Raw genomic sequence first — 72089 nt, forward strand, 5'->3', positions numbered from 1 at the left:
CAAGAGCGGCTTTAAACCCACAGCTGATGGTCACTGAACATTCACAAGGACTCGGGGCTGTAAAGGACACCTGCACTCAAAAATGGTGCTGAGGTCGGGAATGAACAAAAAAATTCGAAACACGCAAATCTTTCAGGAAGATAGTATGAGGAGGTAAGTTTGACTCACTCTCTTTAAAGAAAAGGAAAATGGATAAAAGCTCAACCTCAGGAAGTACTAGACTCATGCAATCTAATCTACAAAAAGGTTTCAACTCTCTCCAGTCGACTGACCGTCAGGAAAAGGTCTACAAACAATAAACGCTGCAGACGTTTTAGAGAACTTTCTACCCTCTACTTGCTGGTGAGATGTGAAAGGGTAACCGACAATAATGAGAATAGAAAGGAGCTGGTGGAAAAGTAAAAATTGTGGTACCATTCAATCCAGCGGGTGGACCACTGGCCCTGTCACCTGAGAAGAACAGAGTCGTGAAGACACAGGCTGCCAAAGCTGCACTGCAGCCTTATTCACAATAGCCAAGACAGTGAAGCTACCAAAATGTCCATCAACAGGAGAATGGATGAAAAGAAGTGGTCCATGTACACGATGGAATATTAGCCATGGAAAACAATGAAACACTGCGCTTTGAGGCACCACAGATGAGCCTGGAGATAATCACAAAACATGAGGTAAGTCGGAAAGCAAAAGACCTATATCCTCTGATATCACTTAGAGGCGTTATCTAATAACTGACACAAATGAACATATTTCCACAGACAAAGACACTCACAGACTTAGAAAACAAACTATGCTCATCTAAAAGGAAAGGTGGGGGGAATGGATCAATGAACATCAGTGTTACTATACAGATACAAATTCATATTATATACATATACCAAAAAGACCGACCAGATAGCAAGGGAGGTCTATGGAACGCTCTGTAATATTTTACATGGGAAGAGGATCCGTACATGCTTAGACATAGATCATGTACAAATGAACCAGATATTGTAAACCTAGGATAAATAATTGTCTAATCTATACCCCGATTACAAAATTTAAAAAAAAACAAGAAGGAATGAGACTTACACTAATGGGGGTTTCTCCTAGCACATTCCATTCTAATTTACAACCTAGGAACACGACTTCCAGAAAGACTCTGCTGCCCTCGTACCCAGATATGACAACGGAGAAATGCTGTCTCCTAGTGGCCGTTACCCTTAAGAGCAGCTTTAAACCCATTGCTAAAGGTCCCTATATATTCACCAAACTTGCAGTTCTGTAAATGACACCTGCCCTCCAAAAAAGGCCTGGGGTCGAAAATCGACCAATAAATTCACAACAGGGCAACCTTCCAAGAAGACAAATTCAAGACGTATATTGTACTCATACTTTTTTCTGTTTTTTTTTTTTTTGACAGAAAGGAAAAGGCGTGGAAAAATGATGAATTTTAGGAATTTTTAAAGACATGCAAGCCCCAATTAGAAAAACCTATCAGCTCACAGCAGTCAGAATGGTCATTAGCAAAGACGCTGCAAACAATAAATGCTGAAGGGATTGGGGAGAAATGCGTACCCTCGGCTCTAAGGGGGACGTGGTAGGAGCCACTAATGAAAACACAATGCAGGTGCTTTGAAAAGGGAAACACTGAGCTACCAGTCCATCAATCACACCCACTGCTGGGCCCATCTCCTGAGAAAATGAGAATCAAAAAGTCACAGGCTGGCAATCCTGCACTCCAGCAATATTTACCATAGCCAACACTCGGAAGCAATGAAAATGTCCATCATCAGAGGAATGCACCAAGAAGAAGTGGTCCATGTACACAATGGAATATTACTCCAATAAAAACTATAAATTAAATTTAAAAAACAGACAAAAGTAAGGAGATAGCAGCTTCTGTGGGTTTACCCGGGCACATTCCACTGTAATTTATAAGCGAGGAACACCGCTGGCCGGGAGGTCTGTTTCCCTAGTTACCCGAGTGGGGAACGTAGAAAGGATGCCGCCCTCTGGCCGTTACCTGCAAAAGCAGCTGTAAAGCCTGGGCTAATGGTCACTTGATATGAACAAGTACTGCAGGGCTGTAAGTGAAACGTGCCCTCCAAATGTCTTGAGGGAAGTAATGGCCAAAATTTTCCAAAATGTGACACATACCTGAAGAAAACACTTTGAAGAACTAAGCTGTAATCACAGTTTGAAAACTAAAAAGGACATGGCTTAAAGGTCAATTTCAACGGAATATGACACACATGCAAATTCAAACCACAAAGAGGTATCAGCTCACACCAGTCAGAATCACCATCAGCAAGAACTCTATAAACAGTCAATCCTGAAGGTGTTGTGGAGAAATGCATACCCTCAACTTTAAGAGGGACGTAACCCGGAAAGAGCCACTAATGAGAACAGAATGGAGGGGCCTTTAAAAGGTAAACATTGAGCTCCCATATGATCCAGCAGGCCCATTCCTGGACCTATAACCTAAGAAGACAGAATTGGAAAGACACAGGCAGGCAAATGTGCACTGCACAGTATTACAATAGCCAAGATATGGAAGTAACCAAAAAGTCCACCAACAGATGGGTGGACAAAGAAAAACTGCTACATGTCGAGATGGAATATTAGCTAGCGCAAAAATGAAACAATGCCATTTGCAGCACCATAGATGAGTCTAGAAGTAATCACGCAACTTGTGGTAAATGAGGAAGAGAAAGACACATGTCCTATCATATCACTTATAGGTGTTACCTAAAATTCGATACCAATGAAGATATTTCCAGAGAGAAAGGCAATCACAGATTCATTCAACAAACTTATGGTTCACCAAACGGAAAGGTGTGAGGATTAGATACATTACGACTTTGGGGTTAACAGAGATATACAAACACATGGGAAATATATAATCACCAAAGGCCTACGGAATACCAAGAGAAGACCACTCAACATTGTGTCATAACCTACATGGGAAAAGGATCCGAAGAAGAATAGATATATGTATATGTATGAAAGAACCACATCTTGCACACCTAGAACACACCAAACATTGTAATCAAATTTGCTGTGATAAAAAATAAAAATTAAGTTACCAATACGAACAAGAAGTAATGAGCCATAAACATAAAGGGCTTTTTCCTGGCACATTCCATTCTAATTTACAACCTACTGCACCACTTCCATTAAGGCTCTGTTGCCCTAGTAACCAGATTTGGTAACGGAGAAATGCTGCCGCCTTGCGGCCGTTTCCCACAAGAGCGGCTTTAAACCCACAGCTGATGGTCAGTGAACATTCACAAGGACTCGGGGCTGTAAAGGACACCTGCACTCAAAAATGGTGCTGAGGTCGGGAATGAACAAAAAAATTCGAAACACGCAAATCTTTCAGGAAGATAGTATGAGGAGGTAAGTTTGACTCACTCTCTTTAAAGAAAAGGAAAATGGATAAAAGCTCAACCTCAGGAAGTACTAGACTCATGCAATCTAATCTACAAAAAGGTTTCAACTCTCTCCAGTCGACTGACCGTCAGGAAAAGGTCTACAAACAATAAACGCTGCAGACGTTTTAGAGAACTTTCTACCCTCTACTTGCTGGTGAGATGTGAAAGGGTAACCGACAATAATGAGAATAGAAAGGAGCTGGTGGAAAAGTAAAAATTGTGGTACCATTCAATCCAGCGGGTGGACCACTGGCCCTGTCACCTGAGAAGAACAGAGTCGTGAAGACACAGGCTGCCAAAGCTGCACTGCAGCCTTATTCACAATAGCCAAGACAGTGAAGCTACCAAAATGTCCATCAACAGGAGAATGGATGAAAAGAAGTGGTCCATGTACACGATGGAATATTAGCCATGGAAAACAATGAAACACTGCCCTTTGAGGCACCACAGATGAGCCTGGAGATAATCACAAAACATGAGGTAAGTCGGAAAGCAAAAGACCTATATCCTCTGATATCACTTAGAGGCGTTATCTAATAACTGACACAAATGAACATATTTCCACAGACAAAGACACTCACAGACTTAGAAAACAAACTATGCTCATCTAAAAGGAAAGGTGGGGGGAATGGATCAATGAACATCAGTGTTACTATACAGATACAAATTCATATTATATACATATACCAAAAAGACCGACCAGATAGCAAGGGAGGTCTATGGAACGCTCTGTAATATTTTACATGGGAAGAGGATCTGTACATGCTTAGACATAGATCATGTACAAATGAACCAGATATTGTAAACCTAGGATAAATAATTGTCTAATCTATACCCCGATTACAAAATTTAAAAAAAAACAAGAAGGAATGAGACTTACACTAATGGGGGTTTCTCCTAGCACATTCCATTCTAATTTACAACCTAGGAACACGACTTCCAGAAAGACTCTGCTGCCCTCGTACCCAGATATGACAACGGAGAAATGCTGTCTCCTAGTGGCCGTTACCCTTAAGAGCAGCTTTAAACCCATTGCTAAAGGTCCCTATATATTCACCAAACTTGCAGTTCTGTAAATGACACCTGCCCTCCAAAAAAGGCCTGGGGTCGAAAATCGACCAATAAATTCACAACAGGGCAACCTTCCAAGAAGACAAATTCAAGACGTATATTGTACTCATACTTTTTTCTGTTTTTTTTTTTTTTGACAGAAAGGAAAAGGCGTGGAAAAATGATGAATTTTAGGAATTTTTAAAGACATGCAAGCCCCAATTAGAAAAACCTATCAGCTCACAGCAGTCAGAATGGTCATTAGCAAAGACGCTGCAAACAATAAATGCTGAAGGGATTGGGGAGAAATGCGTACCCTCGGCTCTAAGGGGGACGTGGTAGGAGCCACTAATGAAAACACAATGCAGGTGCTTTGAAAAGGGAAACACTGAGCTACCAGTCCATCAATCACACCCACTGCTGGGCCCATCTCCTGAGAAAATGAGAATCAAAAAGTCACAGGCTGGCAATCCTGCACTCCAGCAATATTTACCATAGCCAACACTCGGAAGCAATGAAAATGTCCATCATCAGAGGAATGCACCAAGAAGAAGTGGTCCATGTACACAATGGAATATTACTCCAATAAAAACTATAAATTAAATTTAAAAAACAGACAAAAGTAAGGAGATAGCAGCTTCTGTGGGTTTACCCGGGCACATTCCACTGTAATTTATAAGCGAGGAACACCGCTGGCCGGGAGGTCTGTTTCCCTAGTTACCCGAGTGGGGAACGTAGAAAGGATGCCGCCCTCTGGCCGTTACCTGCAAAAGCAGCTGTAAAGCCTGGGCTAATGGTCACTTGATATGAACAAGTACTGCAGGGCTGTAAGTGAAACGTGCCCTCCAAATGTCTTGAGGGAAGTAATGGCCAAAATTTTCCAAAATGTGACACATACTTGAAGAAAACACTTTGAAGAACTAAGCTGTAATCACAGTTTGAAAACTAAAAAGGACATGGCTTAAAGGTCAATTTCAACGGAATATGACACACATGCAAATTCAAACCACAAAGAGGTATCAGCTCACACCAGTCAGAATCACCATCAGCAAGAACTCTATAAACAGTCAATCCTGAAGGTGTTGTGGAGAAATGCATACCCTCAACTTTAAGAGGGACGTAACCCGGAAAGAGCCACTAATGAGAACAGAATGGAGGGGCCTTTAAAAGGTAAACATTGAGCTCCCATATGATCCAGCAGGCCCATTCCTGGACCTATAACCTAAGAAGACAGAATTGGAAAGACACAGGCAGGCAAATGTGCACTGCACAGTATTACAATAGCCAAGATATGGAAGTAACCAAAAAGTCCACCAACAGATGGGTGGACAAAGAAAAACTGCTACATGTCGAGATGGAATATTAGCTAGCGCAAAAATGAAACAATGCCATTTGCAGCACCATAGATGAGTCTAGAAGTAATCACGCAACTTGTGGTAAATGAGGAAGAGGAAGACACATGTCCTATCATATCACTTATAGGTGTTACCTAAAATTCGATACCAATGAAGATATTTCCAGAGAGAAAGGCAATCACAGATTCATTCAACAAACTTATGGTTCACCAAACGGAAAGGTGTGAGGATTAGATACATTACGACTTTGGGGTTAACAGAGATATACAAACACATGGGAAATATATAATCACCAAAGGCCTACGGAATACCAAGAGAAGACCACTCAACATTGTGTCATAACCTACATGGGAAAAGGATCCGAAGAAGAATAGATATATGTATATGTATGAAAGAACCACATCTTGCACACCTAGAACACACCAAACATTGTAATCAAATTTGCTGTGATAAAAAATAAAAATTAAGTTACCAATACGAACAAGAAGTAATGAGCCATAAACATAAAGGGCTTTTTCCTGGCACATTCCATTCTAATTTACAACCTACTGCACCACTTCCATTAAGGCTCTGTTGCCCTAGTAACCAGATTTGGTAAAGGAGAAATGCTGCCGCCTTGCGGCCGTTTCCCACAAGAGCGGCTTTAAACCCACAGCTGATGGTCACTGAACATTCACAAGGACTCGGGGCTGTAAAGGACACCTGCACTCAAAAATGGTGCTGAGGTCGGGAATGAACAAAAAAATTCGAAACACGCAAATCTTTCAGGAAGATAGTATGAGGAGGTAAGTTTGACTCACTCTCTTTAAAGAAAAGGAAAATGGATAAAAGCTCAACCTCAGGAAGTACTAGACTCATGCAATCTAATCTACAAAAAGGTTTCAACTCTCTCCAGTCGACTGACCGTCAGGAAAAGGTCTACAAACAATAAACGCTGCAGACGTTTTAGAGAACTTTCTACCCTCTACTTGCTGGTGAGATGTGAAAGGGTAACCGACAATAATGAGAATAGAAAGGAGCTGGTGGAAAAGTAAAAATTGTGGTACCATTCAATCCAGCGGGTGGACCACTGGCCCTGTCACCTGAGAAGAACAGAGTCGTGAAGACACAGGCTGCCAAAGCTGCACTGCAGCCTTATTCACAATAGCCAAGACAGTGAAGCTACCAAAATGTCCATCAACAGGAGAATGGATGAAAAGAAGTGGTCCATGTACACCATGGAATATTAGCCATGGAAAACAATGAAACACTGCCCTTTGAGGCACCACAGATGAGCCTGGAGATAATCACAAAACATGAGGTAAGTCGGAAAGCAAAAGACCTATATCCTCTGATATCACTTAGAGGCGTTATCTAATAACTGACACAAATGAACATATTTCCACAGACAAAGACACTCACAGACTTAGAAAACAAACTATGCTCATCTAAAAGGAAAGGTGGGGGGAATGGATCAATGAACATCAGTGTTACTATACAGATACAAATTCATATTATATACATATACCAAAAAGACCGACCAGATAGCAAGGGAGGTCTATGGAACGCTCTGTAATATTTTACATGGGAAGAGGATCTGTACATGCTTAGACATAGATCATGTACAAATGAACCAGATATTGTAAACCTAGGATAAATAATTGTCTAATCTATACCCCGATTACAAAATTTAAAAAAAAACAAGAAGGAATGAGACTTACACTAATGGGGGTTTCTCCTAGCACATTCCATTCTAATTTACAACCTAGGAACACGACTTCCAGAAAGACTCTGCTGCCCTCGTACCCAGATATGACAACGGAGAAATGCTGTCTCCTAGTGGCCGTTACCCTTAAGAGCAGCTTTAAACCCATTGCTAAAGGTCCCTATATATTCACCAAACTTGCAGTTCTGTAAATGACACCTGCCCTCCAAAAAAGGCCTGGGGTCGAAAATCGACCAATAAATTCACAACAGGGCAACCTTCCAAGAAGACAAATTCAAGACGTATATTGTACTCATACTTTTTTCTGTTTTTTTTTTTTTGACAGAAAGGAAAAGGCGTGGAAAAATGATGAATTTTAGGAATTTTTAAAGACATGCAAGCCCCAATTAGAAAAACCTATCAGCTCACAGCAGTCAGAATGGTCATTAGCAAAGACGCTGCAAACAATAAATGCTGAAGGGATTGGGGAGAAATGCGTACCCTCGGCTCTAAGGGGGACGTGGTAGGAGCCACTAATGAAAACACAATGCAGGTGCTTTGAAAAGGGAAACACTGAGCTACCAGTCCATCAATCACACCCACTGCTGGGCCCATCTCCTGAGAAAATGAGAATCAAAAAGTCACAGGCTGGCAATCCTGCACTCCAGCAATATTTACCATAGCCAACACTCGGAAGCAATGAAAATGTCCATCATCAGAGGAATGCACCAAGAAGAAGTGGTCCATGTACACAATGGAATATTACTCCAATAAAAACTATAAATTAAATTTAAAAAACAGACAAAAGTAAGGAGATAGCAGCTTCTGTGGGTTTACCCGGGCACATTCCACTGTAATTTATAAGCGAGGAACACCGCTGGCCGGGAGGTCTGTTTCCCTAGTTACCCGAGTGGGGAACGTAGAAAGGATGCCGCCCTCTGGCCGTTACCTGCAAAAGCAGCTGTAAAGCCTGGGCTAATGGTCACTTGATATGAACAAGTACTGCAGGGCTGTAAGTGAAACGTGCCCTCCAAATGTCTTGAGGGAAGTAATGGCCAAAATTTTCCAAAATGTGACACATACTTGAAGAAAACACTTTGAAGAACTAAGCTGTAATCACAGTTTGAAAACTAAAAAGGACATGGCTTAAAGGTCAATTTCAACGGAATATGACACACATGCAAATTCAAACCACAAAGAGGTATCAGCTCACACCAGTCAGAATCACCATCAGCAAGAACTCTATAAACAGTCAATCCTGAAGGTGTTGTGGAGAAATGCATACCCTCAACTTTAAGAGGGACGTAACCCGGAAAGAGCCACTAATGAGAACAGAATGGAGGGGCCTTTAAAAGGTAAACATTGAGCTCCCATATGATCCAGCAGGCCCATTCCTGGACCTATAACCTAAGAAGACAGAATTGGAAAGACACAGGCAGGCAAATGTGCACTGCACAGTATTACAATAGCCAAGATATGGAAGTAACCAAAAAGTCCACCAACAGATGGGTGGACAAAGAAAAACTGCTACATGTCGAGATGGAATATTAGCTAGCGCAAAAATGAAACAATGCCATTTGCAGCACCATAGATGAGTCTAGAAGTAATCACGCAACTTGTGGTAAATGAGGAAGAGGAAGACACATGTCCTATCATATCACTTATAGGTGTTACCTAAAATTCGATACCAATGAAGATATTTCCAGAGAGAAAGGCAATCACAGATTCATTCAACAAACTTATGGTTCACCAAACGGAAAGGTGTGAGGATTAGATACATTACGACTTTGGGGTTAACAGAGATATACAAACACATGGGAAATATATAATCACCAAAGGCCTACGGAATACCAAGAGAAGACCACTCAACATTGTGTCATAACCTACATGGGAAAAGGATCCGAAGAAGAATAGATATATGTATATGTATGAAAGAACCACATCTTGCACACCTAGAACACACCAAACATTGTAATCAAATTTGCTGTGATAAAAAATAAAAATTAAGTTACCAATACGAACAAGAAGTAATGAGCCATAAACATAAAGGGCTTTTTCCTGGCACATTCCATTCTAATTTACAACCTACTGCACCACTTCCATTAAGGCTCTGTTGCCCTAGTAACCAGATTTGGTAACGGAGAAATGCTGCCGCCTTGCGGCCGTTTCCCACAAGAGCGGCTTTAAACCCACAGCTGATGGTCACTGAACATTCACAAGGACTCGGGGCTGTAAAGGACACCTGCACTCAAAAATGGTGCTGAGGTCGGGAATGAACAAAAAAATTCGAAACACGCAAATCTTTCAGGAAGATAGTATGAGGAGGTAAGTTTGACTCACTCTCTTTAAAGAAAAGGAAAATGGATAAAAGCTCAACCTCAGGAAGTACTAGACTCATGCAATCTAATCTACAAAAAGGTTTCAACTCTCTCCAGTCGACTGACCGTCAGGAAAAGGTCTACAAACAATAAACGCTGCAGACGTTTTAGAGAACTTTCTACCCTCTACTTGCTGGTGAGATGTGAAAGGGTAACCGACAATAATGAGAATAGAAAGGAGCTGGTGGAAAAGTAAAAATTGTGGTACCATTCAATCCAGCGGGTGGACCACTGGCCCTGTCACCTGAGAAGAACAGAGTCGTGAAGACACAGGCTGCCAAAGCTGCACTGCAGCCTTATTCACAATAGCCAAGACAGTGAAGCTACCAAAATGTCCATCAACAGGAGAATGGATGAAAAGAAGTGGTCCATGTACACGATGGAATATTAGCCATGGAAAACAATGAAACACTGCCCTTTGAGGCACCACAGATGAGCCTGGAGATAATCACAAAACATGAGGTAAGTCGGAAAGCAAAAGACCTATATCCTCTGATATCACTTAGAGGCGTTATCTAATAACTGACACAAATGAACATATTTCCACAGACAAAGACACTCACAGACTTAGAAAACAAACTATGCTCATCTAAAAGGAAAGGTGGGGGGAATGGATCAATGAACATCAGTGTTACTATACAGATACAAATTCATATTATATACATATACCAAAAAGACCGACCAGATAGCAAGGGAGGTCTATGGAACGCTCTGTAATATTTTACATGGGAAGAGGATCTGTACATGCTTAGACATAGATCATGTACAAATGAACCAGATATTGTAAACCTAGGATAAATAATTGTCTAATCTATACCCCGATTAAAAAATTTAAAAAAAAACAAGAAGGAATGAGACTTACACTAATGGGGGTTTCTCCTAGCACATTCCATTCTAATTTACAACCTAGGAACACGACTTCCAGAAAGACTCTGCTGCCCTCGTACCCAGATATGACAACGGAGAAATGCTGTCTCCTAGTGGCCGTTACCCTTAAGAGCAGCTTTAAACCCATTGCTAAAGGTCCCTATATATTCACCAAACTTGCAGTTCTGTAAATGACACCTGCCCTCCAAAAAAGGCCTGGGGTCGAAAATCGACCAATAAATTCACAACAGGGCAACCTTCCAAGAAGACAAATTCAAGACGTATATTGTACTCATACTTTTTTCTGTTTTTTTTTTTTTTGACAGAAAGGAAAAGGCGTGGAAAAATGATGAATTTTAGGAATTTTTAAAGACATGCAAGCCCCAATTAGAAAAACCTATCAGCTCACAGCAGTCAGAATGGTCATTAGCAAAGACGCTGCAAACAATAAATGCTGAAGGGATTGGGGAGAAATGCGTACCCTCGGCTCTAAGGGGGACGTGGTAGGAGCCACTAATGAAAACACAATGCAGGTGCTTTGAAAAGGGAAACACTGAGCTACCAGTCCATCAATCACACCCACTGCTGGGCCCATCTCCTGAGAAAATGAGAATCAAAAAGTCACAGGCTGGCAATCCTGCACTCCAGCAATATTTACCATAGCCAACACTCGGAAGCAATGAAAATGTCCATCATCAGAGGAATGCACCAAGAAGAAGTGGTCCATGTACACAATGGAATATTACTCCAATAAAAACTATAAATTAAATTTAAAAAACAGACAAAAGTAAGGAGATAGCAGCTTCTGTGGGTTTACCCGGGCACATTCCACTGTAATTTATAAGCGAGGAACACCGCTGGCCGGGAGGTCTGTTTCCCTAGTTACCCGAGTGGGGAACGTAGAAAGGATGCCGCCCTCTGGCCGTTACCTGCAAAAGCAGCTGTAAAGCCTGGGCTAATGGTCACTTGATATGAACAAGTACTGCAGGGCTGTAAGTGAAACGTGCCCTCCAAATGTCTTGAGGGAAGTAATGGCCAAAATTTTCCAAAATGTGACACATACTTGAAGAAAACACTTTGAAGAACTAAGCTGTAATCACAGTTTGAAAACTAAAAAGGACATGGCTTAAAGGTCAATTTCAACGGAATATGACACACATGCAAATTCAAACCACAAAGAGGTATCAGCTCACACCAGTCAGAATCACCATCAGCAAGAACTCTATAAACAGTCAATCCTGAAGGTGTTGTGGAGAAATGCATACCCTCAACTTTAAGAGGGACGTAACCCGGAAAGAGCCACTAATGAGAACAGAATGGAGGGGCCTTTAAAAGGTAAACATTGAGCTCCCATATGATCCAGCAGGCCCATTCCTGGACCTATAACCTAAGAAGACAGAATTGGAAAGACACAGGCAGGCAAATGTGCACTGCACAGTATTACAATAGCCAAGATATGGAAGTAACCAAAAAGTCCACCAACAGATGGGTGGACAAAGAAAAACTGCTACATGTCGAGATGGAATATTAGCTAGCGCAAAAATGAAACAATGCCATTTGCAGCACCATAGATGAGTCTAGAAGTAATCACGCAACTTGTGGTAAATGAGGAAGAGGAAGACACATGTCCTATCATATCACTTATAGGTGTTACCTAAAATTCGATACCAATGAAGATATTTCCAGAGAGAAAGGCAATCACAGATTCATTCAACAAACTTATGGTTCACCAAACGGAAAGGTGTGAGGATTAGATACATTACGACTTTGGGGTTAACAGAGATATACAAACACATGGGAAATATATAATCACCAAAGGCCTACGGAATACCAAGAGAAGACCACTCAACATTGTGTCATAACCTACATGGGAAAAGGATCCGAAGAAGAATAGATATATGTATATGTATGAAAGAACCACATCTTGCACACCTAGAACACACCAAACATTGTAATCAAATTTGCTGTGATAAAAAATAAAAATTAAGTTACCAATACGAACAAGAAGTAATGAGCCATAAACATAAAGGGCTTTTTCCTGGCACATTCCATTCTAATTTACAACCTACTGCACCACTTCCATTAAGGCTCTGTTGCCCTAGTAACCAGATTTGGTAAAGGAGAAATGCTGCCGCCTTGCGGCCGTTTCCCACAAGAGCGGCTTTAAACCCACAGCTGATGGTCACTGAACATTCACAAGGACTCGGGGCTGTAAAGGACACCTGCACTCAAAAATGGTGCTGAGGTCGGGAATGAACAAAAAAATTCGAAACACGCAAATCTTTCAGGAAGATAGTATGAGGAGGTAAGTTTGACTCACTCTCTTTAAAGAAAAGGAAAATGGATAAAAGCTCAACCTCAGGAAGTACTAGACTCATGCAATCTAATCTACAAAAAGGTTTCAACTCTCTCCAGTCGACTGACCGTCAGGAAAAGGTCTACAAACAATAAACGCTGCAGACGTTTTAGAGAACTTTCTACCCTCTACTTGCTGGTGAGATGTGAAAGGGTAACCGACAATAATGAGAATAGAAAGGAGCTGGTGGAAAAGTAAAAATTGTGGTACCATTCAATCCAGCGGGTGGACCACTGGCCCTGTCACCTGAGAAGAACAGAGTCGTGAAGACACAGGCTGCCAAAGCTGCACTGCAGCCTTATTCACAATAGCCAAGACAGTGAAGCTACCAAAATGTCCATCAACAGGAGAATGGATGAAAAGAAGTGGTCCATGTACACGATGGAATATTAGCCATGGAAAACAATGAAACACTGCCCTTTGAGGCACCACAGATGAGCCTGGAGATAATCACAAAACATGAGGTAAGTCGGAAAGCAAAAGACCTATATCCTCTGATATCACTTAGAGGCGTTATCTAATAACTGACACAAATGAACATATTTCCACAGACAAAGACACTCACAGACTTAGAAAACAAACTATGCTCATCTAAAAGGAAAGGTGGGGGGAATGGATCAATGAACATCAGTGTTACTATACAGATACAAATTCATATTATATACATATACCAAAAAGACCGACCAGATAGCAAGGGAGGTCTATGGAACGCTCTGTAATATTTTACATGGGAAGAGGATCTGTACATGCTTAGACATAGATCATGTACAAATGAACCAGATATTGTAAACCTAGGATAAATAATTGTCTAATCTATACCCCGATTACAAAATTTAAAAAAAAACAAGAAGGAATGAGACTTACACTAATGGGGGTTTCTCCTAGCACATTCCATTCTAATTTACAACCTAGGAACACGACTTCCAGAAAGACTCTGCTGCCCTCGTACCCAGATATGACAACGGAGAAATGCTGTCTCCTAGTGGCCGTTACCCTTAAGAGCAGCTTTAAACCCATTGCTAAAGGTCCCTATATATTCACCAAACTTGCAGTTCTGTAAATGACACCTGCCCTCCAAAAAAGGCCTGGGGTCGAAAATCGACCAATAAATTCACAACAGGGCAACCTTCCAAGAAGACAAATTCAAGACGTATATTGTACTCATACTTTTTTCTGTTTTTTTTTTTTTTTGACAGAAAGGAAAAGGCGTGGAAAAATGATGAATTTTAGGAATTTTTAAAGACATGCAAGCCCCAATTAGAAAAACCTATCAGCTCACAGCAGTCAGAATGGTCATTAGCAAAGACGCTGCAAACAATAAATGCTGAAGGGATTGGGGAGAAATGCGTACCCTCGGCTCTAAGGGGGACGTGGTAGGAGCCACTAATGAAAACACAATGCAGGTGCTTTGAAAAGGGAAACACTGAGCTACCAGTCCATCAATCACACCCACTGCTGGGCCCATCTCCTGAGAAAATGAGAATCAAAAAGTCACAGGCTGGCAATCCTGCACTCCAGCAATATTTACCATAGCCAACACTCGGAAGCAATGAAAATGTCCATCATCAGAGGAATGCACCAAGAAGAAGTGGTCCATGTACACAATGGAATATTACTCCAATAAAAACTATAAATTAAATTTAAAAAACAGACAAAAGTAAGGAGATAGCAGCTTCTGTGGGTTTACCCGGGCACATTCCACTCTAATTTATAAGCGAGGAACACCGCTGGCCGGGAGGTCTGTTTCCCTAGTTACCCGAGTGGGGAACGTAGAAAGGATGCCGCCCTCTGGCCGTTACCTGCAAAAGCAGCTGTAAAGCCTGGGCTAATGGTCACTTGATATGAACAAGTACTGCAGGGCTGTAAGTGAAACGTGCCCTCCAAATGTCTTGAGGGAAGTAATGGCCAAAATTTTCCAAAATGTGACACATACTTGAAGAAAACACTTTGAAGAACTAAGCTGTAATCACAGTTTGAAAACTAAAAAGGACATGGCTTAAAGGTCAATTTCAACGGAATATGACACACATGCAAATTCAAACCACAAAGAGGTATCAGCTCACACCAGTCAGAATCACCATCAGCAAGAACTCTATAAACAGTCAATCCTGAAGGTGTTGTGGAGAAATGCATACCCTCAACTTTAAGAGGGACGTAACCCGGAAAGAGCCACTAATGAGAACAGAATGGAGGGGCCTTTAAAAGGTAAACATTGAGCTCCCATATGATCCAGCAGGCCCATTCCTGGACCTATAACCTAAGAAGACAGAATTGGAAAGACACAGGCAGGCAAATGTGCACTGCACAGTATTACAATAGCCAAGATATGGAAGTAACCAAAAAGTCCACCAACAGATGGGTGGACAAAGAAAAACTGCTACATGTCGAGATGGAATATTAGCTAGCGCAAAAATGAAACAATGCCATTTGCAGCACCATAGATGAGTCTAGAAGTAATCACGCAACTTGTGGTAAATGAGGAAGAGAAAGACACATGTCCTATCATATCACTTATAGGTGTTACCTAAAATTCGATACCAATGAAGACATTTCCAGAGAGAAAGGCAATCACAGATTCATTCAACAAACTTATGGTTCACCAAACGGAAAGGTGTGAGGATTAGATACATTACGACTTTGGGGTTAACAGAGATATACAAACACATGGGAAATATATAATCACCAAAGGCCTACGGAATACCAAGAGAAGACCACTCAACATTGTGTCATAACCTACATGGGAAAAGGATCCGAAGAAGAATAGATATATGTATATGTATGAAAGAACCACATCTTGCACACCTAGAACACACCAAACATTGTAATCAAATTTGCTGTGATAAAAAATAAAAATTAAGTTACCAATACGAACAAGAAGTAATGAGCCATAAACATAAAGGGCTTTTTCCTGGCACATTCCATTCTAATTTACAACCTACTGCACCACTTCCATTAAGGCTCTGTTGCCCTAGTAACCAGATTTGGTAAAGGAGAAATGCTGCCGCCTTGCGGCCGTTTCCCACAAGAGCGGCTTTAAACCCACAGCTGATGGTCACTGAACATTCACAAGGACTCGGGGCTGTAAAGGACACCTGCACTCAAAAATGGTGCTGAGGTCGGGAATGAACAAAAAAATTCGAAACACGCAAATCTTTCAGGAAGATAGTATGAGGAGGTAAGTTTGACTCACTCTCTTTAAAGAAAAGGAAAATGGATAAAAGCTCAACCTCAGGAAGTACTAGACTCATGCAATCTAATCTACAAAAAGGTTTCAACTCTCTCCAGTCGACTGACCGTCAGGAAAAGGTCTACAAACAATAAACGCTGCAGACGTTTTAGAGAACTTTCTACCCTCTACTTGCTGGTGAGATGTGAAAGGGTAACCGACAATAATGAGAATAGAAAGGAGCTGGTGGAAAAGTAAAAATTGTGGTACCATTCAATCCAGCGGGTGGACCACTGGCCCTGTCACCTGAGAAGAACAGAGTCGTGAAGACACAGGCTGCCAAAGCTGCACTGCAGCCTTATTCACAATAGCCAAGACAGTGAAGCTACCAAAATGTCCATCAACAGGAGAATGGATGAAAAGAAGTGGTCCATGTACACCATGGAATATTAGCCATGGAAAACAATGAAACACTGCCCTTTGAGGCACCACAGATGAGCCTGGAGATAATCACAAAACATGAGGTAAGTCGGAAAGCAAAAGACCTATATCCTCTGATATCACTTAGAGGCGTTATCTAATAACTGACACAAATGAACATATTTCCACAGACAAAGACACTCACAGACTTAGAAAACAAACTATGCTCATCTAAAAGGAAAGGTGGGGGGAATGGATCAATGAACATCAGTGTTACTATACAGATACAAATTCATATTATATACATATACCAAAAAGACCGACCAGATAGCAAGGGAGGTCTATGGAACGCTCTGTAATATTTTACATGGGAAGAGGATCTGTACATGCTTAGACATAGATCATGTACAAATGAACCAGATATTGTAAACCTAGGATAAATAATTGTCTAATCTATACCCCGATTACAAAATTTAAAAAAAAACAAGAAGGAATGAGACTTACACTAATGGGGGTTTCTCCTAGCACATTCCATTCTAATTTACAACCTAGGAACACGACTTCCAGAAAGACTCTGCTGCCCTCGTACCCAGATATGACAACGGAGAAATGCTGTCTCCTAGTGGCCGTTACCCTTAAGAGCAGCTTTAAACCCATTGCTAAAGGTCCCTATATATTCACCAAACTTGCAGTTCTGTAAATGACACCTGCCCTCCAAAAAAGGCCTGGGGTCGAAAATCGACCAATAAATTCACAACAGGGCAACCTTCCAAGAAGACAAATTCAAGACGTATATTGTACTCATACTTTTTTCTGTTTTTTTTTTTTTTGACAGAAAGGAAAAGGCGTGGAAAAATGATGAATTTTAGGAATTTTTAAAGACATGCAAGCCCCAATTAGAAAAACCTATCAGCTCACAGCAGTCAGAATGGTCATTAGCAAAGACGCTGCAAACAATAAATGCTGAAGGGATTGGGGAGAAATGCGTACCCTCGGCTCTAAGGGGGACGTGGTAGGAGCCACTAATGAAAACACAATGCAGGTGCTTTGAAAAGGGAAACACTGAGCTACCAGTCCATCAATCACACCCACTGCTGGGCCCATCTCCTGAGAAAATGAGAATCAAAAAGTCACAGGCTGGCAATCCTGCACTCCAGCAATATTTACCATAGCCAACACTCGGAAGCAATGAAAATGTCCATCATCAGAGGAATGCACCAAGAAGAAGTGGTCCATGTACACAATGGAATATTACTCCAATAAAAACTATAAATTAAATTTAAAAAACAGACAAAAGTAAGGAGATAGCAGCTTCTGTGGGTTTACCCGGGCACATTCCACTGTAATTTATAAGCGAGGAACACCGCTGGCCGGGAGGTCTGTTTCCCTAGTTACCCGAGTGGGGAACGTAGAAAGGATGCCGCCCTCTGGCCGTTACCTGCAAAAGCAGCTGTAAAGCCTGGGCTAATGGTCACTTGATATGAACAAGTACTGCAGGGCTGTAAGTGAAACGTGCCCTCCAAATGTCTTGAGGGAAGTAATGGCCAAAATTTTCCAAAATGTGACACATACTTGAAGAAAACACTTTGAAGAACTAAGCTGTAATCACAGTTTGAAAACTAAAAAGGACATGGCTTAAAGGTCAATTTCAACGGAATATGACACACATGCAAATTCAAACCACAAAGAGGTATCAGCTCACACCAGTCAGAATCACCATCAGCAAGAACTCTATAAACAGTCAATCCTGAAGGTGTTGTGGAGAAATGCATACCCTCAACTTTAAGAGGGACGTAACCCGGAAAGAGCCACTAATGAGAACAGAATGGAGGGGCCTTTAAAAGGTAAACATTGAGCTCCCATATGATCCAGCAGGCCCATTCCTGGACCTATAACCTAAGAAGACAGAATTGGAAAGACACAGGCAGGCAAATGTGCACTGCACAGTATTACAATAGCCAAGATATGGAAGTAACCAAAAAGTCCACCAACAGATGGGTGGACAAAGAAAAACTGCTACATGTCGAGATGGAATATTAGCTAGCGCAAAAATGAAACAATGCCATTTGCAGCACCATAGATGAGTCTAGAAGTAATCACGCAACTTGTGGTAAATGAGGAAGAGGAAGACACATGTCCTATCATATCACTTATAGGTGTTACCTAAAATTCGATACCAATGAAGATGTTTCCAGAGAGAAAGGCAATCACAGATTCATTCAACAAACTTATGGTTCACCAAACGGAAAGGTGTGAGGATTAGATACATTACGACTTTGGGGTTAACAGAGATATACAAACACATGGGAAATATATAATCACCAAAGGCCTACGGAATACCAAGAGAAGACCACTCAACATTGTGTCATAACCTACATGGGAAAAGGATCCGAAGAAGAATAGATATATGTATATGTATGAAAGAACCACATCTTGCACACCTAGAACACACCAAACATTGTAATCAAATTTGCTGTGATAAAAAATAAAAATTAAGTTACCAATACGAACAAGAAGTAATGAGCCATAAACATAAAGGGCTTTTTCCTGGCACATTCCATTCTAATTTACAACCTACTGCACCACTTCCATTAAGGCTCTGTTGCCCTAGTAACCAGATTTGGTAAAGGAGAAATGCTGCCGCCTTGCGGCCGTTTCCCACAAGAGCGGCTTTAAACCCACAGCTGATGGTCACTGAACATTCACAAGGACTCGGGGCTGTAAAGGACACCTGCACTCAAAAATGGTGCTGAGGTCGGGAATGAACAAAAAAATTCGAAACACGCAAATCTTTCAGGAAGATAGTATGAGGAGGTAAGTTTGACTCACTCTCTTTAAAGAAAAGGAAAATGGATAAAAGCTCAACCTCAGGAAGTACTAGACTCATGCAATCTAATCTACAAAAAGGTTTCAACTCTCTCCAGTCGACTGACCGTCAGGAAAAGGTCTACAAACAATAAACGCTGCAGACGTTTTAGAGAACTTTCTACCCTCTACTTGCTGGTGAGATGTGAAAGGGTAACCGACAATAATGAGAATAGAAAGGAGCTGGTGGAAAAGTAAAAATTGTGGTACCATTCAATCCAGCGGGTGGACCACTGGCCCTGTCACCTGAGAAGAACAGAGTCGTGAAGACACAGGCTGCCAAAGCTGCACTGCAGCCTTATTCACAATAGCCAAGACAGTGAAGCTACCAAAATGTCCATCAACAGGAGAATGGATGAAAAGAAGTGGTCCATGTACACGATGGAATATTAGCCATGGAAAACAATGAAACACTGCCCTTTGAGGCACCACAGATGAGCCTGGAGATAATCACAAAACATGAGGTAAGTCGGAAAGCAAAAGACCTATATCCTCTGATATCACTTAGAGGCGTTATCTAATAACTGACACAAATGAACATATTTCCACAGACAAAGACACTCACAGACTTAGAAAACAAACTATGCTCATCTAAAAGGAAAGGTGGGGGGAATGGATCAATGAACATCAGTGTTACTATACAGATACAAATTCATATTATATACATATACCAAAAAGACCGACCAGATAGCAAGGGAGGTCTATGGAACGCTCTGTAATATTTTACATGGGAAGAGGATCTGTACATGCTTAGACATAGATCATGTACAAATGAACCAGATATTGTAAACCTAGGATAAATAATTGTCTAATCTATACCCCGATTACAAAATTTAAAAAAAAACAAGAAGGAATGAGACTTACACTAATGGGGGTTTCTCCTAGCACATTCCATTCTAATTTACAACCTAGGAACACGACTTCCAGAAAGACTCTGCTGCCCTCGTACCCAGATATGACAACGGAGAAATGCTGTCTCCTAGTGGCCGTTACCCTTAAGAGCAGCTTTAAACCCATTGCTAAAGGTCCCTATATATTCACCAAACTTGCAGTTCTGTAAATGACACCTGCCCTCCAAAAAAGGCCTGGGGTCGAAAATCGACCAATAAATTCACAACAGGGCAACCTTCCAAGAAGACAAATTCAAGACGTATATTGTACTCATACTTTTTTCTGTTTTTTTTTTTTTTGACAGAAAGGAAAAGGCGTGGAAAAATGATGAATTTTAGGAATTTTTAAAGACATGCAAGCCCCAATTAGAAAAACCTATCAGCTCACAGCAGTCAGAATGGTCATTAGCAAAGACGCTGCAAACAATAAATGCTGAAGGGATTGGGGAGAAATGCGTACCCTCGGCTCTAAGGGGGACGTGGTAGGAGCCACTAATGAAAACACAATGCAGGTGCTTTGAAAAGGGAAACACTGAGCTACCAGTCCATCAATCACACCCACTGCTGGGCCCATCTCCTGAGAAAATGAGAATCAAAAAGTCACAGGCTGGCAATCCTGCACTCCAGCAATATTTACCATAGCCAACACTCGGAAGCAATGAAAATGTCCATCATCAGAGGAATGCACCAAGAAGAAGTGGTCCATGTACACAATGGAATATTACTCCAATAAAAACTATAAATTAAATTTAAAAAACAGACAAAAGTAAGGAGATAGCAGCTTCTGTGGGTTTACCCGGGCACATTCCACTGTAATTTATAAGCGAGGAACACCGCTGGCCGGGAGGTCTGTTTCCCTAGTTACCCGAGTGGGGAACGTAGAAAGGATGCCGCCCTCTGGCCGTTACCTGCAAAAGCAGCTGTAAAGCCTGGGCTAATGGTCACTTGATATGAACAAGTACTGCAGGGCTGTAAGTGAAACGTGCCCTCCAAATGTCTTGAGGGAAGTAATGGCCAAAATTTTCCAAAATGTGACACATACTTGAAGAAAACACTTTGAAGAACTAAGCTGTAATCACAGTTTGAAAACTAAAAAGGACATGGCTTAAAGGTCAATTTCAACGGAATATGACACACATGCAAATTCAAACCACAAAGAGGTATCAGCTCACACCAGTCAGAATCACCATCAGCAAGAACTCTATAAACAGTCAATCCTGAAGGTGTTGTGGAGAAATGCATACCCTCAACTTTAAGAGGGACGTAACCCGGAAAGAGCCACTAATGAGAACAGAATGGAGGGGCCTTTAAAAGGTAAACATTGAGCTCCCATATGATCCAGCAGGCCCATTCCTGGACCTATAACCTAAGAAGACAGAATTGGAAAGACACAGGCAGGCAAATGTGCACTGCACAGTATTACAATAGCCAAGATATGGAAGTAACCAAAAAGTCCACCAACAGATGGGTGGACAAAGAAAAACTGCTACATGTCGAGATGGAATATTAGCTAGCGCAAAAATGAAACAATGCCATTTGCAGCACCATAGATGAGTCTAGAAGTAATCACGCAACTTGTGGTAAATGAGGAAGAGGAAGACACATGTCCTATCATATCACTTATAGGTGTTACCTAAAATTCGATACCAATGAAGATGTTTCCAGAGAGAAAGGCAATCACAGATTCATTCAACAAACTTATGGTTCACCAAACGGAAAGGTGTGAGGATTAGATACATTACGACTTTGGGGTTAACAGAGATATACAAACACATGGGAAATATATAATCACCAAAGGCCTACGGAATACCAAGAGAAGACCACTCAACATTGTGTCATAACCTACATGGGAAAAGGATCCGAAGAAGAATAGATATATGTATATGTATGAAAGAACCACATCTTGCACACCTAGAACACACCAAACATTGTAATCAAATTTGCTGTGATAAAAAATAAAAATTAAGTTACCAATACGAACAAGAAGTAATGAGCCATAAACATAAAGGGCTTTTTCCTGGCACATTCCATTCTAATTTACAACCTACTGCACCACTTCCATTAAGGCTCTGTTGCCCTAGTAACCAGATTTGGTAAAGGAGAAATGCTGCCGCCTTGCGGCCGTTTCCCACAAGAGCGGCTTTAAACCCACAGCTGATGGTCACTGAACATTCACAAGGACTCGGGGCTGTAAAGGACACCTGCACTCAAAAATGGTGCTGAGGTCGGGAATGAACAAAAAAATTCGAAACACGCAAATCTTTCAGGAAGATAGTATGAGGAGGTAAGTTTGACTCACTCTCTTTAAAGAAAAGGAAAATGGATAAAAGCTCAACCTCAGGAAGTACTAGACTCATGCAATCTAATCTACAAAAAGGTTTCAACTCTCTCCAGTCGACTGACCGTCAGGAAAAGGTCTACAAACAATAAACGCTGCAGACGTTTTAGAGAACTTTCTACCCTCTACTTGCTGGTGAGATGTGAAAGGGTAACCGACAATAATGAGAATAGAAAGGAGCTGGTGGAAAAGTAAAAATTGTGGTACCATTCAATCCAGCGGGTGGACCACTGGCCCTGTCACCTGAGAAGAACAGAGTCGTGAAGACACAGGCTGCCAAAGCTGCACTGCAGCCTTATTCACAATAGCCAAGACAGTGAAGCTACCAAAATGTCCATCAACAGGAGAATGGATGAAAAGAAGTGGTCCATGTACACGATGGAATATTAGCCATGGAAAACAATGAAACACTGCCCTTTGAGGCACCACAGATGAGCCTGGAGATAATCACAAAACATGAGGTAAGTCGGAAAGCAAAAGACCTATATCCTCTGATATCACTTAGAGGCGTTATCTAATAACTGACACAAATGAACATATTTCCACAGACAAAGACACTCACAGACTTAGAAAACAAACTATGCTCATCTAAAAGGAAAGGTGGGGGGAATGGATCAATGAACATCAGTGTTACTATACAGATACAAATTCATATTATATACATATACCAAAAAGACCGACCAGATAGCAAGGGAGGTCTATGGAACGCTCTGTAATATTTTACATGGGAAGAGGATCTGTACATGCTTAGACATAGATCATGTACAAATGAACCAGATATTGTAAACCTAGGATAAATAATTGTCTAATCTATACCCCGATTACAAAATTTAAAAAAAAACAAGAAGGAATGAGACTTACACTAATGGGGGTTTCTCCTAGCACATTCCATTCTAATTTACAACCTAGGAACACGACTTCCAGAAAGACTCTGCTGCCCTCGTACCCAGATATGACAACGGAGAAATGCTGTCTCCTAGTGGCCGTTACCCTTAAGAGCAGCTTTAAACCCATTGCTAAAGGTCCCTATATATTCACCAAACTTGCAGTTCTGTAAATGACACCTGCCCTCCAAAAAAGGCCTGGGGTCGAAAATCGACCAATAAATTCACAACAGGGCAACCTTCCAAGAAGACAAATTCAAGACGTATATTGTACTCATACTTTTTTCTGTTTTTTTTTTTTTTTGACAGAAAGGAAAAGGCGTGGAAAAATGATGAATTTTAGGAATTTTTAAAGACATGCAAGCCCCAATTAGAAAAACCTATCAGCTCACAGCAGTCAGAATGGTCATTAGCAAAGACGCTGCAAACAATAAATGCTGAAGGGATTGGGGAGAAATGCGTACCCTCGGCTCTAAGGGGGACGTGGTAGGAGCCACTAATGAAAACACAATGCAGGTGCTTTGAAAAGGGAAACACTGAGCTACCAGTCCATCAATCACACCCACTGCTGGGCCCATCTCCTGAGAAAATGAGAATCAAAAAGTCACAGGCTGGCAATCCTGCACTCCAGCAATATTTACCATAGCCAACACTCGGAAGCAATGAAAATGTCCATCATCAGAGGAATGCACCAAGAAGAAGTGGTCCATGTACACAATGGAATATTACTCCAATAAAAACTATAAATTAAATTTAAAAAACAGACAAAAGTAAGGAGATAGCAGCTTCTGTGGGTTTACCCGGGCACATTCCACTGTAATTTATAAGCGAGGAACACCGCTGGCCGGGAGGTCTGTTTCCCTAGTTACCCGAGTGGGGAACGTAGAAAGGATGCCGCCCTCTGGCCGTTACCTGCAAAAGCAGCTGTAAAGCCTGGGCTAATGGTCACTTGATATGAACAAGTACTGCAGGGCTGTAAGTGAAACGTGCCCTCCAAATGTCTTGAGGGAAGTAATGGCCAAAATTTTCCAAAATGTGACACATACTTGAAGAAAACACTTTGAAGAACTAAGCTGTAATCACAGTTTGAAAACTAAAAAGGACATGGCTTAAAGGTCAATTTCAACGGAATATGACACACATGCAAATTCAAACCACAAAGAGGTATCAGCTCACACCAGTCAGAATCACCATCAGCAAGAACTCTATAAACAGTCAATCCTGAAGGTGTTGTGGAGAAATGCATACCCTCAACTTTAAGAGGGACGTAACCCGGAAAGAGCCACTAATGAGAACAGAATGGAGGGGCCTTTAAAAGGTAAACATTGAGCTCCCATATGATCCAGCAGGCCCATTCCTGGACCTATAACCTAAGAAGACAGAATTGGAAAGACACAGGCAGGCAAATGTGCACTGCACAGTATTACAATAGCCAAGATATGGAAGTAACCAAAAAGTCCACCAACAGATGGGTGGACAAAGAAAAACTGCTACATGTCGAGATGGAATATTAGCTAGCGCAAAAATGAAACAATGCCATTTGCAGCACCATAGATGAGTCTAGAAGTAATCACGCAACTTGTGGTAAATGAGGAAGAGAAAGACACATGTCCTATCATATCACTTATAGGTGTTACCTAAAATTCGATACCAATGAAGATATTTCCAGAGAGAAAGGCAATCACAGATTCATTCAACAAACTTATGGTTCACCAAACGGAAAGGTGTGAGGATTAGATACATTACGACTTTGGGGTTAACAGAGATATACAAACACATGGGAAATATATAATCACCAAAGGCCTACGGAATACCAAGAGAAGACCACTCAACATTGTGTCATAACCTACATGGGAAAAGGATCCGAAGAAGAATAGATATATGTATATGTATGAAAGAACCACATCTTGCACACCTAGAACACACCAAACATTGTAATCAAATTTGCTGTGATAAAAAATAAAAATTAAGTTACCAATACGAACAAGAAGTAATGAGCCATAAACATAAAGGGCTTTTTCCTGGCACATTCCATTCTAATTTACAACCTACTGCACCACTTCCATTAAGGCTCTGTTGCCCTAGTAACCAGATTTGGTAAAGGAGAAATGCTGCCGCCTTGCGGCCGTTTCCCACAAGAGCGGCTTTAAACCCACAGCTGATGGTCACTGAACATTCACAAGGACTCGGGGCTGTAAAGGACACCTGCACTCAAAAATGGTGCTGAGGTCGGGAATGAACAAAAAAATTCGAAACACGCAAATCTTTCAGGAAGATAGTATGAGGAGGTAAGTTTGACTCACTCTCTTTAAAGAAAAGGAAAATGGATAAAAGCTCAACCTCAGGAAGTACTAGACTCATGCAATCTAATCTACAAAAAGGTTTCAACTCTCTCCAGTCGACTGACCGTCAGGAAAAGGTCTACAAACAATAAACGCTGCAGACGTTTTAGAGAACTTTCTACCCTCTACTTGCTGGTGAGATGTGAAAGGGTAACCGACAATAATGAGAATAGAAAGGAGCTGGTGGAAAAGTAAAAATTGTGGTACCATTCAATCCAGCGGGTGGACCACTGGCCCTGTCACCTGAGAAGAACAGAGTCGTGAAGACACAGGCTGCCAAAGCTGCACTGCAGCCTTATTCACAATAGCCAAGACAGTGAAGCTACCAAAATGTCCATCAACAGGAGAATGGATGAAAAGAAGTGGTCCATGTACACGATGGAATATTAGCCATGGAAAACAATGAAACACTGCCCTTTGAGGCACCACAGATGAGCCTGGAGATAATCACAAAACATGAGGTAAGTCGGAAAGCAAAAGACCTATATCCTCTGATATCACTTAGAGGCGTTATCTAATAACTGACACAAATGAACATATTTCCACAGACAAAGACACTCACAGACTTAGAAAACAAACTATGCTCATCTAAAAGGAAAGGTGGGGGGAATGGATCAATGAACATCAGTGTTACTATACAGATACAAATTCATATTATATACATATACCAAAAAGACCGACCAGATAGCAAGGGAGGTCTATGGAACGCTCTGTAATATTTTACATGGGAAGAGGATCTGTACATGCTTAGACATAGATCATGTACAAATGAACCAGATATTGTAAACCTAGGATAAATAATTGTCTAATCTATACCCCGATTACAAAATTTAAAAAAAAACAAGAAGGAATGAGACTTACACTAATGGGGGTTTCTCCTAGCACATTCCATTCTAATTTACAACCTAGGAACACGACTTCCAGAAAGACTCTGCTGCCCTCGTACCCAGATATGACAACGGAGAAATGCTGTCTCCTAGTGGCCGTTACCCTTAAGAGCAGCTTTAAACCCATTGCTAAAGGTCCCTATATATTCACCAAACTTGCAGTTCTGTAAATGACACCTGCCCTCCAAAAAAGGCCTGGGGTCGAAAATCGACCAATAAATTCACAACAGGGCAACCTTCCAAGAAGACAAATTCAAGACGTATATTGTACTCATACTTTTTTCTGTTTTTTTTTTTTTTGACAGAAAGGAAAAGGCGTGGAAAAATGATGAATTTTAGGAATTTTTAAAGACATGCAAGCCCCAATTAGAAAAACCTATCAGCTCACAGCAGTCAGAATGGTCATTAGCAAAGACGCTGCAAACAATAAATGCTGAAGGGATTGGGGAGAAATGCGTACCCTCGGCTCTAAGGGGGACGTGGTAGGAGCCACTAATGAAAACACAATGCAGGTGCTTTGAAAAGGGAAACACTGAGCTACCAGTCCATCAATCACACCCACTGCTGGGCCCATCTCCTGAGAAAATGAGAATCAAAAAGTCACAGGCTGGCAATCCTGCACTCCAGCAATATTTACCATAGCCAACACTCGGAAGCAATGAAAATGTCCATCATCAGAGGAATGCACCAAGAAGAAGTGGTCCATGTACACAATGGAATATTACTCCAATAAAAACTATAAATTAAATTTAAAAAACAGACAAAAGTAAGGAGATAGCAGCTTCTGTGGGTTTACCCGGGCACATTCCACTGTAATTTATAAGCGAGGAACACCGCTGGCCGGGAGGTCTGTTTCCCTAGTTACCCGAGTGGGGAACGTAGAAAGGATGCCGCCCTCTGGCCGTTACCTGCAAAAGCAGCTGTAAAGCCTGGGCTAATGGTCACTTGATATGAACAAGTACTGCAGGGCTGTAAGTGAAACGTGCCCTCCAAATGTCTTGAGGGAAGTAATGGCCAAAATTTTCCAAAATGTGACACATACTTGAAGAAAACACTTTGAAGAACTAAGCTGTAATCACAGTTTGAAAACTAAAAAGGACATGGCTTAAAGGTCAATTTCAACGGAATATGACACACATGCAAATTCAAACCACAAAGAGGTATCAGCTCACACCAGTCAGAATCACCATCAGCAAGAACTCTATAAACAGTCAATCCTGAAGGTGTTGTGGAGAAATGCATACCCTCAACTTTAAGAGGGACGTAACCCGGAAAGAGCCACTAATGAGAACAGAATGGAGGGGCCTTTAAAAGGTAAACATTGAGCTCCCATATGATCCAGCAGGCCCATTCCTGGACCTATAACCTAAGAAGACAGAATTGGAAAGACACAGGCAGGCAAATGTGCACTGCACAGTATTACAATAGCCAAGATATGGAAGTAACCAAAAAGTCCACCAACAGATGGGTGGACAAAGAAAAACTGCTACATGTCGAGATGGAATATTAGCTAGCGCAAAAATGAAACAATGCCATTTGCAGCACCATAGATGAGTCTAGAAGTAATCACGCAACTTGTGGTAAATGAGGAAGAGGAAGACACATGTCCTATCATATCACTTATAGGTGTTACCTAAAATTCGATACCAATGAAGATGTTTCCAGAGAGAAAGGCAATCACAGATTCATTCAACAAACTTATGGTTCACCAAACGGAAAGGTGTGAGGATTAGATACATTACGACTTTGGGGTTAACAGAGATATACAAACACATGGGAAATATATAATCACCAAAGGCCTACGGAATACCAAGAGAAGACCACTCAACATTGTGTCATAACCTACATGGGAAAAGGATCCGAAGAAGAATAGATATATGTATATGTATGAAAGAACCACATCTTGCACACCTAGAACACACCAAACATTGTAATCAAATTTGCTGTGATAAAAAATAAAAATTAAGTTACCAATACGAACAAGAAGTAATGAGCCATAAACATAAAGGGCTTTTTCCTGGCACATTCCATTCTAATTTACAACCTACTGCACCACTTCCATTAAGGCTCTGTTGCCCTAGTAACCAGATTTGGTAAAGGAGAAATGCTGCCGCCTTGCGGCCGTTTCCCACAAGAGCGGCTTTAAACCCACAGCTGATGGTCACTGAACATTCACAAGGACTCGGGGCTGTAAAGGACACCTGCACTCAAAAATGGTGCTGAGGTCGGGAATGAACAAAAAAATTCGAAACACGCAAATCTTTCAGGAAGATAGTATGAGGAGGTAAGTTTGACTCACTCTCTTTAAAGAAAAGGAAAATGGATAAAAGCTCAACCTCAGGAAGTACTAGACTCATGCAATCTAATCTACAAAAAGGTTTCAACTCTCTCCAGTCGACTGACCGTCAGGAAAAGGTCTACAAACAATAAACGCTGCAGACGTTTTAGAGAACTTTCTACCCTCTACTTGCTGGTGAGATGTGAAAGGGTAACCGACAATAATGAGAATAGAAAGGAGCTGGTGGAAAAGTAAAAATTGTGGTACCATTCAATCCAGCGGGTGGACCACTGGCCCTGTCACCTGAGAAGAACAGAGTCGTGAAGACACAGGCTGCCAAAGCTGCACTGCAGCCTTATTCACAATAGCCAAGACAGTGAAGCTACCAAAATGTCCATCAACAGGAGAATGGATGAAAAGAAGTGGTCCATGTACACGATGGAATATTAGCCATGGAAAACAATGAAACACTGCCCTTTGAGGCACCACAGATGAGCCTGGAGATAATCACAAAACATGAGGTAAGTCGGAAAGCAAAAGACCTATATCCTCTGATATCACTTAGAGGCGTTATCTAATAACTGACACAAATGAACATATTTCCACAGACAAAGACACTCACAGACTTAGAAAACAAACTATGCTCATCTAAAAGGAAAGGTGGGGGGAATGGATCAATGAACATCAGTGTTACTATACAGATACAAATTCATATTATATACATATACCAAAAAGACCGACCAGATAGCAAGGGAGGTCTATGGAACGCTCTGTAATATTTTACATGGGAAGAGGATCTGTACATGCTTAGACATAGATCATGTACAAATGAACCAGATATTGTAAACCTAGGATAAATAATTGTCTAATCTATACCCCGATTACAAAATTTAAAAAAAAACAAGAAGGAATGAGACTTACACTAATGGGGGTTTCTCCTAGCACATTCCATTCTAATTTACAACCTAGGAACACGACTTCCAGAAAGACTCTGCTGCCCTCGTACCCAGATATGACAACGGAGAAATGCTGTCTCCTAGTGGCCGTTACCCTTAAGAGCAGCTTTAAACCCATTGCTAAAGGTCCCTATATATTCACCAAACTTGCAGTTCTGTAAATGACACCTGCCCTCCAAAAAAGGCCTGGGGTCGAAAATCGACCAATAAATTCACAACAGGGCAACCTTCCAAGAAGACAAATTCAAGACGTATATTGTACTCATACTTTTTTCTGTTTTTTTTTTTTTTGACAGAAAGGAAAAGGCGTGGAAAAATGATGAATTTTAGGAATTTTTAAAGACATGCAAGCCCCAATTAGAAAAACCTATCAGCTCACAGCAGTCAGAATGGTCATTAGCAAAGACGCTGCAAACAATAAATGCTGAAGGGATTGGGGAGAAATGCGTACCCTCGGCTCTAAGGGGGACGTGGTAGGAGCCACTAATGAAAACACAATGCAGGTGCTTTGAAAAGGGAAACACTGAGCTACCAGTCCATCAATCACACCCACTGCTGGGCCCATCTCCTGAGAAAATGAGAATCAAAAAGTCACAGGCTGGCAATCCTGCACTCCAGCAATATTTACCATAGCCAACACTCGGAAGCAATGAAAATGTCCATCATCAGAGGAATGCACCAAGAAGAAGTGGTCCATGTACACAATGGAATATTACTCCAATAAAAACTATAAATTAAATTTAAAAAACAGACAAAAGTAAGGAGATAGCAGCTTCTGTGGGTTTACCCGGGCACATTCCACTGTAATTTATAAGCGAGGAACACCGCTGGCCGGGAGGTCTGTTTCCCTAGTTACCCGAGTGGGGAACGTAGAAAGGATGCCGCCCTCTGGCCGTTACCTGCAAAAGCAGCTGTAAAGCCTGGGCTAATGGTCACTTGATATGAACAAGTACTGCAGGGCTGTAAGTGAAACGTGCCCTCCAAATGTCTTGAGGGAAGTAATGGCCAAAATTTTCCAAAATGTGACACATACTTGAAGAAAACACTTTGAAGAACTAAGCTGTAATCACAGTTTGAAAACTAAAAAGGACATGGCTTAAAGGTCAATTTCAACGGAATATGACACACATGCAAATTCAAACCACAAAGAGGTATCAGCTCACACCAGTCAGAATCACCATCAGCAAGAACTCTATAAACAGTCAATCCTGAAGGTGTTGTGGAGAAATGCATACCCTCAACTTTAAGAGGGACGTAACCCGGAAAGAGCCACTAATGAGAACAGAATGGAGGGGCCTTTAAAAGGTAAACATTGAGCTCCCATATGATCCAGCAGGCCCATTCCTGGACCTATAACCTAAGAAGACAGAATTGGAAAGACACAGGCAGGCAAATGTGCACTGCACAGTATTACAATAGCCAAGATATGGAAGTAACCAAAAAGTCCACCAACAGATGGGTGGACAAAGAAAAACTGCTACATGTCGAGATGGAATATTAGCTAGCGCAAAAATGAAACAATGCCATTTGCAGCACCATAGATGAGTCTAGAAGTAATCACGCAACTTGTGGTAAATGAGGAAGAGGAAGACACATGTCCTATCATATCACTTATAGGTGTTACCTAAAATTCGATACCAATGAAGATATTTCCAGAGAGAAAGGCAATCACAGATTCATTCAACAAACTTATGGTTCACCAAACGGAAAGGTGTGAGGATTAGATACATTACGACTTTGGGGTTAACAGAGATATACAAACACATGGGAAATATATAATCACCAAAGGCCTACGGAATACCAAGAGAAGACCACTCAACATTGTGTCATAACCTACATGGGAAAAGGATCCGAAGAAGAATAGATATATGTATATGTATGAAAGAACCACATCTTGCACACCTAGAACACACCAAACATTGTAATCAAATTTGCTGTGATAAAAAATAAAAATTAAGTTACCAATACGAACAAGAAGTAATGAGCCATAAACATAAAGGGCTTTTTCCTGGCACATTCCATTCTAATTTACAACCTACTGCACCACTTCCATTAAGGCTCTGTTGCCCTAGTAACCAGATTTGGTAAAGGAGAAATGCTGCCGCCTTGCGGCCGTTTCCCACAAGAGCGGCTTTAAACCCACAGCTGATGGTCAGTGAACATTCACAAGGACTCGGGGCTGTAAAGGACACCTGCACTCAAAAATGGTGCTGAGGTCGGGAATGAACAAAAAAATTCGAAACACGCAAATCTTTCAGGAAGATAGTATGAGGAGGTAAGTTTGACTCACTCTCTTTAAAGAAAAGGAAAATGGATAAAAGCTCAACCTCAGGAAGTACTAGACTCATGCAATCTAATCTACAAAAAGGTTTCAACTCTCTCCAGTCGACTGACCGTCAGGAAAAGGTCTACAAACAATAAACGCTGCAGACGTTTTAGAGAACTTTCTACCCTCTACTTGCTGGTGAGATGTGAAAGGGTAACCGACAATAATGAGAATAGAAAGGAGCTGGTGGAAAAGTAAAAATTGTGGTACCATTCAATCCAGCGGGTGGACCACTGGCCCTGTCACCTGAGAAGAACAGAGTCGTGAAGACACAGGCTGCCAAAGCTGCACTGCAGCCTTATTCACAATAGCCAAGACAGTGAAGCTACCAAAATGTCCATCAACAGGAGAATGGATGAAAAGAAGTGGTCCATGTACACGATGGAATATTAGCCATGGAAAACAATGAAACACTGCCCTTTGAGGCACCACAGATGAGCCTGGAGATAATCACAAAACATGAGGTAAGTCGGAAAGCAAAAGACCTATATCCTCTGATATCACTTAGAGGCGTTATCTAATAACTGACACAAATGAACATATTTCCACAGACAAAGACACTCACAGACTTAGAAAACAAACTATGCTCATCTAAAAGGAAAGGTGGGGGGAATGGATCAATGAACATCAGTGTTACTATACAGATACAAATTCATATTATATACATATACCAAAAAGACCGACCAGATAGCAAGGGAGGTCTATGGAACGCTCTGTAATATTTTACATGGGAAGAGGATCTGTACATGCTTAGACATAGATCATGTACAAATGAACCAGATATTGTAAACCTAGGATAAATAATTGTCTAATCTATACCCCGATTACAAAATTTAAAAAAAAACAAGAAGGAATGAGACTTACACTAATGGGGGTTTCTCCTAGCACATTCCATTCTAATTTACAACCTAGGAACACGACTTCCAGAAAGACTCTGCTGCCCTCGTACCCAGATATGACAACGGAGAAATGCTGTCTCCTAGTGGCCGTTACCCTTAAGAGCAGCTTTAAACCCATTGCTAAAGGTCCCTATATATTCACCAAACTTGCAGTTCTGTAAATGACACCTGCCCTCCAAAAAAGGCCTGGGGTCGAAAATCGACCAATAAATTCACAACAGGGCAACCTTCCAAGAAGACAAATTCAAGACGTATATTGTACTCATACTTTTTTCTGTTTTTTTTTTTTTTGACAGAAAGGAAAAGGCGTGGAAAAATGATGAATTTTAGGAATTTTTAAAGACATGCAAGCCCCAATTAGAAAAACCTATCAGCTCACAGCAGTCAGAATGGTCATTAGCAAAGACGCTGCAAACAATAAATGCTGAAGGGATTGGGGAGAAATGCGTACCCTCGGCTCTAAGGGGGACGTGGTAGGAGCCACTAATGAAAACACAATGCAGGTGCTTTGAAAAGGGAAACACTGAGCTACCAGTCCATCAATCACACCCACTGCTGGGCCCATCTCCTGAGAAAATGAGAATCAAAAAGTCACAGGCTGGCAATCCTGCACTCCAGCAATATTTACCATAGCCAACACTCGGAAGCAATGAAAATGTCCATCATCAGAGGAATGCACCAAGAAGAAGTGGTCCATGTACACAATGGAATATTACTCCAATAAAAACTATAAATTAAATTTAAAAAACAGACAAAAGTAAGGAGATAGCAGCTTCTGTGGGTTTACCCGGGCACATTCCACTCTAATTTATAAGCGAGGAACACCGCTGGCCGGGAGGTCTGTTTCCCTAGTTACCCGAGTGGGGAACGTAGAAAGGATGCCGCCCTCTGGCCGTTACCTGCAAAAGCAGCTGTAAAGCCTGGGCTAATGGTCACTTGATATGAACAAGTACTGCAGGGCTGTAAGTGAAACGTGCCCTCCAAATGTCTTGAGGGAAGTAATGGCCAAAATTTTCCAAAATGTGACACATACTTGAAGAAAACACTTTGAAGAACTAAGCTGTAATCACAGTTTGAAAACTAAAAAGGACATGGCTTAAAGGTCAATTTCAACGGAATATGACACACATGCAAATTCAAACCACAAAGAGGTATCAGCTCACACCAGTCAGAATCACCATCAGCAAGAACTCTATAAACAGTCAATCCTGAAGGTGTTGTGGAGAAATGCATACCCTCAACTTTAAGAGGGACGTAACCCGGAAAGAGCCACTAATGAGAACAGAATGGAGGGGCCTTTAAAAGGTAAACATTGAGCTCCCATATGATCCAGCAGGCCCATTCCTGGACCTATAACCTAAGAAGACAGAATTGGAAAGACACAGGCAGGCAAATGTGCACTGCACAGTATTACAATAGCCAAGATATGGAAGTAACCAAAAAGTCCACCAACAGATGGGTGGACAAAGAAAAACTGCTACATGTCGAGATGGAATATTAGCTAGCGCAAAAATGAAACAATGCCATTTGCAGCACCATAGATGAGTCTAGAAGTAATCACGCAACTTGTGGTAAATGAGGAAGAGAAAGACACATGTCCTATCATATCACTTATAGGTGTTACCTAAAATTCGATACCAATGAAGATGTTTCCAGAGAGAAAGGCAATCACAGATTCATTCAACAAACTTATGGTTCACCAAACGGAAAGGTGTGAGGATTAGATACATTACGACTTTGGGGTTAACAGAGATATACAAACACATGGGAAATATATAATCACCAAAGGCCTACGGAATACCAAGAGAAGACCACTCAACATTGTGTCATAACCTACATGGGAAAAGGATCCGAAGAAGAATAGATATATGTATATGTATGAAAGAACCACATCTTGCACACCTAGAACACACCAAACATTGTAATCAAATTTGCTGTGATAAAAAATAAAAATTAAGTTACCAATACGAACAAGAAGTAATGAGCCATAAACATAAAGGGCTTTTTCCTGGCACATTCCATTCTAATTTACAACCTACTGCACCACTTCCATTAAGGCTCTGTTGCCCTAGTAACCAGATTTGGTAACGGAGAAATGCTGCCGCCTTGCGGCCGTTTCCCACAAGAGCGGCTTTAAACCCACAGCTGATGGTCAGTGAACATTCACAAGGACTCGGGGCTGTAAAGGACACCTGCACTCAAAAATGGTGCTGAGGTCGGGAATGAACAAAAAAATTCGAAACACGCAAATCTTTCAGGAAGATAGTATGAGGAGGTAAGTTTGACTCACTCTCTTTAAAGAAAAGGAAAATGGATAAAAGCTCAACCTCAGGAAGTACTAGACTCATGCAATCTAATCTACAAAAAGGTTTCAACTCTCTCCAGTCGACTGACCGTCAGGAAAAGGTCTACAAACAATAAACGCTGCAGACGTTTTAGAGAACTTTCTACCCTCTACTTGCTGGTGAGATGTGAAAGGGTAACCGACAATAATGAGAATAGAAAGGAGCTGGTGGAAAAGTAAAAATTGTGGTACCATTCAATCCAGCGGGTGGACCACTGGCCCTGTCACCTGAGAAGAACAGAGTCGTGAAGACACAGGCTGCCAAAGCTGCACTGCAGCCTTATTCACAATAGCCAAGACAGTGAAGCTACCAAAATGTCCATCAACAGGAGAATGGATGAAAAGAAGTGGTCCATGTACACCATGGAATATTAGCCATGGAAAACAATGAAACACTGCCCTTTGAGGCACCACAGATGAGCCTGGAGATAATCACAAAACATGAGGTAAGTCGGAAAGCAAAAGACCTATATCCTCTGATATCACTTAGAGGCGTTATCTAATAACTGACACAAATGAACATATTTCCACAGACAAAGACACTCACAGACTTAGAAAACAAACTATGCTCATCTAAAAGGAAAGGTGGGGGGAATGGATCAATGAACATCAGTGTTACTATACAGATACAAATTCATATTATATACATATACCAAAAAGACCGACCAGATAGCAAGGGAGGTCTATGGAACGCTCTGTAATATTTTACATGGGAAGAGGATCTGTACATGCTTAGACATAGATCATGTACAAATGAACCAGATATTGTAAACCTAGGATAAATAATTGTCTAATCTATACCCCGATTACAAAATTTAAAAAAAAACAAGAAGGAATGAGACTTACACTAATGGGGGTTTCTCCTAGCACATTCCATTCTAATTTACAACCTAGGAACACGACTTCCAGAAAGACTCTGCTGCCCTCGTACCCAGATATGACAACGGAGAAATGCTGTCTCCTAGTGGCCGTTACCCTTAAGAGCAGCTTTAAACCCATTGCTAAAGGTCCCTATATATTCACCAAACTTGCAGTTCTGTAAATGACACCTGCCCTCCAAAAAAGGCCTGGGGTCGAAAATCGACCAATAAATTCACAACAGGGCAACCTTCCAAGAAGACAAATTCAAGACGTATATTGTACTCATACTTTTTTCTGTTTTTTTTTTTTTTTGACAGAAAGGAAAAGGCGTGGAAAAATGATGAATTTTAGGAATTTTTAAAGACATGCAAGCCCCAATTAGAAAAACCTATCAGCTCACAGCAGTCAGAATGGTCATTAGCAAAGACGCTGCAAACAATAAATGCTGAAGGGATTGGGGAGAAATGCGTACCCTCGGCTCTAAGGGGGACGTGGTAGGAGCCACTAATGAAAACACAATGCAGGTGCTTTGAAAAGGGAAACACTGAGCTACCAGTCCATCAATCACACCCACTGCTGGGCCCATCTCCTGAGAAAATGAGAATCAAAAAGTCACAGGCTGGCAATCCTGCACTCCAGCAATATTTACCATAGCCAACACTCGGAAGCAATGAAAATGTCCATCATCAGAGGAATGCACCAAGAAGAAGTGGTCCATGTACACAATGGAATATTACTCCAATAAAAACTATAAATTAAATTTAAAAAACAGACAAAAGTAAGGAGATAGCAGCTTCTGTGGGTTTACCCGGGCACATTCCACTGTAATTTATAAGCGAGGAACACCGCTGGCCGGGAGGTCTGTTTCCCTAGTTACCCGAGTGGGGAACGTAGAAAGGATGCCGCCCTCTGGCCGTTACCTGCAAAAGCAGCTGTAAAGCCTGGGCTAATGGTCACTTGATATGAACAAGTACTGCAGGGCTGTAAGTGAAACGTGCCCTCCAAATGTCTTGAGGGAAGTAATGGCCAAAATTTTCCAAAATGTGACACATACTTGAAGAAAACACTTTGAAGAACTAAGCTGTAATCACAGTTTGAAAACTAAAAAGGACATGGCTTAAAGGTCAATTTCAACGGAATATGACACACATGCAAATTCAAACCACAAAGAGGTATCAGCTCACACCAGTCAGAATCACCATCAGCAAGAACTCTATAAACAGTCAATCCTGAAGGTGTTGTGGAGAAATGCATACCCTCAACTTTAAGAGGGACGTAACCCGGAAAGAGCCACTAATGAGAACAGAATGGAGGGGCCTTTAAAAGGTAAACATTGAGCTCCCATATGATCCAGCAGGCCCATTCCTGGACCTATAACCTAAGAAGACAGAATTGGAAAGACACAGGCAGGCAAATGTGCACTGCACAGTATTACAATAGCCAAGATATGGAAGTAACCAAAAAGTCCACCAACAGATGGGTGGACAAAGAAAAACTGCTACATGTCGAGATGGAATATTAGCTAGCGCAAAAATGAAACAATGCCATTTGCAGCACCATAGATGAGTCTAGAAGTAATCACGCAACTTGTGGTAAATGAGGAAGAGGAAGACACATGTCCTATCATATCACTTATAGGTGTTACCTAAAATTCGATACCAATGAAGATATTTCCAGAGAGAAAGGCAATCACAGATTCATTCAACAAACTTATGGTTCACCAAACGGAAAGGTGTGAGGATTAGATACATTACGACTTTGGGGTTAACAGAGATATACAAACACATGGGAAATATATAATCACCAAAGGCCTACGGAATACCAAGAGAAGACCACTCAACATTGTGTCATAACCTACATGGGAAAAGGATCCGAAGAAGAATAGATATATGTATATGTATGAAAGAACCACATCTTGCACACCTAGAACACACCAAACATTGTAATCAAATTTGCTGTGATAAAAAATAAAAATTAAGTTACCAATACGAACAAGAAGTAATGAGCCATAAACATAAAGGGCTTTTTCCTGGCACATTCCATTCTAATTTACAACCTACTGCACCACTTCCATTAAGGCTCTGTTGCCCTAGTAACCAGATTTGGTAAAGGAGAAATGCTGCCGCCTTGCGGCCGTTTCCCACAAGAGCGGCTTTAAACCCACAGCTGATGGTCACTGAACATTCACAAGGACTCGGGGCTGTAAAGGACACCTGCACTCAAAAATGGTGCTGAGGTCGGGAATGAACAAAAAAATTCGAAACACGCAAATCTTTCAGGAAGATAGTATGAGGAGGTAAGTTTGACTCACTCTCTTTAAAGAAAAGGAAAATGGATAAAAGCTCAACCTCAGGAAGTACTAGACTCATGCAATCTAATCTACAAAAAGGTTTCAACTCTCTCCAGTCGACTGACCGTCAGGAAAAGGTCTACAAACAATAAACGCTGCAGACGTTTTAGAGAACTTTCTACCCTCTACTTGCTGGTGAGATGTGAAAGGGTAACCGACAATAATGAGAATAGAAAGGAGCTGGTGGAAAAGTAAAAATTGTGGTACCATTCAATCCAGCGGGTGGACCACTGGCCCTGTCACCTGAGAAGAACAGAGTCGTGAAGACACAGGCTGCCAAAGCTGCACTGCAGCCTTATTCACAATAGCCAAGACAGTGAAGCTACCAAAATGTCCATCAACAGGAGAATGGATGAAAAGAAGTGGTCCATGTACACGATGGAATATTAGCCATGGAAAACAATGAAACACTGCCCTTTGAGGCACCACAGATGAGCCTGGAGATAATCACAAAACATGAGGTAAGTCGGAAAGCAAAAGACCTATATCCTCTGATATCACTTAGAGGCGTTATCTAATAACTGACACAAATGAACATATTTCCACAGACAAAGACACTCACAGACTTAGAAAACAAACTATGCTCATCTAAAAGGAAAGGTGGGGGGAATGGATCAATGAACATCAGTGTTACTATACAGATACAAATTCATATTATATACATATACCAAAAAGACCGACCAGATAGCAAGGGAGGTCTATGGAACGCTCTGTAATATTTTACATGGGAAGAGGATCTGTACATGCTTAGACATAGATCATGTACAAATGAACCAGATATTGTAAACCTAGGATAAATAATTGTCTAATCTATACCCCGATTACAAAATTTAAAAAAAAACAAGAAGGAATGAGACTTACACTAATGGGGGTTTCTCCTAGCACATTCCATTCTAATTTACAACCTAGGAACACGACTTCCAGAAAGACTCTGCTGCCCTCGTACCCAGATATGACAACGGAGAAATGCTGTCTCCTAGTGGCCGTTACCCTTAAGAGCAGCTTTAAACCCATTGCTAAAGGTCCCTATATATTCACCAAACTTGCAGTTCTGTAAATGACACCTGCCCTCCAAAAAAGGCCTGGGGTCGAAAATCGACCAATAAATTCACAACAGGGCAACCTTCCAAGAAGACAAATTCAAGACGTATATTGTACTCATACTTTTTTCTGTTTTTTTTTTTTTTGACAGAAAGGAAAAGGCGTGGAAAAATGATGAATTTTAGGAATTTTTAAAGACATGCAAGCCCCAATTAGAAAAACCTATCAGCTCACAGCAGTCAGAATGGTCATTAGCAAAGACGCTGCAAACAATAAATGCTGAAGGGATTGGGGAGAAATGCGTACCCTCGGCTCTAAGGGGGACGTGGTAGGAGCCACTAATGAAAACACAATGCAGGTGCTTTGAAAAGGGAAACACTGAGCTACCAGTCCATCAATCACACCCACTGCTGGGCCCATCTCCTGAGAAAATGAGAATCAAAAAGTCACAGGCTGGCAATCCTGCACTCCAGCAATATTTACCATAGCCAACACTCGGAAGCAATGAAAATGTCCATCATCAGAGGAATGCACCAAGAAGAAGTGGTCCATGTACACAATGGAATATTACTCCAATAAAAACTATAAATTAAATTTAAAAAACAGACAAAAGTAAGGAGATAGCAGCTTCTGTGGGTTTACCCGGGCACATTCCACTGTAATTTATAAGCGAGGAACACCGCTGGCCGGGAGGTCTGTTTCCCTAGTTACCCGAGTGGGGAACGTAGAAAGGATGCCGCCCTCTGGCCGTTACCTGCAAAAGCAGCTGTAAAGCCTGGGCTAATGGTCACTTGATATGAACAAGTACTGCAGGGCTGTAAGTGAAACGTGCCCTCCAAATGTCTTGAGGGAAGTAATGGCCAAAATTTTCCAAAATGTGACACATACTTGAAGAAAACACTTTGAAGAACTAAGCTGTAATCACAGTTTGAAAACTAAAAAGGACATGGCTTAAAGGTCAATTTCAACGGAATATGACACACATGCAAATTCAAACCACAAAGAGGTATCAGCTCACACCAGTCAGAATCACCATCAGCAAGAACTCTATAAACAGTCAATCCTGAAGGTGTTGTGGAGAAATGCATACCCTCAACTTTAAGAGGGACGTAACCCGGAAAGAGCCACTAATGAGAACAGAATGGAGGGGCCTTTAAAAGGTAAACATTGAGCTCCCATATGATCCAGCAGGCCCATTCCTGGACCTATAACCTAAGAAGACAGAATTGGAAAGACACAGGCAGGCAAATGTGCACTGCACAGTATTACAATAGCCAAGATATGGAAGTAACCAAAAAGTCCACCAACAGATGGGTGGACAAAGAAAAACTGCTACATGTCGAGATGGAATATTAGCTAGCGCAAAAATGAAACAATGCCATTTGCAGCACCATAGATGAGTCTAGAAGTAATCACGCAACTTGTGGTAAATGAGGAAGAGGAAGACACATGTCCTATCATATCACTTATAGGTGTTACCTAAAATTCGATACCAATGAAGATATTTCCAGAGAGAAAGGCAATCACAGATTCATTCAACAAACTTATGGTTCACCAAACGGAAAGGTGTGAGGATTAGATACATTACGACTTTGGGGTTAACAGAGATATACAAACACATGGGAAATATATAATCACCAAAGGCCTACGGAATACCAAGAGAAGACCACTCAACATTGTGTCATAACCTACATGGGAAAAGGATCCGAAGAAGAATAGATATATGTATATGTATGAAAGAACCACATCTTGCACACCTAGAACACACCAAACATTGTAATCAAATTTGCTGTGATAAAAAATAAAAATTAAGTTACCAATACGAACAAGAAGTAATGAGCCATAAACATAAAGGGCTTTTTCCTGGCACATTCCATTCTAATTTACAACCTACTGCACCACTTCCATTAAGGCTCTGTTGCCCTAGTAACCAGATTTGGTAAAGGAGAAATGCTGCCGCCTTGCGGCCGTTTCCCACAAGAGCGGCTTTAAACCCACAGCTGATGGTCAGTGAACATTCACAAGGACTCGGGGCTGTAAAGGACACCTGCACTCAAAAATGGTGCTGAGGTCGGGAATGAACAAAAAAATTCGAAACACGCAAATCTTTCAGGAAGATAGTATGAGGAGGTAAGTTTGACTCACTCTCTTTAAAGAAAAGGAAAATGGATAAAAGCTCAACCTCAGGAAGTACTAGACTCATGCAATCTAATCTACAAAAAGGTTTCAACTCTCTCCAGTCGACTGACCGTCAGGAAAAGGTCTACAAACAATAAACGCTGCAGACGTTTTAGAGAACTTTCTACCCTCTACTTGCTGGTGAGATGTGAAAGGGTAACCGACAATAATGAGAATAGAAAGGAGCTGGTGGAAAAGTAAAAATTGTGGTACCATTCAATCCAGCGGGTGGACCACTGGCCCTGTCACCTGAGAAGAACAGAGTCGTGAAGACACAGGCTGCCAAAGCTGCACTGCAGCCTTATTCACAATAGCCAAGACAGTGAAGCTACCAAAATGTCCATCAACAGGAGAATGGATGAAAAGAAGTGGTCCATGTACACCATGGAATATTAGCCATGGAAAACAATGAAACACTGCCCTTTGAGGCACCACAGATGAGCCTGGAGATAATCACAAAACATGAGGTAAGTCGGAAAGCAAAAGACCTATATCCTCTGATATCACTTAGAGGCGTTATCTAATAACTGACACAAATGAACATATTTCCACAGACAAAGACACTCACAGACTTAGAAAACAAACTATGCTCATCTAAAAGGAAAGGTGGGGGGAATGGATCAATGAACATCAGTGTTACTATACAGATACAAATTCATATTATATACATATACCAAAAAGACCGACCAGATAGCAAGGGAGGTCTATGGAACGCTCTGTAATATTTTACATGGGAAGAGGATCTGTACATGCTTAGACATAGATCATGTACAAATGAACCAGATATTGTAAACCTAGGATAAATAATTGTCTAATCTATACCCCGATTACAAAATTTAAAAAAAAACAAGAAGGAATGAGACTTACACTAATGGGGGTTTCTCCTAGCACATTCCATTCTAATTTACAACCTAGGAACACGACTTCCAGAAAGACTCTGCTGCCCTCGTACCCAGATATGACAACGGAGAAATGCTGTCTCCTAGTGGCCGTTACCCTTAAGAGCAGCTTTAAACCCATTGCTAAAGGTCCCTATATATTCACCAAACTTGCAGTTCTGTAAATGACACCTGCCCTCCAAAAAAGGCCTGGGGTCGAAAATCGACCAATAAATTCACAACAGGGCAACCTTCCAAGAAGACAAATTCAAGACGTATATTGTACTCATACTTTTTTCTGTTTTTTTTTTTTTGACAGAAAGGAAAAGGCGTGGAAAAATGATGAATTTTAGGAATTTTTAAAGACATGCAAGCCCCAATTAGAAAAACCTATCAGCTCACAGCAGTCAGAATGGTCATTAGCAAAGACGCTGCAAACAATAAATGCTGAAGGGATTGGGGAGAAATGCGTACCCTCGGCTCTAAGGGGGACGTGGTAGGAGCCACTAATGAAAACACAATGCAGGTGCTTTGAAAAGGGAAACACTGAGCTACCAGTCCATCAATCACACCCACTGCTGGGCCCATCTCCTGAGAAAATGAGAATCAAAAAGTCACAGGCTGGCAATCCTGCACTCCAGCAATATTTACCATAGCCAACACTCGGAAGCAATGAAAATGTCCATCATCAGAGGAATGCACCAAGAAGAAGTGGTCCATGTACACAATGGAATATTACTCCAATAAAAACTATAAATTAAATTTAAAAAACAAACAAAAGTAAGGAGATAGCAGCTTCTGTGGGTTTACCCGGGCACATTCCACTCTAATTTATAAGCGAGGAACACCGCTGGCCGGGAGGTCTGTTTCCCTAGTTACCCGAGTGGGGAACGTAGAAAGGATGCCGCCCTCTGGCCGTTACCTGCAAAAGCAGCTGTAAAGCCTGGGCTAATGGTCACTTGATATGAACAAGTACTGCAGGGCTGTAAGTGAAACGTGCCCTCCAAATGTCTTGAGGGAAGTAATGGCCAAAATTTTCCAAAATGTGACACATACTTGAAGAAAACACTTTGAAGAACTAAGCTGTAATCACAGTTTGAAAACTAAAAAGGACATGGCTTAAAGGTCAATTTCAACGGAATATGACACACATGCAAATTCAAACCACAAAGAGGTATCAGCTCACACCAGTCAGAATCACCATCAGCAAGAACTCTATAAACAGTCAATCCTGAAGGTGTTGTGGAGAAATGCATACCCTCAACTTTAAGAGGGACGTAACCCGGAAAGAGCCACTAATGAGAACAGAATGGAGGGGCCTTTAAAAGGTAAACATTGAGCTCCCATATGATCCAGCAGGCCCATTCCTGGACCTATAACCTAAGAAGACAGAATTGGAAAGACACAGGCAGGCAAATGTGCACTGCACAGTATTACAATAGCCAAGATATGGAAGTAACCAAAAAGTCCACCAACAGATGGGTGGACAAAGAAAAACTGCTACATGTCGAGATGGAATATTAGCTAGCGCAAAAATGAAACAATGCCATTTGCAGCACCATAGATGAGTCTAGAAGTAATCACGCAACTTGTGGTAAATGAGGAAGAGAAAGACACATGTCCTATCATATCACTTATAGGTGTTACCTAAAATTCGATACCAATGAAGATGTTTCCAGAGAGAAAGGCAATCACAGATTCATTCAACAAACTTATGGTTCACCAAACGGAAAGGTGTGAGGATTAGATACATTACGACTTTGGGGTTAACAGAGATATACAAACACATGGGAAATATATAATCACCAAAGGCCTACGGAATACCAAGAGAAGACCACTCAACATTGTGTCATAACCTACATGGGAAAAGGATCCGAAGAAGAATAGATATATGTATATGTATGAAAGAACCACATCTTGCACACCTAGAACACACCAAACATTGTAATCAAATTTGCTGTGATAAAAAATAAAAATTAAGTTACCAATACGAACAAGAAGTAATGAGCCATAAACATAAAGGGCTTTTTCCTGGCACATTCCATTCTAATTTACAACCTACTGCACCACTTCCATTAAGGCTCTGTTGCCCTAGTAACCAGATTTGGTAAAGGAGAAATGCTGCCGCCTTGCGGCCGTTTCCCACAAGAGCGGCTTTAAACCCACAGCTGATGGTCACTGAACATTCACAAGGACTCGGGGCTGTAAAGGACACCTGCACTCAAAAATGGTGCTGAGGTCGGGAATGAACAAAAAAATTCGAAACACGCAAATCTTTCAGGAAGATAGTATGAGGAGGTAAGTTTGACTCACTCTCTTTAAAGAAAAGGAAAATGGATAAAAGCTCAACCTCAGGAAGTACTAGACTCATGCAATCTAATCTACAAAAAGGTTTCAACTCTCTCCAGTCGACTGACCGTCAGGAAAAGGTCTACAAACAATAAACGCTGCAGACGTTTTAGAGAACTTTCTACCCTCTACTTGCTGGTGAGATGTGAAAGGGTAACCGACAATAATGAGAATAGAAAGGAGCTGGTGGAAAAGTAAAAATTGTGGTACCATTCAATCCAGCGGGTGGACCACTGGCCCTGTCACCTGAGAAGAACAGAGTCGTGAAGACACAGGCTGCCAAAGCTGCACTGCAGCCTTATTCACAATAGCCAAGACAGTGAAGCTACCAAAATGTCCATCAACAGGAGAATGGATGAAAAGAAGTGGTCCATGTACACCATGGAATATTAGCCATGGAAAACAATGAAACACTGCCCTTTGAGGCACCACAGATGAGCCTGGAGATAATCACAAAACATGAGGTAAGTCGGAAAGCAAAAGACCTATATCCTCTGATATCACTTAGAGGCGTTATCTAATAACTGACACAAATGAACATATTTCCACAGACAAAGACACTCACAGACTTAGAAAACAAACTATGCTCATCTAAAAGGAAAGGTGGGGGGAATGGATCAATGAACATCAGTGTTACTATACAGATACAAATTCATATTATATACATATACCAAAAAGACCGACCAGATAGCAAGGGAGGTCTATGGAACGCTCTGTAATATTTTACATGGGAAGAGGATCTGTACATGCTTAGACATAGATCATGTACAAATGAACCAGATATTGTAAACCTAGGATAAATAATTGTCTAATCTATACCCCGATTACAAAATTTAAAAAAAAACAAGAAGGAATGAGACTTACACTAATGGGGGTTTCTCCTAGCACATTCCATTCTAATTTACAACCTAGGAACACGACTTCCAGAAAGACTCTGCTGCCCTCGTACCCAGATATGACAACGGAGAAATGCTGTCTCCTAGTGGCCGTTACCCTTAAGAGCAGCTTTAAACCCATTGCTAAAGGTCCCTATATATTCACCAAACTTGCAGTTCTGTAAATGACACCTGCCCTCCAAAAAAGGCCTGGGGTCGAAAATCGACCAATAAATTCACAACAGGGCAACCTTCCAAGAAGACAAATTCAAGACGTATATTGTACTCATACTTTTTTCTGTTGTTTTTTTTTTTTTGACAGAAAGGAAAAGGCGTGGAAAAATGATGAATTTTAGGAATTTTTAAAGACATGCAAGCCCCAATTAGAAAAACCTATCAGCTCACAGCAGTCAGAATGGTCATTAGCAAAGACGCTGCAAACAATAAATGCTGAAGGGATTGGGGAGAAATGCGTACCCTCGGCTCTAAGGGGGACGTGGTAGGAGCCACTAATGAAAACACAATGCAGGTGCTTTGAAAAGGGAAACACTGAGCTACCAGTCCATCAATCACACCCACTGCTGGGCCCATCTCCTGAGAAAATGAGAATCAAAAAGTCACAGGCTGGCAATCCTGCACTCCAGCAATATTTACCATAGCCAACACTCGGAAGCAATGAAAATGTCCATCATCAGAGGAATGCACCAAGAAGAAGTGGTCCATGTACACAATGGAATATTACTCCAATAAAAACTATAAATTAAATTTAAAAAACAAACAAAAGTAAGGAGATAGCAGCTTCTGTGGGTTTACCCGGGCACATTCCACTCTAATTTATAAGCGAGGAACACCGCTGGCCGGGAGGTCTGTTTCCCTAGTTACCCGAGTGGGGAACGTAGAAAGGATGCCGCCCTCTGGCCGTTACCTGCAAAAGCAGCTGTAAAGCCTGGGCTAATGGTCACTTGATATGAACAAGTACTGCAGGGCTGTAAGTGAAACGTGCCCTCCAAATGTCTTGAGGGAAGTAATGGCCAAAATTTTCCAAAATGTGACACATACTTGAAGAAAACACTTTGAAGAAGTAAGCTGTAATCACAGTTTGAAAACTAAAAAGGACATGGCTTAAAGGTCAATTTCAACGGAATATGACACACATGCAAATTCAAACCACAAAGAGGTATCAGCTCACACCAGTCAGAATCACCATCAGCAAGAACTCTATAAACAGTCAATCCTGAAGGTGTTGTGGAGAAATGCATACCCTCAACTTTAAGAGGGACGTAACCCGGAAAGAGCCACTAATGAGAACAGAATGGAGGGGCCTTTAAAAGGTAAACATTGAGCTCCCATATGATCCAGCAGGCCCATTCCTGGACCTATAACCTAAGAAGACAGAATTGGAAAGACACAGGCAGGCAAATGTGCACTGCACAGTATTACAATAGCCAAGATATGGAAGTAACCAAAAAGTCCACCAACAGATGGGTGGACAAAGAAAAACTGCTACATGTCGAGATGGAATATTAGCTAGCGCAAAAATGAAACAATGCCATTTGCAGCACCATAGATGAGTCTAGAAGTAATCACGCAACTTGTGGTAAATGAGGAAGAGAAAGACACATGTCCTATCATATCACTTATAGGTGTTACCTAAAATTCGATACCAATGAAGATGTTTCCAGAGAGAAAGGCAATCACAGATTCATTCAACAAACTTATGGTTCACCAAACGGAAAGGTGTGAGGATTAGATACATTACGACTTTGGGGTTAACAGAGATATACAAACACATGGGAAATATATAATCACCAAAGGCCTACGGAATACCAAGAGAAGACCACTCAACATTGTGTCATAACCTACATGGGAAAAGGATCCGAAGAAGAATAGATATATGTATATGTATGAAAGAACCACATCTTGCACACCTAGAACACACCAAACATTGTAATCAAATTTGCTGTGATAAAAAATAAAAATTAAGTTACCAATACGAACAAGAAGTAATGAGCCATAAACATAAAGGGCTTTTTCCTGGCACATTCCATTCTAATTTACAACCTACTGCACCACTTCCATTAAGGCTCTGTTGCCCTAGTAACCAGATTTGGTAAAGGAGAAATGCTGCCGCCTTGCGGCCGTTTCCCACAAGAGCGGCTTTAAACCCACAGCTGATGGTCACTGAACATTCACAAGGACTCGGGGCTGTAAAGGACACCTGCACTCAAAAATGGTGCTGAGGTCGGGAATGAACAAAAAAATTCGAAACACGCAAATCTTTCAGGAAGATAGTATGAGGAGGTAAGTTTGACTCACTCTCTTTAAAGAAAAGGAAAATGGATAAAAGCTCAACCTCAGGAAGTACTAGACTCATGCAATCTAATCTACAAAAAGGTTTCAACTCTCTCCAGTCGACTGACCGTCAGGAAAAGGTCTACAAACAATAAACGCTGCAGACGTTTTAGAGAACTTTCTACCCTCTACTTGCTGGTGAGATGTGAAAGGGTAACCGACAATAATGAGAATAGAAAGGAGCTGGTGGAAAAGTAAAAATTGTGGTACCATTCAATCCAGCGGGTGGACCACTGGCCCTGTCACCTGAGAAGAACAGAGTCGTGAAGACACAGGCTGCCAAAGCTGCACTGCAGCCTTATTCACAATAGCCAAGACAGTGAAGCTACCAAAATGTCCATCAACAGGAGAATGGATGAAAAGAAGTGGTCCATGTACACCATGGAATATTAGCCATGGAAAACAATGAAACACTGCCCTTTGAGGCACCACAGATGAGCCTGGAGATAATCACAAAACATGAGGTAAGTCGGAAAGCAAAAGACCTATATCCTCTGATATCACTTAGAGGCGTTATCTAATAACTGACACAAATGAACATATTTCCACAGACAAAGACACTCACAGACTTAGAAAACAAACTATGCTCATCTAAAAGGAAAGGTGGGGGGAATGGATCAATGAACATCAGTGTTACTATACAGATACAAATTCATATTATATACATATACCAAAAAGACCGACCAGATAGCAAGGGAGGTCTATGGAACGCTCTGTAATATTTTACATGGGAAGAGGATCTGTACATGCTTAGACATAGATCATGTACAAATGAACCAGATATTGTAAACCTAGGATAAATAATTGTCTAATCTATACCCCGATTACAAAATTTAAAAAAAAACAAGAAGGAATGAGACTTACACTAATGGGGGTTTCTCCTAGCACATTCCATTCTAATTTACAACCTAGGAACACGACTTCCAGAAAGACTCTGCTGCCCTCGTACCCAGATATGACAACGGAGAAATGCTGTCTCCTAGTGGCCGTTACCCTTAAGAGCAGCTTTAAACCCATTGCTAAAGGTCCCTATATATTCACCAAACTTGCAGTTCTGTAAATGACACCTGCCCTCCAAAAAAGGCCTGGGGTCGAAAATCGACCAATAAATTCACAACAGGGCAACCTTCCAAGAAGACAAATTCAAGACGTATATTGTACTCATACTTTTTTCTGTTTTTTTTTTTTTTGACAGAAAGGAAAAGGCGTGGAAAAATGATGAATTTTAGGAATTTTTAAAGACATGCAAGCCCCAATTAGAAAAACCTATCAGCTCACAGCAGTCAGAATGGTCATTAGCAAAGACGCTGCAAACAATAAATGCTGAAGGGATTGGGGAGAAATGCGTACCCTCGGCTCTAAGGGGGACGTGGTAGGAGCCACTAATGAAAACACAATGCAGGTGCTTTGAAAAGGGAAACACTGAGCTACCAGTCCATCAATCACACCCACTGCTGGGCCCATCTCCTGAGAAAATGAGAATCAAAAAGTCACAGGCTGGCAATCCTGCACTCCAGCAATATTTACCATAGCCAACACTCGGAAGCAATGAAAATGTCCATCATCAGAGGAATGCACCAAGAAGAAGTGGTCCATGTACACAATGGAATATTACTCCAATAAAAACTATAAATTAAATTTAAAAAACAGACAAAAGTAAGGAGATAGCAGCTTCTGTGGGTTTACCCGGGCACATTCCACTCTAATTTATAAGCGAGGAACACCGCTGGCCGGGAGGTCTGTTTCCCTAGTTACCCGAGTGGGGAACGTAGAAAGGATGCCGCCCTCTGGCCGTTACCTGCAAAAGCAGCTGTAAAGCCTGGGCTAATGGTCACTTGATATGAACAAGTACTGCAGGGCTGTAAGTGAAACGTGCCCTCCAAATGTCTTGAGGGAAGTAATGGCCAAAATTTTCCAAAATGTGACACATACTTGAAGAAAACACTTTGAAGAACTAAGCTGTAATCACAGTTTGAAAACTAAAAAGGACATGGCTTAAAGGTCAATTTCAACGGAATATGACACACATGCAAATTCAAACCACAAAGAGGTATCAGCTCACACCAGTCAGAATCACCATCAGCAAGAACTCTATAAACAGTCAATCCTGAAGGTGTTGTGGAGAAATGCATACCCTCAACTTTAAGAGGGACGTAACCCGGAAAGAGCCACTAATGAGAACAGAATGGAGGGGCCTTTAAAAGGTAAACATTGAGCTCCCATATGATCCAGCAGGCCCATTCCTGGACCTATAACCTAAGAAGACAGAATTGGAAAGACACAGGCAGGCAAATGTGCACTGCACAGTATTACAATAGCCAAGATATGGAAGTAACCAAAAAGTCCACCAACAGATGGGTGGACAAAGAAAAACTGCTACATGTCGAGATGGAATATTAGCTAGCGCAAAAATGAAACAATGCCATTTGCAGCACCATAGATGAGTCTAGAAGTAATCACGCAACTTGTGGTAAATGAGGAAGAGGAAGACACATGTCCTATCATATCACTTATAGGTGTTACCTAAAATTCGATACCAATGAAGATATTTCCAGAGAGAAAGGCAATCACAGATTCATTCAACAAACTTATGGTTCACCAAACGGAAAGGTGTGAGGATTAGATACATTACGACTTTGGGGTTAACAGAGATATACAAACACATGGGAAATATATAATCACCAAAGGCCTACGGAATACCAAGAGAAGACCACTCAACATTGTGTCATAACCTACATGGGAAAAGGATCCGAAGAAGAATAGATATATGTATATGTATGAAAGAACCACATCTTGCACACCTAGAACACACCAAACATTGTAATCAAATTTGCTGTGATAAAAAATAAAAATTAAGTTACCAATACGAACAAGAAGTAATGAGCCATAAACATAAAGGGCTTTTTCCTGGCACATTCCATTCTAATTTACAACCTACTGCACCACTTCCATTAAGGCTCTGTTGCCCTAGTAACCAGATTTGGTAAAGGAGAAATGCTGCCGCCTTGCGGCCGTTTCCCACAAGAGCGGCTTTAAACCCACAGCTGATGGTCAGTGAACATTCACAAGGACTCGGGGCTGTAAAGGACACCTGCACTCAAAAATGGTGCTGAGGTCGGGAATGAACAAAAAAATTCGAAACACGCAAATCTTTCAGGAAGATAGTATGAGGAGGTAAGTTTGACTCACTCTCTTTAAAGAAAAGGAAAATGGATAAAAGCTCAACCTCAGGAAGTACTAGACTCATGCAATCTAATCTACAAAAAGGTTTCAACTCTCTCCAGTCGACTGACCGTCAGGAAAAGGTCTACAAACAATAAACGCTGCAGACGTTTTAGAGAACTTTCTACCCTCTACTTGCTGGTGAGATGTGAAAGGGTAACCGACAATAATGAGAATAGAAAGGAGCTGGTGGAAAAGTAAAAATTGTGGTACCATTCAATCCAGCGGGTGGACCACTGGCCCTGTCACCTGAGAAGAACAGAGTCGTGAAGACACAGGCTGCCAAAGCTGCACTGCAGCCTTATTCACAATAGCCAAGACAGTGAAGCTACCAAAATGTCCATCAACAGGAGAATGGATGAAAAGAAGTGGTCCATGTACACCATGGAATATTAGCCATGGAAAACAATGAAACACTGCCCTTTGAGGCACCACAGATGAGCCTGGAGATAATCACAAAACATGAGGTAAGTCGGAAAGCAAAAGACCTATATCCTCTGATATCACTTAGAGGCGTTATCTAATAACTGACACAAATGAACATATTTCCACAGACAAAGACACTCACAGACTTAGAAAACAAACTATGCTCATCTAAAAGGAAAGGTGGGGGGAATGGATCAATGAACATCAGTGTTACTATACAGATACAAATTCATATTATATACATATACCAAAAAGACCGACCAGATAGCAAGGGAGGTCTATGGAACGCTCTGTAATATTTTACATGGGAAGAGGATCTGTACATGCTTAGACATAGATCATGTACAAATGAACCAGATATTGTAAACCTAGGATAAATAATTGTCTAATCTATACCCCGATTACAAAATTTAAAAAAAAACAAGAAGGAATGAGACTTACACTAATGGGGGTTTCTCCTAGCACATTCCATTCTAATTTACAACCTAGGAACACGACTTCCAGAAAGACTCTGCTGCCCTCGTACCCAGATATGACAACGGAGAAATGCTGTCTCCTAGTGGCCGTTACCCTTAAGAGCAGCTTTAAACCCATTGCTAAAGGTCCCTATATATTCACCAAACTTGCAGTTCTGTAAATGACACCTGCCCTCCAAAAAAGGCCTGGGGTCGAAAATCGACCAATAAATTCACAACAGGGCAACCTTCCAAGAAGACAAATTCAAGACGTATATTGTACTCATACTTTTTTCTGTTTTTTTTTTTTTTTGACAGAAAGGAAAAGGCGTGGAAAAATGATGAATTTTAGGAATTTTTAAAGACATGCAAGCCCCAATTAGAAAAACCTATCAGCTCACAGCAGTCAGAATGGTCATTAGCAAAGACGCTGCAAACAATAAATGCTGAAGGGATTGGGGAGAAATGCGTACCCTCGGCTCTAAGGGGGACGTGGTAGGAGCCACTAATGAAAACACAATGCAGGTGCTTTGAAAAGGGAAACACTGAGCTACCAGTCCATCAATCACACCCACTGCTGGGCCCATCTCCTGAGAAAATGAGAATCAAAAAGTCACAGGCTGGCAATCCTGCACTCCAGCAATATTTACCATAGCCAACACTCGGAAGCAATGAAAATGTCCATCATCAGAGGAATGCACCAAGAAGAAGTGGTCCATGTACACAATGGAATATTACTCCAATAAAAACTATAAATTAAATTTAAAAAACAAACAAAAGTAAGGAGATAGCAGCTTCTGTGGGTTTACCCGGGCACATTCCACTCTAATTTATAAGCGAGGAACACCGCTGGCCGGGAGGTCTGTTTCCCTAGTTACCCGAGTGGGGAACGTAGAAAGGATGCCGCCCTCTGGCCGTTACCTGCAAAAGCAGCTGTAAAGCCTGGGCTAATGGTCACTTGATATGAACAAGTACTGCAGGGCTGTAAGTGAAACGTGCCCTCCAAATGTCTTGAGGGAAGTAATGGCCAAAATTTTCCAAAATGTGACACATACTTGAAGAAAACACTTTGAAGAACTAAGCTGTAATCACAGTTTGAAAACTAAAAAGGACATGGCTTAAAGGTCAATTTCAACGGAATATGACACACATGCAAATTCAAACCACAAAGAGGTATCAGCTCACACCAGTCAGAATCACCATCAGCAAGAACTCTATAAACAGTCAATCCTGAAGGTGTTGTGGAGAAATGCATACCCTCAACTTTAAGAGGGACGTAACCCGGAAAGAGCCACTAATGAGAACAGAATGGAGGGGCCTTTAAAAGGTAAACATTGAGCTCCCATATGATCCAGCAGGCCCATTCCTGGACCTATAACCTAAGAAGACAGAATTGGAAAGACACAGGCAGGCAAATGTGCACTGCACAGTATTACAATAGCCAAGATATGGAAGTAACCAAAAAGTCCACCAACAGATGGGTGGACAAAGAAAAACTGCTACATGTCGAGATGGAATATTAGCTAGCGCAAAAATGAAACAATGCCATTTGCAGCACCATAGATGAGTCTAGAAGTAATCACGCAACTTGTGGTAAATGAGGAAGAGAAAGACACATGTCCTATCATATCACTTATAGGTGTTACCTAAAATTCGATACCAATGAAGATGTTTCCAGAGAGAAAGGCAATCACAGATTCATTCAACAAACTTATGGTTCACCAAACGGAAAGGTGTGAGGATTAGATACATTACGACTTTGGGGTTAACAGAGATATACAAACACATGGGAAATATATAATCACCAAAGGCCTACGGAATACCAAGAGAAGACCACTCAACATTGTGTCATAACCTACATGGGAAAAGGATCCGAAGAAGAATAGATATATGTATATGTATGAAAGAACCACATCTTGCACACCTAGAACACACCAAACATTGTAATCAAATTTGCTGTGATAAAAAATAAAAATTAAGTTACCAATACGAACAAGAAGTAATGAGCCATAAACATAAAGGGCTTTTTCCTGGCACATTCCATTCTAATTTACAACCTACTGCACCACTTCCATTAAGGCTCTGTTGCCCTAGTAACCAGATTTGGTAAAGGAGAAATGCTGCCGCCTTGCGGCCGTTTCCCACAAGAGCGGCTTTAAACCCACAGCTGATGGTCAGTGAACATTCACAAGGACTCGGGGCTGTAAAGGACACCTGCACTCAAAAATGGTGCTGAGGTCGGGAATGAACAAAAAAATTCGAAACACGCAAATCTTTCAGGAAGATAGTATGAGGAGGTAAGTTTGACTCACTCTCTTTAAAGAAAAGGAAAATGGATAAAAGCTCAACCTCAGGAAGTACTAGACTCATGCAATCTAATCTACAAAAAGGTTTCAACTCTCTCCAGTCGACTGACCGTCAGGAAAAGGTCTACAAACAATAAACGCTGCAGACGTTTTAGAGAACTTTCTACCCTCTACTTGCTGGTGAGATGTGAAAGGGTAACCGACAATAATGAGAATAGAAAGGAGCTGGTGGAAAAGTAAAAATTGTGGTACCATTCAATCCAGCGGGTGGACCACTGGCCCTGTCACCTGAGAAGAACAGAGTCGTGAAGACACAGGCTGCCAAAGCTGCACTGCAGCCTTATTCACAATAGCCAAGACAGTGAAGCTACCAAAATGTCCATCAACAGGAGAATGGATGAAAAGAAGTGGTCCATGTACACCATGGAATATTAGCCATGGAAAACAATGAAACACTGCCCTTTGAGGCACCACAGATGAGCCTGGAGATAATCACAAAACATGAGGTAAGTCGGAAAGCAAAAGACCTATATCCTCTGATATCACTTAGAGGCGTTATCTAATAACTGACACAAATGAACATATTTCCACAGACAAAGACACTCACAGACTTAGAAAACAAACTATGCTCATCTAAAAGGAAAGGTGGGGGGAATGGATCAATGAACATCAGTGTTACTATACAGATACAAATTCATATTATATACATATACCAAAAAGACCGACCAGATAGCAAGGGAGGTCTATGGAACGCTCTGTAATATTTTACATGGGAAGAGGATCTGTACATGCTTAGACATAGATCATGTACAAATGAACCAGATATTGTAAACCTAGGATAAATAATTGTCTAATCTATACCCCGATTACAAAATTTAAAAAAAAACAAGAAGGAATGAGACTTACACTAATGGGGGTTTCTCCTAGCACATTCCATTCTAATTTACAACCTAGGAACACGACTTCCAGAAAGACTCTGCTGCCCTCGTACCCAGATATGACAACGGAGAAATGCTGTCTCCTAGTGGCCGTTACCCTTAAGAGCAGCTTTAAACCCATTGCTAAAGGTCCCTATATATTCACCAAACTTGCAGTTCTGTAAATGACACCTGCCCTCCAAAAAAGGCCTGGGGTCGAAAATCGACCAATAAATTCACAACAGGGCAACCTTCCAAGAAGACAAATTCAAGACGTATATTGTACTCATACTTTTTTCTGTTTTTTTTTTTTTGACAGAAAGGAAAAGGCGTGGAAAAATGATGAATTTTAGGAATTTTTAAAGACATGCAAGCCCCAATTAGAAAAACCTATCAGCTCACAGCAGTCAGAATGGTCATTAGCAAAGACGCTGCAAACAATAAATGCTGAAGGGATTGGGGAGAAATGCGTACCCTCGGCTCTAAGGGGGACGTGGTAGGAGCCACTAATGAAAACACAATGCAGGTGCTTTGAAAAGGGAAACACTGAGCTACCAGTCCATCAATCACACCCACTGCTGGGCCCATCTCCTGAGAAAATGAGAATCAAAAAGTCACAGGCTGGCAATCCTGCACTCCAGCAATATTTACCATAGCCAACACTCGGAAGCAATGAAAATGTCCATCATCAGAGGAATGCACCAAGAAGAAGTGGTCCATGTACACAATGGAATATTACTCCAATAAAAACTATAAATTAAATTTAAAAAACAGACAAAAGTAAGGAGATAGCAGCTTCTGTGGGTTTACCCGGGCACATTCCACTGTAATTTATAAGCGAGGAACACCGCTGGCCGGGAGGTCTGTTTCCCTAGTTACCCGAGTGGGGAACGTAGAAAGGATGCCGCCCTCTGGCCGTTACCTGCAAAAGCAGCTGTAAAGCCTGGGCTAATGGTCACTTGATATGAACAAGTACTGCAGGGCTGTAAGTGAAACGTGCCCTCCAAATGTCTTGAGGGAAGTAATGGCCAAAATTTTCCAAAATGTGACACATACTTGAAGAAAACACTTTGAAGAACTAAGCTGTAATCACAGTTTGAAAACTAAAAAGGACATGGCTTAAAGGTCAATTTCAACGGAATATGACACACATGCAAATTCAAACCACAAAGAGGTATCAGCTCACACCAGTCAGAATCACCATCAGCAAGAACTCTATAAACAGTCAATCCTGAAGGTGTTGTGGAGAAATGCATACCCTCAACTTTAAGAGGGACGTAACCCGGAAAGAGCCACTAATGAGAACAGAATGGAGGGGCCTTTAAAAGGTAAACATTGAGCTCCCATATGATCCAGCAGGCCCATTCCTGGACCTATAACCTAAGAAGACAGAATTGGAAAGACACAGGCAGGCAAATGTGCACTGCACAGTATTACAATAGCCAAGATATGGAAGTAACCAAAAAGTCCACCAACAGATGGGTGGACAAAGAAAAACTGCTACATGTCGAGATGGAATATTAGCTAGCGCAAAAATGAAACAATGCCATTTGCAGCACCATAGATGAGTCTAGAAGTAATCACGCAACTTGTGGTAAATGAGGAAGAGGAAGACACATGTCCTATCATATCACTTATAGGTGTTACCTAAAATTCGATACCAATGAAGATGTTTCCAGAGAGAAAGGCAATCACAGATTCATTCAACAAACTTATGGTTCACCAAACGGAAAGGTGTGAGGATTAGATACATTACGACTTTGGGGTTAACAGAGATATACAAACACATGGGAAATATATAATCACCAAAGGCCTACGGAATACCAAGAGAAGACCACTCAACATTGTGTCATAACCTACATGGGAAAAGGATCCGAAGAAGAATAGATATATGTATATGTATGAAAGAACCACATCTTGCACACCTAGAACACACCAAACATTGTAATCAAATTTGCTGTGATAAAAAATAAAAATTAAGTTACCAATACGAACAAGAAGTAATGAGCCATAAACATAAAGGGCTTTTTCCTGGCACATTCCATTCTAATTTACAACCTACTGCACCACTTCCATTAAGGCTCTGTTGCCCTAGTAACCAGATTTGGTAAAGGAGAAATGCTGCCGCCTTGCGGCCGTTTCCCACAAGAGCGGCTTTAAACCCACAGCTGATGGTCACTGAACATTCACAAGGACTCGGGGCTGTAAAGGACACCTGCACTCAAAAATGGTGCTGAGGTCGGGAATGAACAAAAAAATTCGAAACACGCAAATCTTTCAGGAAGATAGTATGAGGAGGTAAGTTTGACTCACTCTCTTTAAAGAAAAGGAAAATGGATAAAAGCTCAACCTCAGGAAGTACTAGACTCATGCAATCTAATCTACAAAAAGGTTTCAACTCTCTCCAGTCGACTGACCGTCAGGAAAAGGTCTACAAACAATAAACGCTGCAGACGTTTTAGAGAACTTTCTACCCTCTACTTGCTGGTGAGATGTGAAAGGGTAACCGACAATAATGAGAATAGAAAGGAGCTGGTGGAAAAGTAAAAATTGTGGTACCATTCAATCCAGCGGGTGGACCACTGGCCCTGTCACCTGAGAAGAACAGAGTCGTGAAGACACAGGCTGCCAAAGCTGCACTGCAGCCTTATTCACAATAGCCAAGACAGTGAAGCTACCAAAATGTCCATCAACAGGAGAATGGATGAAAAGAAGTGGTCCATGTACACCATGGAATATTAGCCATGGAAAACAATGAAACACTGCCCTTTGAGGCACCACAGATGAGCCTGGAGATAATCACAAAACATGAGGTAAGTCGGAAAGCAAAAGACCTATATCCTCTGATATCACTTAGAGGCGTTATCTAATAACTGACACAAATGAACATATTTCCACAGACAAAGACACTCACAGACTTAGAAAACAAACTATGCTCATCTAAAAGGAAAGGTGGGGGGAATGGATCAATGAACATCAGTGTTACTATACAGATACAAATTCATATTATATACATATACCAAAAAGACCGACCAGATAGCAAGGGAGGTCTATGGAACGCTCTGTAATATTTTACATGGGAAGAGGATCTGTACATGCTTAGACATAGATCATGTACAAATGAACCAGATATTGTAAACCTAGGATAAATAATTGTCTAATCTATACCCCGATTACAAAATTTAAAAAAAAACAAGAAGGAATGAGACTTACACTAATGGGGGTTTCTCCTAGCACATTCCATTCTAATTTACAACCTAGGAACACGACTTCCAGAAAGACTCTGCTGCCCTCGTACCCAGATATGACAACGGAGAAATGCTGTCTCCTAGTGGCCGTTACCCTTAAGAGCAGCTTTAAACCCATTGCTAAAGGTCCCTATATATTCACCAAACTTGCAGTTCTGTAAATGACACCTGCCCTCCAAAAAAGGCCTGGGGTCGAAAATCGACCAATAAATTCACAACAGGGCAACCTTCCAAGAAGACAAATTCAAGACGTATATTGTACTCATACTTTTTTCTGTTTTTTTTTTTTTGACAGAAAGGAAAAGGCGTGGAAAAATGATGAATTTTAGGAATTTTTAAAGACATGCAAGCCCCAATTAGAAAAACCTATCAGCTCACAGCAGTCAGAATGGTCATTAGCAAAGACGCTGCAAACAATAAATGCTGAAGGGATTGGGGAGAAATGCGTACCCTCGGCTCTAAGGGGGACGTGGTAGGAGCCACTAATGAAAACACAATGCAGGTGCTTTGAAAAGGGAAACACTGAGCTACCAGTCCATCAATCACACCCACTGCTGGGCCCATCTCCTGAGAAAATGAGAATCAAAAAGTCACAGGCTGGCAATCCTGCACTCCAGCAATATTTACCATAGCCAACACTCGGAAGCAATGAAAATGTCCATCATCAGAGGAATGCACCAAGAAGAAGTGGTCCATGTACACAATGGAATATTACTCCAATAAAAACTATAAATTAAATTTAAAAAACAGACAAAAGTAAGGAGATAGCAGCTTCTGTGGGTTTACCCGGGCACATTCCACTCTAATTTATAAGCGAGGAACACCGCTGGCCGGGAGGTCTGTTTCCCTAGTTACCCGAGTGGGGAACGTAGAAAGGATGCCGCCCTCTGGCCGTTACCTGCAAAAGCAGCTGTAAAGCCTGGGCTAATGGTCACTTGATATGAACAAGTACTGCAGGGCTGTAAGTGAAACGTGCCCTCCAAATGTCTTGAGGGAAGTAATGGCCAAAATTTTCCAAAATGTGACACATACTTGAAGAAAACACTTTGAAGAACTAAGCTGTAATCACAGTTTGAAAACTAAAAAGGACATGGCTTAAAGGTCAATTTCAACGGAATATGACACACATGCAAATTCAAACCACAAAGAGGTATCAGCTCACACCAGTCAGAATCACCATCAGCAAGAACTCTATAAACAGTCAATCCTGAAGGTGTTGTGGAGAAATGCATACCCTCAACTTTAAGAGGGACGTAACCCGGAAAGAGCCACTAATGAGAACAGAATGGAGGGGCCTTTAAAAGGTAAACATTGAGCTCCCATATGATCCAGCAGGCCCATTCCTGGACCTATAACCTAAGAAGACAGAATTGGAAAGACACAGGCAGGCAAATGTGCACTGCACAGTATTACAATAGCCAAGATATGGAAGTAACCAAAAAGTCCACCAACAGATGGGTGGACAAAGAAAAACTGCTACATGTCGAGATGGAATATTAGCTAGCGCAAAAATGAAACAATGCCATTTGCAGCACCATAGATGAGTCTAGAAGTAATCACGCAACTTGTGGTAAATGAGGAAGAGGAAGACACATGTCCTATCATATCACTTATAGGTGTTACCTAAAATTCGATACCAATGAAGATATTTCCAGAGAGAAAGGCAATCACAGATTCATTCAACAAACTTATGGTTCACCAAACGGAAAGGTGTGAGGATTAGATACATTACGACTTTGGGGTTAACAGAGATATACAAACACATGGGAAATATATAATCACCAAAGGCCTACGGAATACCAAGAGAAGACCACTCAACATTGTGTCATAACCTACATGGGAAAAGGATCCGAAGAAGAATAGATATATGTATATGTATGAAAGAACCACATCTTGCACACCTAGAACACACCAAACATTGTAATCAAATTTGCTGTGATAAAAAATAAAAATTAAGTTACCAATACGAACAAGAAGTAATGAGCCATAAACATAAAGGGCTTTTTCCTGGCACATTCCATTCTAATTTACAACCTACTGCACCACTTCCATTAAGGCTCTGTTGCCCTAGTAACCAGATTTGGTAAAGGAGAAATGCTGCCGCCTTGCGGCCGTTTCCCACAAGAGCGGCTTTAAACCCACAGCTGATGGTCAGTGAACATTCACAAGGACTCGGGGCTGTAAAGGACACCTGCACTCAAAAATGGTGCTGAGGTCGGGAATGAACAAAAAAATTCGAAACACGCAAATCTTTCAGGAAGATAGTATGAGGAGGTAAGTTTGACTCACTCTCTTTAAAGAAAAGGAAAATGGATAAAAGCTCAACCTCAGGAAGTACTAGACTCATGCAATCTAATCTACAAAAAGGTTTCAACTCTCTCCAGTCGACTGACCGTCAGGAAAAGGTCTACAAACAATAAACGCTGCAGACGTTTTAGAGAACTTTCTACCCTCTACTTGCTGGTGAGATGTGAAAGGGTAACCGACAATAATGAGAATAGAAAGGAGCTGGTGGAAAAGTAAAAATTGTGGTACCATTCAATCCAGCGGGTGGACCACTGGCCCTGTCACCTGAGAAGAACAGAGTCGTGAAGACACAGGCTGCCAAAGCTGCACTGCAGCCTTATTCACAATAGCCAAGACAGTGAAGCTACCAAAATGTCCATCAACAGGAGAATGGATGAAAAGAAGTGGTCCATGTACACGATGGAATATTAGCCATGGAAAACAATGAAACACTGCCCTTTGAGGCACCACAGATGAGCCTGGAGATAATCACAAAACATGAGGTAAGTCGGAAAGCAAAAGACCTATATCCTCTGATATCACTTAGAGGCGTTATCTAATAACTGACACAAATGAACATATTTCCACAGACAAAGACACTCACAGACTTAGAAAACAAACTATGCTCATCTAAAAGGAAAGGTGGGGGGAATGGATCAATGAACATCAGTGTTACTATACAGATACAAATTCATATTATATACATATACCAAAAAGACCGACCAGATAGCAAGGGAGGTCTATGGAACGCTCTGTAATATTTTACATGGGAAGAGGATCTGTACATGCTTAGACATAGATCATGTACAAATGAACCAGATATTGTAAACCTAGGATAAATAATTGTCTAATCTATACCCCGATTACAAAATTTAAAAAAAAACAAGAAGGAATGAGACTTACACTAATGGGGGTTTCTCCTAGCACATTCCATTCTAATTTACAACCTAGGAACACGACTTCCAGAAAGACTCTGCTGCCCTCGTACCCAGATATGACAACGGAGAAATGCTGTCTCCTAGTGGCCGTTACCCTTAAGAGCAGCTTTAAACCCATTGCTAAAGGTCCCTATATATTCACCAAACTTGCAGTTCTGTAAATGACACCTGCCCTCCAAAAAAGGCCTGGGGTCGAAAATCGACCAATAAATTCACAACAGGGCAACCTTCCAAGAAGACAAATTCAAGACGTATATTGTACTCATACTTTTTTCTGTTTTTTTTTTTTTTGACAGAAAGGAAAAGGCGTGGAAAAATGATGAATTTTAGGAATTTTTAAAGACATGCAAGCCCCAATTAGAAAAACCTATCAGCTCACAGCAGTCAGAATGGTCATTAGCAAAGACGCTGCAAACAATAAATGCTGAAGGGATTGGGGAGAAATGCGTACCCTCGGCTCTAAGGGGGACGTGGTAGGAGCCACTAATGAAAACACAATGCAGGTGCTTTGAAAAGGGAAACACTGAGCTACCAGTCCATCAATCACACCCACTGCTGGGCCCATCTCCTGAGAAAATGAGAATCAAAAAGTCACAGGCTGGCAATCCTGCACTCCAGCAATATTTACCATAGCCAACACTCGGAAGCAATGAAAATGTCCATCATCAGAGGAATGCACCAAGAAGAAGTGGTCCATGTACACAATGGAATATTACTCCAATAAAAACTATAAATTAAATTTAAAAAACAGACAAAAGTAAGGAGATAGCAGCTTCTGTGGGTTTACCCGGGCACATTCCACTCTAATTTATAAGCGAGGAACACCGCTGGCCGGGAGGTCTGTTTCCCTAGTTACCCGAGTGGGGAACGTAGAAAGGATGCCGCCCTCTGGCCGTTACCTGCAAAAGCAGCTGTAAAGCCTGGGCTAATGGTCACTTGATATGAACAAGTACTGCAGGGCTGTAAGTGAAACGTGCCCTCCAAATGTCTTGAGGGAAGTAATGGCCAAAATTTTCCAAAATGTGACACATACTTGAAGAAAACACTTTGAAGAACTAAGCTGTAATCACAGTTTGAAAACTAAAAAGGACATGGCTTAAAGGTCAATTTCAACGGAATATGACACACATGCAAATTCAAACCACAAAGAGGTATCAGCTCACACCAGTCAGAATCACCATCAGCAAGAACTCTATAAACAGTCAATCCTGAAGGTGTTGTGGAGAAATGCATACCCTCAACTTTAAGAGGGACGTAACCCGGAAAGAGCCACTAATGAGAACAGAATGGAGGGGCCTTTAAAAGGTAAACATTGAGCTCCCATATGATCCAGCAGGCCCATTCCTGGACCTATAACCTAAGAAGACAGAATTGGAAAGACACAGGCAGGCAAATGTGCACTGCACAGTATTACAATAGCCAAGATATGGAAGTAACCAAAAAGTCCACCAACAGATGGGTGGACAAAGAAAAACTGCTACATGTCGAGATGGAATATTAGCTAGCGCAAAAATGAAACAATGCCATTTGCAGCACCATAGATGAGTCTAGAAGTAATCACGCAACTTGTGGTAAATGAGGAAGAGAAAGACACATGTCCTATCATATCACTTATAGGTGTTACCTAAAATTCGATACCAATGAAGATGTTTCCAGAGAGAAAGGCAATCACAGATTCATTCAACAAACTTATGGTTCACCAAACGGAAAGGTGTGAGGATTAGATACATTACGACTTTGGGGTTAACAGAGATATACAAACACATGGGAAATATATAATCACCAAAGGCCTACGGAATACCAAGAGAAGACCACTCAACATTGTGTCATAACCTACATGGGAAAAGGATCCGAAGAAGAATAGATATATGTATATGTATGAAAGAACCACATCTTGCACACCTAGAACACACCAAACATTGTAATCAAATTTGCTGTGATAAAAAATAAAAATTAAGTTACCAATACGAACAAGAAGTAATGAGCCATAAACATAAAGGGCTTTTTCCTGGCACATTCCATTCTAATTTACAACCTACTGCACCACTTCCATTAAGGCTCTGTTGCCCTAGTAACCAGATTTGGTAACGGAGAAATGCTGCCGCCTTGCGGCCGTTTCCCACAAGAGCGGCTTTAAACCCACAGCTGATGGTCAGTGAACATTCACAAGGACTCGGGGCTGTAAAGGACACCTGCACTCAAAAATGGTGCTGAGGTCGGGAATGAACAAAAAAATTCGAAACACGCAAATCTTTCAGGAAGATAGTATGAGGAGGTAAGTTTGACTCACTCTCTTTAAAGAAAAGGAAAATGGATAAAAGCTCAACCTCAGGAAGTACTAGACTCATGCAATCTAATCTACAAAAAGGTTTCAACTCTCTCCAGTCGACTGACCGTCAGGAAAAGGTCTACAAACAATAAACGCTGCAGACGTTTTAGAGAACTTTCTACCCTCTACTTGCTGGTGAGATGTGAAAGGGTAACCGACAATAATGAGAATAGAAAGGAGCTGGTGGAAAAGTAAAAATTGTGGTACCATTCAATCCAGCGGGTGGACCACTGGCCCTGTCACCTGAGAAGAACAGAGTCGTGAAGACACAGGCTGCCAAAGCTGCACTGCAGCCTTATTCACAATAGCCAAGACAGTGAAGCTACCAAAATGTCCATCAACAGGAGAATGGATGAAAAGAAGTGGTCCATGTACACCATGGAATATTAGCCATGGAAAACAATGAAACACTGCCCTTTGAGGCACCACAGATGAGCCTGGAGATAATCACAAAACATGAGGTAAGTCGGAAAGCAAAAGACCTATATCCTCTGATATCACTTAGAGGCGTTATCTAATAACTGACACAAATGAACATATTTCCACAGACAAAGACACTCACAGACTTAGAAAACAAACTATGCTCATCTAAAAGGAAAGGTGGGGGGAATGGATCAATGAACATCAGTGTTACTATACAGATACAAATTCATATTATATACATATACCAAAAAGACCGACCAGATAGCAAGGGAGGTCTATGGAACGCTCTGTAATATTTTACATGGGAAGAGGATCTGTACATGCTTAGACATAGATCATGTACAAATGAACCAGATATTGTAAACCTAGGATAAATAATTGTCTAATCTATACCCCGATTACAAAATTTAAAAAAAAACAAGAAGGAATGAGACTTACACTAATGGGGGTTTCTCCTAGCACATTCCATTCTAATTTACAACCTAGGAACACGACTTCCAGAAAGACTCTGCTGCCCTCGTACCCAGATATGACAACAGAGAAATGCTGTCTCCTAGTGGCCGTTACCCTTAAGAGCAGCTTTAAACCCATTGCTAAAGGTCCCTATATATTCACCAAACTTGCAGTTCTGTAAATGACACCTGCCCTCCAAAAAAGGCCTGGGGTCGAAAATCGACCAATAAATTCACAACAGGGCAACCTTCCAAGAAGACAAATTCAAGACGTATATTGTACTCATACTTTTTTCTGTTTTTTTTTTTTTTGACAGAAAGGAAAAGGCGTGGAAAAATGATGAATTTTAGGAATTTTTAAAGACATGCAAGCCCCAATTAGAAAAACCTATCAGCTCACAGCAGTCAGAATGGTCATTAGCAAAGACGCTGCAAACAATAAATGCTGAAGGGATTGGGGAGAAATGCGTACCCTCGGCTCTAAGGGGGACGTGGTAGGAGCCACTAATGAAAACACAATGCAGGTGCTTTGAAAAGGGAAACACTGAGCTACCAGTCCATCAATCACACCCACTGCTGGGCCCATCTCCTGAGAAAATGAGAATCAAAAAGTCACAGGCTGGCAATCCTGCACTCCAGCAATATTTACCATAGCCAACACTCGGAAGCAATGAAAATGTCCATCATCAGAGGAATGCACCAAGAAGAAGTGGTCCATGTACACAATGGAATATTACTCCAATAAAAACTATAAATTAAATTTAAAAAACAGACAAAAGTAAGGAGATAGCAGCTTCTGTGGGTTTACCCGGGCACATTCCACTGTAATTTATAAGCGAGGAACACCGCTGGCCGGGAGGTCTGTTTCCCTAGTTACCCGAGTGGGGAACGTAGAAAGGATGCCGCCCTCTGGCCGTTACCTGCAAAAGCAGCTGTAAAGCCTGGGCTAATGGTCACTTGATATGAACAAGTACTGCAGGGCTGTAAGTGAAACGTGCCCTCCAAATGTCTTGAGGGAAGTAATGGCCAAAATTTTCCAAAATGTGACACATACTTGAAGAAAACACTTTGAAGAACTAAGCTGTAATCACAGTTTGAAAACTAAAAAGGACATGGCTTAAAGGTCAATTTCAACGGAATATGACACACATGCAAATTCAAACCACAAAGAGGTATCAGCTCACACCAGTCAGAATCACCATCAGCAAGAACTCTATAAACAGTCAATCCTGAAGGTGTTGTGGAGAAATGCATACCCTCAACTTTAAGAGGGACGTAACCCGGAAAGAGCCACTAATGAGAACAGAATGGAGGGGCCTTTAAAAGGTAAACATTGAGCTCCCATATGATCCAGCAGGCCCATTCCTGGACCTATAACCTAAGAAGACAGAATTGGAAAGACACAGGCAGGCAAATGTGCACTGCACAGTATTACAATAGCCAAGATATGGAAGTAACCAAAAAGTCCACCAACAGATGGGTGGACAAAGAAAAACTGCTACATGTCGAGATGGAATATTAGCTAGCGCAAAAATGAAACAATGCCATTTGCAGCACCATAGATGAGTCTAGAAGTAATCACGCAACTTGTGGTAAATGAGGAAGAGGAAGACACATGTCCTATCATATCACTTATAGGTGTTACCTAAAATTCGATACCAATGAAGATATTTCCAGAGAGAAAGGCAATCACAGATTCATTCAACAAACTTATGGTTCACCAAACGGAAAGGTGTGAGGATTAGATACATTACGACTTTGGGGTTAACAGAGATATACAAACACATGGGAAATATATAATCACCAAAGGCCTACGGAATACCAAGAGAAGACCACTCAACATTGTGTCATAACCTACATGGGAAAAGGATCCGAAGAAGAATAGATATATGTATATGTATGAAAGAACCACATCTTGCACACCTAGAACACACCAAACATTGTAATCAAATTTGCTGTGATAAAAAATAAAAATTAAGTTACCAATACGAACAAGAAGTAATGAGCCATAAACATAAAGGGCTTTTTCCTGGCACATTCCATTCTAATTTACAACCTACTGCACCACTTCCATTAAGGCTCTGTTGCCCTAGTAACCAGATTTGGTAAAGGAGAAATGCTGCCGCCTTGCGGCCGTTTCCCACAAGAGCGGCTTTAAACCCACAGCTGATGGTCACTGAACATTCACAAGGACTCGGGGCTGTAAAGGACACCTGCACTCAAAAATGGTGCTGAGGTCGGGAATGAACAAAAAAATTCGAAACACGCAAATCTTTCAGGAAGATAGTATGAGGAGGTAAGTTTGACTCACTCTCTTTAAAGAAAAGGAAAATGGATAAAAGCTCAACCTCAGGAAGTACTAGACTCATGCAATCTAATCTACAAAAAGGTTTCAACTCTCTCCAGTCGACTGACCGTCAGGAAAAGGTCTACAAACAATAAACGCTGCAGACGTTTTAGAGAACTTTCTACCCTCTACTTGCTGGTGAGATGTGAAAGGGTAACCGACAATAATGAGAATAGAAAGGAGCTGGTGGAAAAGTAAAAATTGTGGTACCATTCAATCCAGCGGGTGGACCACTGGCCCTGTCACCTGAGAAGAACAGAGTCGTGAAGACACAGGCTGCCAAAGCTGCACTGCAGCCTTATTCACAATAGCCAAGACAGTGAAGCTACCAAAATGTCCATCAACAGGAGAATGGATGAAAAGAAGTGGTCCATGTACACGATGGAATATTAGCCATGGAAAACAATGAAACACTGCCCTTTGAGGCACCACAGATGAGCCTGGAGATAATCACAAAACATGAGGTAAGTCGGAAAGCAAAAGACCTATATCCTCTGATATCACTTAGAGGCGTTATCTAATAACTGACACAAATGAACATATTTCCACAGACAAAGACACTCACAGACTTAGAAAACAAACTATGCTCATCTAAAAGGAAAGGTGGGGGGAATGGATCAATGAACATCAGTGTTACTATACAGATACAAATTCATATTATATACATATACCAAAAAGACCGACCAGATAGCAAGGGAGGTCTATGGAACGCTCTGTAATATTTTACATGGGAAGAGGATCTGTACATGCTTAGACATAGATCATGTACAAATGAACCAGATATTGTAAACCTAGGATAAATAATTGTCTAATCTATACCCCGATTACAAAATTTAAAAAAAAACAAGAAGGAATGAGACTTACACTAATGGGGGTTTCTCCTAGCACATTCCATTCTAATTTACAACCTAGGAACACGACTTCCAGAAAGACTCTGCTGCCCTCGTACCCAGATATGACAACGGAGAAATGCTGTCTCCTAGTGGCCGTTACCCTTAAGAGCAGCTTTAAACCCATTGCTAAAGGTCCCTATATATTCACCAAACTTGCAGTTCTGTAAATGACACCTGCCCTCCAAAAAAGGCCTGGGGTCGAAAATCGACCAATAAATTCACAACAGGGCAACCTTCCAAGAAGACAAATTCAAGACGTATATTGTACTCATACTTTTTTCTGTTTTTTTTTTTTTTGACAGAAAGGAAAAGGCGTGGAAAAATGATGAATTTTAGGAATTTTTAAAGACATGCAAGCCCCAATTAGAAAAACCTATCAGCTCACAGCAGTCAGAATGGTCATTAGCAAAGACGCTGCAAACAATAAATGCTGAAGGGATTGGGGAGAAATGCGTACCCTCGGCTCTAAGGGGGACGTGGTAGGAGCCACTAATGAAAACACAATGCAGGTGCTTTGAAAAGGGAAACACTGAGCTACCAGTCCATCAATCACACCCACTGCTGGGCCCATCTCCTGAGAAAATGAGAATCAAAAAGTCACAGGCTGGCAATCCTGCACTCCAGCAATATTTACCATAGCCAACACTCGGAAGCAATGAAAATGTCCATCATCAGAGGAATGCACCAAGAAGAAGTGGTCCATGTACACAATGGAATATTACTCCAATAAAAACTATAAATTAAATTTAAAAAACAGACAAAAGTAAGGAGATAGCAGCTTCTGTGGGTTTACCCGGGCACATTCCACTGTAATTTATAAGCGAGGAACACCGCTGGCCGGGAGGTCTGTTTCCCTAGTTACCCGAGTGGGGAACGTAGAAAGGATGCCGCCCTCTGGCCGTTACCTGCAAAAGCAGCTGTAAAGCCTGGGCTAATGGTCACTTGATATGAACAAGTACTGCAGGGCTGTAAGTGAAACGTGCCCTCCAAATGTCTTGAGGGAAGTAATGGCCAAAATTTTCCAAAATGTGACACATACTTGAAGAAAACACTTTGAAGAACTAAGCTGTAATCACAGTTTGAAAACTAAAAAGGACATGGCTTAAAGGTCAATTTCAACGGAATATGACACACATGCAAATTCAAACCACAAAGAGGTATCAGCTCACACCAGTCAGAATCACCATCAGCAAGAACTCTATAAACAGTCAATCCTGAAGGTGTTGTGGAGAAATGCATACCCTCAACTTTAAGAGGGACGTAACCCGGAAAGAGCCACTAATGAGAACAGAATGGAGGGGCCTTTAAAAGGTAAACATTGAGCTCCCATATGATCCAGCAGGCCCATTCCTGGACCTATAACCTAAGAAGACAGAATTGGAAAGACACAGGCAGGCAAATGTGCACTGCACAGTATTACAATAGCCAAGATATGGAAGTAACCAAAAAGTCCACCAACAGATGGGTGGACAAAGAAAAACTGCTACATGTCGAGATGGAATATTAGCTAGCGCAAAAATGAAACAATGCCATTTGCAGCACCATAGATGAGTCTAGAAGTAATCACGCAACTTGTGGTAAATGAGGAAGAGGAAGACACATGTCCTATCATATCACTTATAGGTGTTACCTAAAATTCGATACCAATGAAGATATTTCCAGAGAGAAAGGCAATCACAGATTCATTCAACAAACTTATGGTTCACCAAACGGAAAGGTGTGAGGATTAGATACATTACGACTTTGGGGTTAACAGAGATATACAAACACATGGGAAATATATAATCACCAAAGGCCTACGGAATACCAAGAGAAGACCACTCAACATTGTGTCATAACCTACATGGGAAAAGGATCCGAAGAAGAATAGATATATGTATATGTATGAAAGAACCACATCTTGCACACCTAGAACACACCAAACATTGTAATCAAATTTGCTGTGATAAAAAATAAAAATTAAGTTACCAATACGAACAAGAAGTAATGAGCCATAAACATAAAGGGCTTTTTCCTGGCACATTCCATTCTAATTTACAACCTACTGCACCACTTCCATTAAGGCTCTGTTGCCCTAGTAACCAGATTTGGTAAAGGAGAAATGCTGCCGCCTTGCGGCCGTTTCCCACAAGAGCGGCTTTAAACCCACAGCTGATGGTCAGTGAACATTCACAAGGACTCGGGGCTGTAAAGGACACCTGCACTCAAAAATGGTGCTGAGGTCGGGAATGAACAAAAAAATTCGAAACACGCAAATCTTTCAGGAAGATAGTATGAGGAGGTAAGTTTGACTCACTCTCTTTAAAGAAAAGGAAAATGGATAAAAGCTCAACCTCAGGAAGTACTAGACTCATGCAATCTAATCTACAAAAAGGTTTCAACTCTCTCCAGTCGACTGACCGTCAGGAAAAGGTCTACAAACAATAAACGCTGCAGACGTTTTAGAGAACTTTCTACCCTCTACTTGCTGGTGAGATGTGAAAGGGTAACCGACAATAATGAGAATAGAAAGGAGCTGGTGGAAAAGTAAAAATTGTGGTACCATTCAATCCAGCGGGTGGACCACTGGCCCTGTCACCTGAGAAGAACAGAGTCGTGAAGACACAGGCTGCCAAAGCTGCACTGCAGCCTTATTCACAATAGCCAAGACAGTGAAGCTACCAAAATGTCCATCAACAGGAGAATGGATGAAAAGAAGTGGTCCATGTACACGATGGAATATTAGCCATGGAAAACAATGAAACACTGCCCTTTGAGGCACCACAGATGAGCCTGGAGATAATCACAAAACATGAGGTAAGTCGGAAAGCAAAAGACCTATATCCTCTGATATCACTTAGAGGCGTTATCTAATAACTGACACAAATGAACATATTTCCACAGACAAAGACACTCACAGACTTAGAAAACAAACTATGCTCATCTAAAAGGAAAGGTGGGGGGAATGGATCAATGAACATCAGTGTTACTATACAGATACAAATTCATATTATATACATATACCAAAAAGACCGACCAGATAGCAAGGGAGGTCTATGGAACGCTCTGTAATATTTTACATGGGAAGAGGATCTGTACATGCTTAGACATAGATCATGTACAAATGAACCAGATATTGTAAACCTAGGATAAATAATTGTCTAATCTATACCCCGATTACAAAATTTAAAAAAAAACAAGAAGGAATGAGACTTACACTAATGGGGGTTTCTCCTAGCACATTCCATTCTAATTTACAACCTAGGAACACGACTTCCAGAAAGAC

The sequence above is a fragment of the Balaenoptera ricei genome, chromosome 5, assembly GCF_028023285.1.
Source record: "Balaenoptera ricei isolate mBalRic1 chromosome 5, mBalRic1.hap2, whole genome shotgun sequence".
NCBI classification, from domain to species: domain Eukaryota; kingdom Metazoa; phylum Chordata; class Mammalia; order Artiodactyla; family Balaenopteridae; genus Balaenoptera; species Balaenoptera ricei.